General features: G+C 43.7%; 1 long non-coding RNA gene across 1 annotated transcript; it reads right to left on the bottom strand.

Moving 5' to 3' along the window:
- Nucleotides 1–19810: 19810 nt before the first annotated feature.
- On the bottom strand, nt 19811–40423 carry LOC131506072 (uncharacterized). Its single transcript, XR_009258715.1, has 3 exons — nt 38962–40423; nt 35073–35202; nt 19811–20067 (listed from the first exon to the last, which is right to left on the bottom strand). It is a non-coding gene; the product is annotated as an uncharacterized LOC131506072 (long non-coding RNA).
- Nucleotides 40424–72089: the final 31666 nt, after the last annotated feature.

The following is a 72089-nucleotide window of genomic DNA, read 5'->3' on the forward strand; positions in this document are numbered from 1 at the left end:
TCTCAAGCTTTAGCTGGTCTCAGAATCACTTGGATGACTTGAAAAACACAGATGGCTAGTCTCCATCTCTCCCACTTCTATTTCAGTGAGTCTGGGGTGGGACCTGAGAATAAGCATTCCTAGCCTATTCCCAAATGCTGCTGCTGTGCAAGTCCACAGATTATATGTGGAGAATGATGGACCTAACGGTTCATCATAGGAGAACGAATGAGTTAGAGCTATTATTTCAGGAAGAAAAGTAAAGTGCAAAATTCCGCAACGCATTATGATCTTGAAATGGGTCATTTTGACATCCTTCAAATGAAAATCAAAATTCACCTCCTATCCTCACAGGCCACATGCTTCTCACCTTCAGGAACAAGTCTGGAAGAAAAGCCACTCATATCACCCATGGATGAAAATCCTTTCGTATTCTCCATAGATGAAAAGACCTTGCATCACCTATAGATAATAAATAAATAAAGGCACCTAAATCTTCTTATCAAATCCTTCCCAGATCTTCTGGAAGAAAAGACTTCTACTTCATTGGGTAATTCCTTCTCTCCCTATTCCACATAACCAGACCCCATTTACTGAACCTGCTCCTCAAATTCGTACTAGCGTTTTTTCTAACTCACGTTGGATAGTGAACTTCCCAAGAGCAAGGATCTAATTTATTTAACTTTATATGCCCAGTACTGGGCGCAGAACCTAGCCCACTCTTTAACTGAGGAAGGAAAGAAGGACAGAAGGAGGGAAGAGAAGGAAAAAGGAGAGGAAAGTGGGAAAGAAGAAAGGAAGAGAGGGAGGAAGGAGTCTGGTTTAATCCTAGACTCTGCTCTAGTCACCACAGGCCACTGGGCAGCTGGTCCTTGGCATGATTCCCCCCGCTGACCAGCAGGACTTGTTATTGGACAGTTCTCCTCTGAACTAGTCTGTTTCTATCCTTCAACTTTTACTTGGCCCTCCCTGTCCTCCTCCCCCTTCCCCTGGTTCTATCTATGGGCTCCCGCAGAATGGTCGCTTAACGGCCTTAGCCAAAACAAGTTCCATGGCACCGGAGCCACCCAGGCCAAAACCCAGTTGTCTCCAAGCTCCCCATCTCCTTGGTGGCATGTTCCCAGGCAGTCTCCAAGGCCTCTTAACTCTCCCTGTAGGTGATTTCTCCTGGGCCCCTGCTTTCCCAGCCTCATTAGTACTGTATTTATGCCTAGACTGTTAAAGCAACCTTGTAACTGAGATCCCTATTCCACTATTTCCCTCTTCCACCTAATCCCACACACTGTGGCCACATTAATCGTCCTTAAACACCACTTTCATTATCAGAGTAGCAGTTACTCTATATTAAGCACTTAATATGTGTACAATGTAATGCTAGACATTTTACATGCGTTATATCATCCCGTTCTCACCCCATGAGATGTGTATTATTATCCCCATTTTAGGGATGAGGTAACTAAAGCTTACTCATCTGTAAAGACTTGCTCACAGCACTGTGTTTCTGGTCCTCCACAATTTAACCTACATTCCAAATGCTTGCTCTCACCTTTCTTCTCTTCAAAACCTCTGTTCCCGTCAAACTGGTTCACTACGCCTACAGATATGCCCTCACCTCCCCACGTTTATGTTGAGTGCATCTCTCAGAGCCAACACAGATGACCAACCACACAAGTACAGGGCCCATGGAAGAGCTTGCAGGCCTGACTAGCAAGGCCAATGCCACTGTGTAAAGCATATTCTGCTTCCAAGTAAGCTGTGAGCACAACCAACTCATTGAACTTGACCACTGTAGCCGTTCAAACCACTCCAGCTTAAGCTCAGAGATTCATGCTATCCTATTCCTTGATTGCTGAAGCTTCTCAGCCCCTTTGTCCTGCTTCACTCAGATCATTCCTGAGTCTGAGAATGATCTAATAATCATTCCTGAGAATGATCTAATAAACCCTAGGAATACACATGCCCCATCATATGGCTGAATGGCCATCTAGGTCACCAGAAATTCAAATACACAGCAACTTGAACAATAATCGTATAATAGTATACTTCTGATAGATTGATAAATGGTAGATAAGTAGAGAGATAAATAATAAATAGAATATAGAGACATATAGATGATAAATCCATAGATATATCTGATAGATGATAGACAGATGATAGATAGATAGATAGATAGATGGATATGTTGAGAAATAGAGAGATAGACAAACTATTAGTCAGGGTAGGGTTTTCCAGAGAAAGAGAACATTTATATATGCATTTATATATGTGCATTTAATATGTACTTATTAATACATAAGTATTAAGTGCACATAAATAAATGTATATGAGATTTATTATCCATATATCAATGTATAGGAGATTTATTAGCTCATGCAATTATGGAAACTAATAAGTCCCAGGATCTGCCTTCTGCAAGCTAGAGACCCAGGACAGCTGGAAGTATACTTCAGTCTGAGTCCAAAGGTCTGAGAACCAGGGCAGTCAATGGTGTAAACCTCAGTCCAGAGACTGGAGAAGGTAAGATATCCAAACTCAACAGAGAGGTAGGAAGTAAAGGGAGCAATTCCCCCTTCTTGTGCATTTTGTTCTATTTAGGCGCCCAGTGGATTGGATGCCGTGCACCCACTTTGGGAAGGGCCATCTAGTTTGCTGAATCCACCCATTCAAATGCTAATCTCATCTAGAAATACCCTCAGACACACCAGGAAATACTATGGAACCTGGGCACCCGCTGGCCAGTCAGGATGACGCATGCAATGAACCATCACAGATAGATACAACGTATGTTGTCTGGATATGCGCCTTCTTTGTCACTCGCACCCCCTGGGTTAGACATATGCATTCACTCACAGATCGTGGAGTTTACTTTGTGCAGTGTTCTTTCCTGACGTGACCTCTTGGTTCACTCCCTCACAACACTCAGATCTCCACTAGAAGCTTCCTCTTCGGAGAGGCCATCTTGGACTGCCCTAGCTGCGGGGCTCCCTTCACACTGCTTCCCTCTTCTTCAGAGACTTCAATCTCTACCAGGTCCCTCTACCACACACACCTTTGCCTCACACACAAGCTCGATGAATTCACGCTGTTCCCTGTGGTACTCTCAGAATCTAAAACAATACATGGCACTTAAAAGGCCCTCAGTAAATATTCGTGGAGAGATTAAACTTAGGGAAGACGACTGCGAAGTAATAAGGAATAAAAGCCCCATTTGACAATGGTCTTCTTTTAATCCAAACCTATATACAATATCGAGGTTTTAATGTTATGGAAATGAGTGATACTATCAAGGAAAATACTCCTGCCTTGTTCCATTTGCTAATCAGTGTGCATTTAACCTGGTTTCTTTTCCATTGCTCACCTGGTGGCATAGGACCAAAGTGCAGGTATAACTTCTTATAATAGTGAGACACTTCTGGAGGATTGCCTGGTCATTGGAAAACTTAGCCGATAGACTCAAACAGGCGTCCAGGCATCAAAGGATGGTGACCAGACACGTACCTGTCCTATTTTATGCCAGATGGCAGGAGGTGTTTTTATAAAGAATTTTATAATTTTTATAAAGAATTAGAAAGGGAAGCCAAAAGTTGGATGGGAAAATAGAGGTTGAAAAGTAAACAAAAATGATTCACACTTCCTCAGAAGACAAGGGAGTTTTCTTAAGGATCTGCCTGATTTCAAGAGAGAGCTGGGGTTTTCGTGTCATCCCCTCCCCAGTCCACGACCATCCGTGTGTTTCCATATTTCCTTTCTATGCCCATGTGGCAAAATTTTACCATTTCAGGACATAATGATGACAAAATAATTGGTGATGATACACCCTACCCCGAACATAAGACAGCTGTGCAAACCTTCAGACAGACCCAAGGGAGACTTGAGGCTTCAGTGCTTCCGAGAAAATCAGGACACTCTTTGATCAACCCCAGGAAGCCAACCCCCCACTCTCTTCAGCATCACCCTCCCAGGAAAGCCACAGATATATCGATTTCAGGAATGTACTAGCCAAGATATGTGCTGGATAAACGGGGAAAAGCAAGAGAAAGCCCTCATGAAAGAGCTTGGGGGCTGGCCGCCAAATGTAACCGCACCCTTTCTTAAAGGGTGTTTGTGCAGGTGCGGGGGCAGCCAATTCTGAAGGGACCTTTGGCCTTTTGGCCTGCCGTGGCCCTCTATAGTTTGGCCATGCTGCACTGTGGCTTAGCCAAAGCCAGGCATAGAGGGGAAACCTACCTCTTCCCTTAAAATTAGTCTTTCTCTACGATGTATAACATCACGCCATGTTTTGTTTTGTTTTGGTTTCTTACATGATGCTACTTGGGCAAAATATTGGAGAATTTTTGTTTTTGCTTTTTCTCTCACCTTTGTTTTTTATGGAATGAAGCCTTTGAAAATTACTAGGCACCGGAAGCACAAGCAGATAGAGAATGGCACGTAGTAACCCCAAAACAGATTCGATCAATCATGTATTTTGTACCTACTACATTCAAGACACATAGTAAATGGACACTTGGGATAATGGAAGAAAGAACTGTAGAAATCGGGACCTTTTCCCAATAATGTTTTTTGAAATGTATTCTGTTGTCTAGAAACAAACTAGTGATGATTTGGAATTTGAAAAGGACATTTCCTCTTTAAAATTAGCATTCGAATGAAAATTAGACTAACCATGCTCCAGAAAAAGATGATTCCACACACATTTCTATCTTCTATTTGCCCCCATCTAGACCCACTTTCTATCCTTCTCCACCCTGTTCTATGCCTTAGGAGACTGGTCTCTATGGCTATGATTATAACAAGGAAACTTTTGTCCTCTGGGTATTGGTTGTGTTTAGCCAATGGGAGGGTCTGGCAGGAAACTGGAGAAAGGAGAATAAGGTTGGGGTAGTTATTTCTCAGAAATCTTCCTATGGTCAATGAAAACCAACTCTGTCATTAGCCAACTCCTCTTCAAGTTGGTCTCATCCACATGACTCTTTTCCTGGGCTCCAGTAATTGTTCAATTTCTTTGCCTGTCAGCCCTGCATGTCTACTGGGCTTGTAGTTTCCCCGCAGCCTACTCATAGCTTTGCAAATACTCTCTTTATGAAACTCTCTTCAAGGGTCCTGCGGGTTAAGTATCAGACTTCGTCTCAGGTCATGATCTCACAGTTCGTGAGTTTGAGCCCCGTGTCTGGCTCTGGGCTGACAGCTCAGAGCCTAGAGCTGGCTTCGGATTCTGTGTCTCCCTCTCTCTCTCTCTCCCCGCCCCTTCCTATCCCCCACTCTCTCTCTCTCTCTCTCTCTCTCTCTCTCTCCAAAATAAATAAACATTAAAAAAACTTTTTAAAAAAGTCTTCAATGGAGGCATCATCTTCTTGGACTGCAGGAAAAGAGACTGAAGCAGTTGCATGTATAAAGACCTTGTCAGTGTGTGGGCTGGAAATAAAGGTGGTTTATACCTGGTAGTCATGATTTTCATAGTGAGGCCATTTGCTAAAAGCAGATGAGATGTGAGGAAGATAAAGGATGTGAGGATTGCGTCAAAACTTTAGAATAGCCACTGCAGGAAGGGAAAGCGTTTTCTCTGATGCAGGGAAACTGGATTCAAAGGAAGTCCAGGTGATTCTGGAAACCATGATTTGTCATGGCATCAGTCCACCTAGGGGTGGTGATTTTTTTTCCAGCAGCTCTCAGAAGTCCTGACAAAAGAATAGAAAAGCAGATAAACAAAAATGATCCAATGGGCAAATTCAAGACAAGAAAGAAGAGACTACTGAGGTACCAGTACAATGATTTAAAACTGTATGGGTTCTGGAGCTGGACAGAAACTCAGTGCAACTCTTTCCAGCCACATCGCCGGAGGCAAGGTATCTAAACTTTCTTGGTCATAGTTTCCTTCATCTGTGAATTGGAGATAATATAGTATCTAACCATAGAACTTTTTTTAGAATTAAATGTGTTATATATATGTAAAGTGGCTAATAACACACCGAATGCCTAGAACATGCCAAGTAAATGTTACCTTTTGTTATTATTAATCAAGTTTTGAGAGTGGTTGGGGAAAGTAAGAGGTAATAATGGATTGGAGGTCTCGGCTAGTATGGGGATGAAATCAAGCCCTGAAGGAGTCTTGTGGACGGAAGAAAAGGAAGGAAATGACAGAATGGAGATCATAGTGAGGTCCGAGCTGAGTACTGGGGACAAGAGGAAGGGCTAAAGGCATAGAGAGTTGTTGATTATTGAAGTTTATGCTTTCAGAGGTGATGCAGAGTGTTGGCCTAGGCTAGTATCTTCAGACCTGTGGGATACAACGGTCTCCTCCGCAGTCAGATGACACAAGACTGAGTCGGATTACAATACTCTCGAGTAACAAAGAAGAATACCCTGAAAGTCAGACAATAACAATGGTCAAATTGGCAAAGGGGAGGGGAGAAACTCTTGATGGCATAGTCATGCGCTGTGAGGCGAGAAGAGCTGCTCTCTCTAGTCAAGAGAGCTGTGAGAAGATGGCATCCTTCGGAAAAGTTCCAGGTTTCCGTTAAAACGCAAAATGAAGTAATCCCAAACAGCAAGCCATAGAGTGCTTTCTCGATGAAGTAGTGTGTGACTAAATCTCAGTTTCGTTTCTAAAATATGTGTGTTTTGACTTAGAGTAAAATAAAGGGTGTGCTTCGTTCTTTAAGTGGGAAAACCTAAAATGTACGTATGATAAAACATTTCCATACGTATATGTAATTATAAATAATTGTCATCACAGATACCAATTTTAATTTTTCCCTTGTTTGGTTTGAGAACCCAATATAAAAGTTGTTCTTCAGGGGCTCCTGGGTGGTTCAGTGAGGTAGGCATCCAACTTCAGCTCGGGTCAAGATCTCCTGGTTCATGAGTTTGAGCCCCACATCAGGCTCTCTGCTGTCAGCGTGGAGCCTGCTTCAGATCCTCTGTCTCCCTCTCTGCCCCTCCCCCACTCACGCACGTGTGCTTGCTCTCTCTCTCTCTCTCTCTCTCAAAAATAGACATTACACGTTTAAGTTATACTTCAACAAAAATTATAATATGAACTTCAATAGTGTACTGACACAAGCAAAACATTTCACTTGAAAGCCCTTCTTTATCACATACCACTCAAAAATAATGAAATAAATACTGAACCCCACAAAAGGCTCGAAAGAATTACATAATATTGCAAAGAGGGGTCATAAGTTTAAAAATGTGGTCAAGTTAAGTGAAGTTGAGAAGTGTTGGAAAGGATTCTGTGAAGAGACTAAAAATGGAGAGGAACTTGTTGCTGGTGTGGTGCTGTCTATGGCAGTGGGGAGAGTGGTGGAACAGTAAGCTTGAGGTGACAAGAGTAGGAAGCAGGTAGACGGGACTGGGGAGGCTGCACTGTAGGTGACGTGGTGACAGATTTCGAAGAGCACCGGGACTGACTGGACACAAGGTTTCATTGGTGGCAGGCAGAGTCTTCCAGGGGACCAGGGCCATGGTGAACTTGTAGAGTGTGACCTGCCCAATAGACCACAAGTGTTATTTGTTCTAGCATCTAGACAGAACCCTGGTGAGGCGCCATGTTGGTGACCCTGACGAGGAGATGGCATTATGGGGGAGGAACCACCATGTCTGAGGGCAGACTCTGCACAGAGAGTGGAGGCAGCTTCAGGGACCATTGCCTGCTGGTAGAATTCTCTGTGGCTCAAAGATACAGGGATCTGAGGTTTGCATGGCCCTGGGGAGTGCTACAGGGCCTGGGGACACTGGGCTCTGAGAAGGATGCCCCTGGCCACAGGTTAAACACAGGAGATTAAAGACAGAGATCGACATGGAATGCCTCTCACATCCCAGTGTTAAGAGAGCAAATCCCAAGAGTTCCTATCACAGTCATTGTTTCCTCTTTTCTTTTCTTCTTGTATCTAAGTCTGAATACAGATGTTTGCTGAACCTTTTTCTGGTGGTCATATCACATGATGTAAATGAAACCACCATGCTGCATGCCTTAAACGTATGTAGTGATGTGTATCAATTATTTCTCAATAAAACCGGGAAAAAAATAAACAAAGTAAGGAGAGTTTTTTAAAAGTGTAAATCTATAAGGAAAAAGCAAATAGAAATACTGGATTCTCCCCACCACCCCCCCTGCCCACCAGGAAAAGACTGGATAATTCCTAGACAGCTTAGTCAGGACGGCTGAAAGGAACGTCAGCACAGCAGAGGGTCGGAGTCCCACGTGGGAATTACAGGAGAGTTTACAAACTGAACAGTGAGAGACACAGATCTATCCTCTATTTGACTCATAGAATAGAAACAGCCACACTCATAAGCCCCCGGCAGAACATTAAAAGACCATATTCTGGATGAACCGACCAGCCCTGTTTATCCAGCCTGGCCCAGTCACCCTACGGTGAACCCTTCAGCCGGCAGGCCTTGCACAGAGGTTACCTTTTCCAAATTTCACTTTCAAATATTAAATGCTGCCATAGATCATAAGATATCTGAGGAAAGCCTGAAAATGATGGACAGAGACCAAAACAAACAAACAAAAAGGCCCTGGGGGAGACAGAATGAAAAAAATGTTTTAATTATCATTAATGTCCTCATAGAGATAAGAAAAGATATTGAATCCATGAAAAAGAACATATTGCTATTTTTAAAAAGGAACATTCCAAGAACAAGAAAATTCTTGGAAGTTAAATATATGAGAGCACAAATAAAACACTCAATACAAGGAAGCTGGGAAAGGAGATAAAATATTTTAAAGGGTAAAACAAGGTATTTAAAAAAGAAGAAACTGAAGTCGTACGAAATTTGGAGAATCAGACTAGTATTTTCAAAGTCCAAGGATTTTGATACCCAGAAAGAAGAATTAATTAATATGGTAGTAACAAAAGTCTTCACAAAACTATAGATCATGAGTTTCTATATTGAAAGGGAGGGCACCTTTTGGGATGAGCACTGGGTGTTGTATGGAAACCAATTTGACAATAAATTTCATATATTAATTTTTTTTTTTAACATTTATTTATTTTTGAGATAGAGAGAGACAGAGCATGAACGGGGGAGGGTCAGAGAGAGAGGGAGACACAGAATCTGAAACGGGCTCCAGGCTCTGAGCAGTCAGCACAGAGCCCGATGCGGGGCTCGAGCTCACATACCGCGAGATCGTGACCTGAGCCGAAGTCAGACGCTTAACCGACTGAGCCACCCAGGTGCCCCTAAATTTCATATATTAAAAAAAAAAAACAAATTCAAAACTTGGAAAAAAAAATAAAAAAATAAAAAAATAAAAAAAATAAAACTTGAAAGGGCCTACCAAGGCTCCAACACAATACCTTTAAAAAAAAAAAAAAAGAAGAAGAAGAAGAAGAAGAAGAAGAAGAACCAAAACACTTTCCAAGAGAAAATACAAATCACACGAAGGGATAGAAATTAGAATGACAATGGCTTTCCCAGTGGCAGTTCTGGAAGTTAGTGAGGCAATTAATTAATTCCTTCAACATTCTGAGAGAAAATAATTTTTACTTAGAATCCTACACCTAGCCAAAATTTCAAACTGGAAACTAAAATCAAGATATTTTTAGACACATTATGTGTCAGATAATTTACCTCCCAAGCTACGGAGCACTACTTTCTGCCAAAACAAAACAAAAATGAAAGAGATGATAACTCAGAATCCAGAAAATTTGGGAGCATCGGGAGCAAAGAGAAGATTCTAAAGCCATCTAAAGAGTTAAAACTTACATGGGGCGCCTGGGTGACTCAGTCGGTTACGCATCCGACTCTTGGTTTGGGCTCAAGTCACGATCTCACGGTTTGTGAGTTAGAGCCCCACGTTGGGCTCTGTGCTGACAGCGTGGAGCCTGCTTGGGACTCTCTCTTTTCCTCTCTCTCTGCACCTCCCCTACTCACGCTCTCTCCAAAAAAATAAGAAAATAAACTTAAAAAAAAAAAAGTTAAAACTTGCCATCTCCAAAAAATCAGGAATCGACATATATCAGCCTCTTAAGTGATGATACTGCACGTTGGAAGAACAGAGAACACAAGTCTTTAAAATTCTTAGGGAAAATAACTTTCAACCTGGAAACCTCTGTTCAACCGAGCTATCAATCAAGTGTCGGAGTAAGTAAACGTTGGTTTGTGCCCATGCTATCTAGGGTTAGTTATTAGGACTATCATCTCCTCCTATGGGGAAGCTAATGGTCTCTGTCCTAAGGCCACACTTACCTGCTAGCCATTTGCAAGCAGCTTTATTATATATGGCACTAACTGTGCAATGTACAAGCAAAGGACGTAAAAGGGGGGGATTTACATGAAGCAGATAGCAGTATTCCCTGGAGCTGTTCAGTTTTGCAACTGACACATGCCTAGCAGGCATGGAGAGATCAGCTCCTAAAGTAGGGTTAGGTCTGAAGGTTATAGACCCGTGAGATAATATTCAGTATCCTGTGTTTGGGAAAAAAGACAAACAGCAATCTGCCACTTAATAAATAAGTCCAATTATCATAAAAATAATGCTGTGGCACTGTGCCTGCTGGCTACCTCAACATACATGTGCTGATCATATTTTCCCTCCTTTACAGACTTCCAATTCTAAATAAATGTGGAAAGAGTCACAAGCACAGTTTTTAGATTCTTCAAAGAATTACTCATTCTGGATTCTGGAGCATTACCCAACCTGTTATCTATAATTCATTAGTAAAAGCATAGGCTATGATCTCTTTGGGGTGGGGTAGGGATAAAAGAATAAAGTACAATGTGAGAGCTCACTGGATTGTATTTCAGAGGAAACCTCTCTGGACTTGATGTCTGAGTTAGCCAATCTGAAATTTAAAACCGCAAAGCAAAGCACACACCAATTAAATTCAAAAGAAAAGCCAATAAAAAATATTTCATCAGAAAATTTCAGAACCTCAAAAGCTGTTATAAAGTGAATATCAGACATTTAAAGGCCTATAAACTAGATACGGATTTAGACTTTAACAATTATTTCAAACAACATTCAGGTACCACCACATTTATGCACTTTTCAGTTGTTAAAGTCTCGTAAAGGTGTCTTGTGTATATCACCCTCTCCGCTTTTTCAAAAATCCTACCCTTCACCAGAAGTATCTTCCCTCCGATCCAGACCTGACCCGACCTCCAGAACCAAGTGAAAACTTCAGTATCTTCACCTAAGCCTTTCCTGACCTCCCTATCCTATGGCTCTCATCTGCCACCCCATAGCACCATGACCTTGGTTCATGCCTAATGAAGTAGCAGGTCTTTGCTTCAGTTAGGTTTTAAGCTTCTTGAGAGCAAAAACCTTACCTTGGATTCCATGAATCCGACGGCACTTAGCTGAGTAGGGGAACATAGTAGGCCTTCAGTAGATACTCTCAAATTATGTTACGATGTGATACAACAGAAAAGGAATGTTTCTTTCCTTTCAGCAGGGCCAAGTGTTTCTTTAATTAGGAGCGTGATGTACAACCACATATTCAAAACTTGAGCTAACCCTTGCCTCAAAAGGAAGTAAAAATGCCATACCATATTTTTGCGGACATGTTCATGATGTTAAAGATAAAGATAAAGATAAAGATAAAGACTTAAAGGGTGTTTAAAACGTGGCTGTAATTCTACCCACTGCAGAAGCGGAGTTTGAAACTTTTCCTCTTGACATCCTTCTTGTCTTGCATGACATGACACTCGGCCAGGTTTCCTCCTACCGTCTGGTTATTCTTCTTCTATTTTAGCCAGGAGCTTTTTGTCCACTTGACCTTGAAACACGGGAGCTCCTCTAGGGTCAGTTCCTAAGATCACTTTCTACACTTTTTTCTAAGCTATCTTTTATCTAAGCCCATGGTCTCAAATACCACAACAGTTCTAAAGTTTACACCCAGAGCCCAAACATCTTTTCTGGGCTCTACAATTATATATTTAACGATCCCCTTTGTTTGAACATCTCGTAAGCACCTCAATTCAACTTACCCTGTTAAACTGATCTACTTACTTTCTCAAAATAGAAGAAATTCAATGAATGGCCTCACCACCTGCCCTGTCCTATGCACCAGGAACTCTGATTATACTTGACTCTCTCGATCATTAATCTCCCCCAACTAATCTGTTGTCAGATTGCCTTTCCCATGTCTGACCTACCGTCACTTAAACACATGTACCCCTCCATCTCCTCTGACATCATCCCGTCCATCCCATTGTCATCTGTTGCCTGAGTTAAGCCAGAGCCTCGTAACTAGTCTCTCTGGAGCCAATCTTGTCACCCTTCCAATCCATCCTCCCTGAAACAACCAGCATAATCTTTTCACACAAATGTGGTATTACTTCCAGACTGAAAACCTTCCACTGGTTTCTCACTAGGCTTAAAATAATATCTGTAGTAGATGCTATGATGTGTAATCAGATCTTCCCCTTCAAAACCAAGCTTTCGTTCTCCCACCTGCTGGCCAGGAAGCAGCTGATAGGTCTCAGGTGAATCTCTCTCCAGGACTTGGCCTCAGATAAGAGCCACCTCAATCTAGATCACACACTCTTCTTCAGGGAAGTCCCCATTCAACCAGTAGTCAACTGGCCCTTGGGAAAGTATCGAGACCCAGGTCTCTCTCCTAAACTTATGATAACTCTGAAGGGCCCTCCCAGTTCCCTATAGGATGAACCGACAAGTTTCTTGAGCCTGTATTACAGTCCAGCTTATGTCTCTGCCCAGTCCTACTTTCTCCACTCTCTCATAGGTACTGATCCCTAGAGTGCTCACCAATAAACTTTGTGCACGTGAATCTGTGTCTGCTCTTTGGGGATCTTGACTTGTGATAACATCCGTCACACATGATCTGACCTCTGCTGAGGTCAGAGCATATGCCATGCTTCCCCAAGCTCTCTACATTCCTGCCACTCTATCCTTTTAGTTCTTTGAATGTGGGTTTGTTTTTGGGTTTTTTTTTTTTCTTTCTGCCTCAGGACCTTCACATGCTTTTGGCTCTACCTGGAACATTTAATGCCAGCTCACCTCTGTTGCCCAACCCCTTCATCACCATCATTTCCTCGCCTTGTCTAATTAACCCTTACTCTATATTCAAATCTCTACTCCAGTTCAAAGAAGTCTTCCTTTGCCCCCCAAGATTAGCCAGTTCCCCTTTTATCAGTTCTTATACTTATTACACTTTTCTTTCAAGGTACTTTAAATGTACTATAATGAGATATTTTGTAGTTAATGGTAATATTTGTCCTCCTTGATGTAACATCAGCTACACATCTCTCTATTTTTTTTTAATGTTTATTTATTTATTTGGAGAGAGGGAGGGAGAGCACCCGTGCAAGTGGGGGAGGGGCAGAGAGCGAGGGAAAGAGAGAATCCCATGGGGCTTGATCCTAGGAACTGTGAGATCATGACCTGAGCCAAGATTAAGAGTCAACGGTTAAACCAACCGAGCCACCCAAGTGCCCCAGATCTACACCTCTCTTATTTGCTACCGTAGTTCTAGCACAGAACTTTGAACGTATTAGGCACTCAAAAAGTATTAACTCACCTTATGTAATATGTTCAATGATCAGTGATCTCACTGGAACTATACAGTCTAATCCTCTTAGGGTAACAGTAAATAAATAAAATGATACAATATACTTACCCAAGTCATATATATCTACAAAGGTCGATAGCTTATTTCGACCCCTGGTCCTCCTGATAATGAAATAAACCATCTCTCCCAGACTGCCAACAGAGAATTCCAGAAGTTACCCAAGAAACTATAACTACTCTGAAAAATTGCCAAAACCTATCCGCAAAGAAATCCAATAAGAGAAATCTTCCTAGAAATGTGTTTGGGACAACAAGAGGAGAGGGGTCAGGATTCAAAATGTGTTAGGAGGAGAACTGACTAACCCGAAAGAGAGCAAGGACTCTGAATAGTAAAGTATGTTCCAGGTTGAGAACAAGTGAGAAAACTAGGAATAGAGATGCCTACGTATGTTGGGGTAATGTGGAAGAAAGTAATATAGGCAAATATAACACACTTTCCGTTTTTATAATATAGGACATGATCAGCCTAAATGTGGCTCTTCATCTCTACCTAGAGTGTAGACACAGAAGATAATAACAAGTAGGATAATTATAGCAAGTCTGACCTTAAAATTATTGCAATCACCAAACATGCCAGTTTTCAGACTCTTCTAAAATCCAATTTTGTATGTTGGAGTTGAAGAGAGGGTTATTTACATGGGTGAGTCTTTCATCCAAGTTCTCACACGGCACAGCTTTGGCGCACTGTGTGGTTGATTAATTCCAATGGAAGTTACCATAATTCTATCTCTGGGATTCCAGGATGAGTCAGCAAATAGATGTGAGGTAGTAACGGCTTCATCACTTGCCCTGTAGTAAGTTTCAGAGTGAGTAACCTTAAGAGCTAGAGTCAGGAGTCAACTTAGAATAGAAAATTATGGGGGAATTCTGAATCTAACAAGAATACCTGTGGGACAGTATATGTAGAGTCAGTATGAAATACATCAGTATCCAGGGAGAAAAAGTTATAGGTAAGGCTTTGAATTATGAAGTCAGTGGCATGGGATGGAGGAAGAGGAATGTAGGAAACCAGAAGTTTCACATTCAAGACAGAAACTAGAAAGGAGCTGTAGATAATTTCAGAATAGACCGTAGAGTCAGAGGTCGAAGTTAGGAGTGCAAGAGGTAAGTTGCTAGTGCTGTGCTTAGAAGCCAGTGTATTTGGGGGCCATGAAGGTTCAGAGGGGTTGCTTTGGGGGCATTGCTATGGGGCGTTCCTGGAACTACCCTTCCAGCCCTTTTGTGTCTTTTCTTTGCCAGAGAACAATGTGGGCAGCTGATGAAAGGATCGATTGTACTCATTCATTGAAACCGACATCTTGGCTTATTTACAACCAAAATCACCTTCGTCTTTGAAAGGGACGTTGAGTATTCTTTTTAACGCAAAGAACCTGAATAATGGCCTCGACTATCGACTATCATCTCCCTCTGTGCCAAAGGCACACTGAATGCAAGAAAAGCATCTGTGACTAATCAAAACAGGTTCACCGTCACCCCCACTCCTCCAGGCCCAAACACTTAACTGGAAGTTTCCTTGGCTGTGATGGAGCCTAACCCTGTTACAGAGAGTTTATCCAAGGCCTCCAGCACCAGGAAAATGACCCATGGCCATTGCAAGAGAGCCTAAGTGAACAAGCAGTAGCCCCCAAAGTAGCAGCAGTCTTTCGAGACACTTCTCTGTAGTGCTGCGGACGGGTACAGCCTCGAAAAGGCAGAGAAGAAGTTGACGGCTGAGTACACATATTATGTGGCCAGCAAGTCCCCAGTGTATTTATTTTAAACTTAGTGAAACAGGAGTGAGCTGTGCAGGGATACAAGCACAAGGATGACAAAGGGAATTAAGAAACCTAGGATGTGAAAGGAAAGACTAGACAGGAAGATAAGAAGAATGACCAATGGCCTTTCTCATTCAAAGCCGAAGGCCCTAGAAGCACTATCACAGAATGTTCTCCATGCAGCTTACATTTTTAACAGAGTGCCAGGCAAAGTTTACTCTCCCAGCTGTCCAAATCCAAAGGCTGAGTCTGAGAGCCAAGCTTCCCCCTCAGTAACTATACCACAAGGATGGGAAGAATACCAGAAGCATCAAGTTCCTGGCGCCATGCCAGCTGCTTTATTGCTTATTAACTTATTTTATATAGCCTTCGGCATGGCAGGAAAAGCTTCCTTTAATTATCAACAGGAATGAAGAAGCCAAAAGGGGAAATCAGAGCCAGAGAGCTGCAGCCGCACTGATTACAGCCCGGCTCTTATCAAAGCTGACGCAGGGCCCAGGCTGTGCAGAAACGGGGCTGGAAGCCTGAGGCGTGCGTGGGAGGGAACCTGGAAGGCACCACTCCGTGCTTGGTAATTCTGTTGGCATGAGTTCTCAACGAGGAGGGGATTGTTCTTCTTCTGTCTCCTCTTCTTCCGGTTCTGGGAAGTTGAAGACCGAGGCCGCCAGAGAAAAAGCGTACAGACAAGATGCAACCTTCATATGAAGGAGGCCACTGTGACAGAGCAGGGTGGAGCTTGAAGGTTGTAGTGAGGGTAAGAGAAGAGGTCATTAAGCAGAGTCACTGGCTAACAGGCAGCCTCAAGACTGGGCGTAAGTACAAACATTACCATCGGGCCACCTTGTGACAAGTAGAGAAGGCGAGAATGTACTAGATGGGCTGGAGAGCACCTGCGAGCCCCTACCCTTGCCCAAACAAATCTCCCCTTCTGGCTTCTATAGTGTCTAAGAAATCATCATTGGAGAATCGGATACTCTACCTTCTCCCTAAGTTACTAACACCTTCTCGCGACTGCATGAGAAGGTGTTTGTCCCAGTTTTTACCAGCAAGAGCACTTTGGAGAGACGAGGGGAAGGAGACCCAACAGAATCTTGAAAAAAGACATTGGGAGAACTGAAAACAAACCACCCATTTCCCTAACTTCCAAGGCTCGTGGAATTTCCAGAATGTAGCATCTAAGGGATCTTCTGATTTTGTGCTACAGTACAATTCTGTTGTGGAGAAATGTCTTATGTCATGCCTTTGGTTAGCCTCCGAGGAGAAGACATACCAACGCAAGGCAACAGGGTAGACAAGAATGAGCAAACGCGAGGAGCCATTTTCATGGGCACCTACAGAAAGAAAGTCAGCTCTCTTATCTTCAGAAAACACTGGACCACCAGGACGTAAAAAAAGTTTAATCCTGTGCGATGACTATCACAATGAAAGGCTAGACAGGGTGGGGAAAGTCATATGTGTCAGATGGCTGATGAAAGCTTACAGTTCCCTGCAGAAGGAGGAAAAGTATACTTGCAGAAAAAGAAGGTGTACTCTAAAATTTTGACTGTGAAATCTTGGTGAAACGGGCCAACATTTTAGGACGGGACAACTTTAAGGACAGGGTCACAAACCACAAAAAAAAAGTTGAAAGAAATAAAATGACAGACAGGGTCAGGGGGATGACATTTCATGATCTCTGGCAGGAAAATGCCCAAACAAATAGGTGTGTGTGAAGCAGTGACTATAAGAGGAGAATGTATTAAGGGAAAATGAGAAAGAAGAAAGAAAGAAAGAAGAAAGAAGAAAGAAAGAAAGAAAGAAAGAAAGAAAGAAAGAAAGAAAGAAAGAAGGGAAGGAGGGAAGAAGGAAGGAAGGAAGGAAGGAAGGAAGGAAGGAAGGAAGGAAGGAAGGAAGGAAGGAAAGAAGGAATGAAGGAAGGAAAGGAGAGGGAGAGAGAGAGAGAGGAGGGAGAGGGAGGAAGGAAGGAAGTCAATTTTACTTTTTTTATTTTTATAAGAAGTTAAATGTTCTTGTAAAAATGTTGGGCTTGCTGGCCAGAGAAATATAACTGGGAATCTGTGTGGCATGTACATGTTTTCATAATACAAGAGATAAAGCACATCAAAGGACTTGAACAAAATAATGTTGTACATATTATTAATAAACTGAATTTGTCCCCCTTATCCAAGACTGACTTCTCTCCCACAATTTAAGGGCATGCATCTTGGCCAGTGTCCAGGGAAACCTTTATGTTTTCAGGTTGCTGTTGTTTCCTTTAGTTGTACTAGGATAGTTATGGTTTATGGTAACCCAGAATATATGCTGACTCCTGAGTATTCCAATCAGCCCTGATTCTCTTCTGTATCAGCTTTTGTCTCCTAAAATGGTGCGGCCTTGTAGATAGTATAGCAGATGGCTGGGAGGGAGGTTCAAGACTGGTTTTCTTTATTGCCCCCACCCCCTGTTCTCTGACTGGGAGGAAAAAACAAGCCCTGAAGTTTACTCACCACCATCAACACCAAATGCATGGCAGACCTCACACACAAGTGTACAAAACAAATCAAAACCAACAAGCAAACAAAAAAACTTGACACTAGATGCCTCTGGGGAGGAACATTGGGTAATTTGGTAAAAGGGTGGAAGACAGATTGACTTTTCGCTGGAGCCTTTGTACCTTTTCTCCTGTAGACTGTGTGCATTTATTCTCTATTCAGAAGTAATTTTTAAATAGGAAATACAGGGGTGCCTGAGTGGCTTAGTCAGTTGGTTACGCATCTGACTTCAGCTCAGTTCACACAGTTCGTGAGTTCAAGGCCCGCATCTGACTCTGTGCTGACAGTGTGGAGCCTGTTTGGGTTTCTCTCTCTCTGCCTCTCTCTCTGTCCCTCCCCCATTTGTGCTCCCTCTCTCAAAATAAATAAACTTTAAAAAAAAAAAGAAAGAGGGGCGCCTGGTGGCTCAGTCGGTTAAGCGTCCGACTTCAGCTCAGGTCACGATCTCGCGGTCTGTGAGTTCGAGCCCCGCGTCGGGCTCTGGGCTGATGGCTCAGAGCCTGGAGCCTGCTTCCGATTCTGTGTCTCCCTCTCTCTCTGCCCCCCCCCCCCGTTCATGCTCTGTCTCTCTCTGTCTCAAAAATAAATAAACGTTAAAAAAAAAATTAAAAAAAAAAAGAAAGAAATTTTAAAATAAAATAAATAAATAGGAAACACATAAAATACTTTGTGAGACACTGCTGATCAAAACCCTAGAGATTCCTGATCTCAAGGAGCTTACAGTATTGTTAGGGAGACAATATGATTTTAGAAGAAAAGAATAATAGATATTCTGTACTGGCCTTCTGCTAACTTGTTGCCTAATATTAGCTAAGTTATTTAGCTACTCTGACTTCAATTTGTCTATTTGTGGAATGAGAACACTGAATAAAATAACCACCTTGCTCATTTCATTTGTCCATCATTAATTCCGTTACTCATTTTATTTATCTATTCAAGAAATTTAAAAAAAAAATTTTTTTAACGTTTATTTATTTTTGAGACAGAGAGAGACAGAGCATGAACGGGGGAGGGTCAGAGAGAGAGGGAGACACAGAATCCAAAGCAGGCTCCAGGCTCTGAGCTGTCAGCATGGAGCCCGACGCGGGGCTCGAACTCACAGACCACGAGATCATGACCTGAGCTGAAGTCGGCCGCTTAACTGACTGAGCCACCCAGGCGCCCCCTATTCAAGAAATTTTTAGTGAGCACCGTTTTAGTTGTCTTTTCCTGTGCAGCCATCCCAAAACTTTGTACCTTAAAACACCAACACGCATGTATCTCACAGTTGAGCAGAGTGGCGATCTGGGCAGGGCTCAGCTGTGTGGTTCTTCTGCTAGTCTCACTGGGACTCATTTGTGTGCGTAGGGCCAGCTGTCACTCAGCTAAGGTGCCTCTGCTTCTGGGCTTTGTCTGGCTATCAGCTGGGACGACATGGACCCCACGTGGTCAGCCAACCTACACTTGTTCACACGATCAATAAACCGGGGCTGGACTTGATGTTGCCAACAGGGCACTAACCAATGTGACTCAAGCAGAGACTTGAAAAGTGCTTTTTCACTGGGAATTTGCCCCCTTGCTACTCCCGCGATCCCAAGAGTTTCTGCTGCCAGCAAATGATAATTATGAAAATCTGGGGTGAGATGGATCATAGGGCAAATCTCAGAAAAGAAATGATTAAGTCTCTACAATTATTAAAGTCAGGTAAACAAAACCTTCTTGAGAGAGACTCTTCCGGTCAGACCTTCCAAAACGTCTATTCAGATTTTTGTTACATTTTTGCCTTAATAAAATCTATTTGGACATCCAAATGACAGCATTAGCATGTGTGGACTCTTTAAGAGCTTAAGAGAAGCAGTGATTGTTAACTGACTTGCCTTACTGGGGCTCCTGAATTTTTTTTTTTTTTTAACTACAGCTTGCAGAGCCATAAGATATATGACCACAGGGAACGGCAGGAATCAATCAATTAATAATGGGTTCTAAACACACGCACGGTTCCTAGCACTGGCCGGCCAGACATTGCAGGGATAAAATGAGGCAAAATACCATTCCTTCCATCCAGAAGCTTGACATGAAGTTAGGGAAAACAAAAACAAAAACGAAAACGAAAACAACCTTAACACATCAGAAGAGAGATAACAAATACCAGGTAGCAAACAAAATGAAGATGTTGAATCCACAGTCTGGTGCAAGTATAGCATTTCTCCAGGTGTTCCAGCTGTTCTTACACTTTCTGCTCCCCCCATTTCCTGCTGTGTCAAGTGTCCCATAGCAAATTACCCTGCGGAGAGGAAATGTTACTCAGTCTCACATCACTGGACTCTATCACACTCTCTCACACACCTGCTCACAGCCTCACATCCCTCACACACCCGTCATCACCCACAAAACACTCCCCTCCTCTGACCTGCACATCAGTCTATAAATTCACATCCTCGTCTTTCCGTTTAGCTAAGACGTCCCCCCGCCCCAAACACGCAAACCCAGAAGGAGGAGAAGATGGCACCTTTTTTAAAATACTGGGGGGTGCGAAATGCACCAACATTTCCGGCTTTTCTTCCTTTGGAGTAACTGTGATGAGAAATCAAAGTCCACAGGGATAATGACCCAAAGAGCAGAAGAGCCTTAAGAAGGGAGGACTTCCCGCTAGAGACAGCACCCTTCTGGGGGTCAGAGGGCCTGAGTTCGAAAGATGATGTTAATACCTTCTCCCGGTATCATCTGAGGCCTGGGCACTGTGACTTTGAGTTTTCTTATGTTTCCAATGAAACTAATGAACATCACATCTCCTCTTTATACCTCATGAGGTTATTACAATTTTTCAATGTAATATGTAATATGGCAAATCATTCTATAATATTCAAATAGTCAACGGGTTAATAGCCATATAAAACCAGAGGCTAGACTCAAACTATTTACTGACTGATGTCAGTAAGCTCTTAAATCAGTCAGTAAATCAAATCCTTGGCACAGACTGATCAGAGAGGACACTTAGCCCCCAAAATAAACTCTGTCTAGTGGTACAGGGGTTTACCAGCAGAATGCCAGGCTGCCTTAGTGGCTTTCCATAGAGTGTGGGGAGTATAAAACACAGACAGAGACACAATGCCTTCTGTGGGGCCTGCCCTGTTCAAAAAGAAGATATTCATCCAGGCACACGTAGATGCCTACTGGTAAGATGATTTTTTTTTTTGCCGCAACTTAAAATCTAAAGACAGCATGATCGTAATAAAACACTACTAAACTGTGAATTACCACACGATTTTACCAGTCCCATTTGCCCTCACGCTTAAACGTTTAGAAGGCTGCGGCGCGCTTTCACCTCTAAACCGGAAAAGTAGCAAACGACTCTCTCCCTAAGTGCCCTGTCATTGTCAATGCCAACTGAAGTTTGCTTCCTTCGGGCTAACGATCAAAGAGGTTGCAGAAGAGATACTCACACACCGGAAAATACCGCTCGCTGTTACCCTAAATCGGATCTACGGCTCTCTAAGCCAGGGGACTTCAGAGTAACTAATAATGTCAGACGCGTTCTCCTCTGAAATTTAAAAAGCAACTTTCGGCCCCGTAAATGCCTAAAAGCCCCACTGCTAGGACTGATGCATATCTAGACATGTCTGGCAAACCACTGCACTGGATTTGCCAGCTGTCTGTTTGAATGAGGGATGAAGAAACCTCCCAGGGGAGAATTCATTCCAAGGGAAGAAAAGGTCAAACAGATAAGCATGGCCTCTGGGGTCAGGGAAGGGACAAGTCTAAGGTCGGCATGGTGTTTGTCACTAGAATTTGAGTCCTGTGGATGTGGTGGGGATAGGTGGCTGTAAGAGGGAGAATTTGGCGTTTTCAGCTCTTAAATTTGGGGCCATAAACTGCACGGCTCTGGTAAACCTCTAACCCCCCACATACAATACCACGGTCATTCCACCCACCTCGGACCTCAAGCTCTGTAGGACACTGGGACATCCAGAGGGTGCAGCAGTACTCAGGAGAAGCCCCATGAGTGCCCAGCAGATGGCAGTGGTGCCTGGCCAAGATAGCAGAGTCCGTGACTATCCTACACGCCACAGGAAAATCGTTCAGTGCCCAGAGGACACCACATGACCGCTCGCTGGACCCCAGAGCCCAGGCTGGAGGGGTTGTGAGGGAAGGGAAGCCCAAGATTCTGGGATACACATTGATTATTGAGAATGTTGGATTGCCTCCTTCGTCAGGACTCCGTCGCCTGGGATCTCGCCCCTTGTCGAACTCCTCCCATTTCCTAGGTGTGTTTAAAGGCCATCTCTAAGCCGATGACTTCAATCTTGTGTCACCATCCCAAACTTCTGTAGTGCACTCCAGACTCCTGTCCAGCTGGACACTAGGTTTATCGCCATGTGGATACCGAATGGAAAGTGCCGGAAACTGAACTCCTAACCTTCTGCCCTCAAAAGCTGCCCCCTTCCTTATCCCCACTGATGGGACTGTCTTTCATCCTTCCGAATGATCAGGCAAAAAATTTTGCCATCATCGTTACCTCCTTTCTTTTCCTCACCTTCACGTCTAATTCATCAGCAAATACTAACCTCCAGGAACTGCTTAACTGTCTTGGCAGCTTCTACTTTTGGTCTAAAGAACCACATCTCTTTTTGCCTGGATCACTTCAACACATCAAAGCGTGGAATTGGAACTCAAACGCTTATCTTTCTAGTGCCAGAAGACAGGAGGGAGAAAATAAGCCAGCAAGTTGGTTTCCATTAAAAGTCTGAAATGAGAAAACTCATGAAATGACCTCTATAAGGACGTGCGTGTCACACATCCCTCAAGGAGAATTCATGAGACACGGGGTCTCTCCTGTGAAAATCTTACTGTTGCTTCAGGGCTCAATACACGTCTGTCTTCACATTCCATTTTTCTTAACAACACTAGCCTGTAGGAGGCATCTTCCGGCCCTGAAACCCCACAGCATTTACAGTACATATAGTTTATCCAGCATTTGATTTCACTCTATCTTGGATTGCACAATAATCTTCTCATGTGTGTTAATTTTGTTGTTCCAGCTAGAAGATGAGGCAGAGGTCTTGGCTTGAGCCAAAAGTGGGATTTGGCTGTAACTGAGGCCTGGCCCATATGATGATTAATAGGTGTGGCCATCATAAGTTATTTGTATATTAAGTTTTTGCCTAAGAAAAATTTGAGTGGGACACCTGGGTGGCTCGGTCAGTTAAGCCTCTGACTTGATTTTGGCTCAGGTCACGATCTCACGGTTTGTGGGTTCGAGCCCCATGTCTGGCACTGGCAGTGTGGAGTTTGCTCGGGATTCTTTGTCTCCCTCTCTCCCTGTCCCTCCCCCACTCATGTTCTATCTCTCTCTATCAAAATAAATAAACAAATATTAAAAAAAAAAAAAAAAAAGAAGCAGAAGAAGATTTTGAGCACGTGGGTGTGTGCATTCCAGAGTGCGTAAGGGGAAGATTGGGAACTGGGGAACGCTTGGTGTCTGACTTCAGATATTAGTTCCCTGCTCAGCCTGTGGATTCAGGTCTGAGCCCAACAGAGAGGAAATCTGCTGAGGCATTATTTTCTTGGACAAGCCTTGAGGGAAGGGAGCTAAGCTGTTCTGCTTTGATGTCTACGTGCCCAAGAGAACCAGAGAACAGGTGAGCCAAGCACACTACCTGCTCCTTACGGTCTCAGGCCTGGCAGGGAAGCTCAGGGAGGGTCAGGGCTACCAAAAGCAAATTTGGATCCCATTAAAGAACCTTTCAGACCTCCTTCAAGGACACGTGGGTTAACGTGCTTATTAGCAGTTGACATTGGCAGATTACATAGTTGGGCTGGCTCCTTCTTAATCTCCAAGTATAGTCATTTGTACAAACTTCTCCTCCTCTCTGCCACTCTGGTACCTCCCAGGTTGGTAAATGAAGGACGGAGCAAGGGCACCCTTGTCAGATATGACACTCCAGGAGGGCACTGAGAGAAGTGGCAGTGGTCTGTGACTGCTCCCATGTGACGTCAAGCACACGGGTGGGAAAAAAATGAGAAGGTTGTTCACAGGCACTCACAAAATACATCCAGCAAGGAATATCTTGGTGGGGCATTGAGGATAGTGGGGAACTGTATGGGATTTTAGCTTCCTACCTTTTTCAGGGAGTTAACCTGATCTGGAAGAATTTAAATTATTACATTTTTGGTGGCCTTGCTGAATCCACAGACAAGGGAGGCATGAGGACCCAGAAGCCAGTGCAGATTCCACAGGTGGAAGGCCCAGGCTGTTCACTTATCTGGAGTGTCCCAGACCATCAATACAGTGGTCAGATTTTTCAAAAATAGAAATAAGTAACAGGTGCCCTTTTGAATCAGAGCTATCAGAAGACAACATGGGGGTCAGATCCAATTTCTAGTAGTGGAATTGGGAAAGCCATAAACATCATTGAATTTAATTTTCCTTAAAAAATGTATATATATATATATATATATATATATATATATACACACACACACATATATATACATATGTACATATGTATATATACATATATACATATGTATATATGTATATATGTACGTGTATATATATATATACACACATATAATTGTACTATAATGCACTGTATCAGAATACTGATGATTGGCTGAGCAGTCTAAGGCACCAGACTCAAAACTGTAATGCACTGTAAACTTAAAATATTGTTATTCACATAATAATGTATCTATACACATAACCTAAGATTGAGGATCGGGACAACAGTTGGAATAATTTAATTTTTTTTCTGAATTAACCTCTTTAGCTAAATATTTATAACAAAGCACAGTTGGTTGATTTTCCAAGCCACCTGGCCTAACTTTATTAAATTAAGTTAAATTGAAAAGAAGTCCTAAGAAATAAGCTCTTGGCCTTAGCGCATATTTAAGGCCAGTTCCTCATTGGTAAAAAATGCCTCGCCCAGCATGGGTGCCTCATCAAAAACAGACAGGAGAAAACCAGAATTTGTAGTTTACCTTACTACTTATAAAATCAAAGATATCCCAGGTAAGTGATCTTGTCTCTTATCCTGTTCAGTGTCTTAATTCCAGATGATGCTTTATATTCTTTGAACATTTTTGTGTCACTTGGCCTCTTCATCTGCTCTCATTTGTCCCTCTCCCAACTACAAAAGTTAAAGGACCCTGCTCAGTGCCCTCTTTCCCTGAGACATTGACATCTTCTGCAAGGAGAGGCAGCATTTCTTAGACTTTGGTTTCATGGGGAAGAGATCGCTTGGTGGCTTTTCCGAATATTGCTATTATCACATTTTCCAACCTAGAGAAATTAACCACAGCTCGCACTTTGGTTCGGGCAGAACATACAGAACAGTGGAATACTCTGTTCCCCTCAGGCATTTCCCTGACCAGGTCATTCAGTTTGTGCCATAATCTCAACGACATTTCAAAGTGCTGAAAAAAAAAAAAATCACATTCTACCTTACATGGATCTTTTATTTTTATTTCTTTTTTATTAATACATAATTAACATACAATAAGACATGTAGATCACATCTGTATATACCACCTAACCAGCTGAAACAAGGTATAAAAGTGTGGGTATTAGACAAATTCGTCAGCAGCACCAAGGACAAAATGGTAAATCTGGGTTTCGTACAGCTCCTCCCTGAGCTAGCTTTTATGCCACACGCAGTAGATGTCCTGAGTAAATGAGATTCAAGTACAATTTGTAAAGAAAAGAATCTCAACACAGAAACTCATCAGGCCAAGTCTGATGCTAATTTGGATGTCAAATATTTCGTAAATTTGTACACATCCTTAGATATTTTCTGATTACAAAGTAACTCGTGTTTATTGCAAAAACAAAAAATCGGAAAATACCAAAAACTCTTAAAAAGAAAATACAAAAGGCAATTTTACAAATGTAAAATATTATGTCTTTGTAATAAAAAGATCATCCACAATCCTATTATGCAGACAAAATCACTATTAACTCTGTGTCTTACAATCTTCTTTTAAATACACGTTTGATAGGTAGGTATTAGTATGTGTGTGCTTTTTTTTTAATTTTTAAAAAATGTTTTTATTTAGTTTTAAGAGAGAGAGAGAGAGAGCACAAGTAAGGGAGGGGCAGAGAGAGGTGGAGACACAGAATCCAAAGCAGGCTCCAGGCTCCGAGCTGTCAGCACAGAGCCCGAGCGGGGTTCGAACTCATCAATTGCGAGATCATGACCTGAGCCAAAGTTGGACACTTAACCGACTGAGCCACCCAGGTTCCCCTGTATTTTTTTTTTTTTAATGGGATCTTACTATGCATATTGTTTTATGTTGCTAGGTGAAATAAGGAGTTTCTGATTTGAAGTTCAGCCCCCACTGCACATGCTTCACATCTTTCATCATAGAGACTGGAGCTCACCGGAGAAGACAGGCTTAACGACAGATCTCAAGGCCACCTCGCCCAGGACCCAGCCTCGGGAGACGTCTGCCACCAAGAACCCCTCATGAGCCTGTTCAGCATTTTGTAAACCGTCTGGAAGACTGACAGGAACCTTCTGAATGTCGAATTCAAGACTTGTAAAACATTGCCGGAAATTTAGGTATCAATATGCATAAGTGTCTGTCTCCTGGCCAATTACTGAGCTCCCCATGTGAGCAAATGCTTCTCAGCAGTTCCTCGCATGAGATGTTTGCTGCTGATGCCATAATCGTCTGCCTGCGTGAAGATCAGTGTGGGGCTAAACGAACATTTCTAACGCTGTCATCGAAACTCAGTGTGATTCTGAGATTGGGCACCGAGGAATTGGATTTCCAAGACAAAATGACTGCAGTATAAACCGACAAGATAAATTTCTATGGGCAAATTTACGCAAGGTCATTATTTTACCTATTGCTGTGGTTAATATTTTCACAGGCCTTCAAGCCCCATGTTTCCAACTTACTGCACCTTCAGTATGAAATCCCTTTTTAGTTTTTGCAAAGAAACATTAGCTTTTGAATCTTCAAGTAACACTCCCCCAAACTATAGATATACTTCCCCTCTTGAATAGAGCAGAGATCCCAAGAAGAATAAAGTAACAAGAGATCCTCTCCAGGCACTGTGTGAGCCCGGGGGCTGTGTTAACAAAGGGAGGGGAGGGGAGAAAAAAAAAAAAAAGAAAGAAGAAACTGATTCCAAGGATATTCAGCAGAAGAAAGCCTGTGATTCAGCAAAAGAAAGCCATGGACGATTTTGTTCAGCTCACAGACATGCGGATCACTGCCGCTGGGAAAAGACGGCTCCCTAATCTCAGGCTTCTCAGCCTGCCAGCAGCAAGGAACATTACTCATAGCTATTCTTTCTTTTTAGGAAATCCAGCTCCAAGGGAAGATCCCATGCTGTCTAAAAGAAGCTACCTATGAAGAAAAATGAGAACAATTAAGCCCTCAATCGGTACAAGGAACTTTTAACAGCTGAGACCTGAAAACGAAAATGGAGATAATGCTAATGATTATGTTTTATAGCCTCAACTTGCCTTACATCTGGAAGGGTTCCAAAGCCCTCAGCAGGTTGTCACATTGATAGAAGGGGCCCCTGCTGAGACGCAGCTGCTTCTGGGGAAGAGTCGGCATCTGGAGAACAGCTGCATATCAATCCCTGACATACACAGAGCAGGAAGGCCAGAGAAGCCCTCTACAAGGGCGCCCCTTCTACCTGGAGCCTCCTTCCTTGGCTCCAAGGATTCAGAAAGGCTGAGGCATCACATTTGCTAACTAATGGAAGTGCAATAAAAGTTTAACTATCGGTAAGCTTTGGGGAAGGAGACGGTCTGGACAGTGAAGCTTTCTACTTAGCCGAAGGGTTCTTGACACATTTTTAAGCACCCACTTTTGTTTAACATTGCAGATGAAAGCTTATCTAACATATTTCGTTGGATTCTCTGACTTTCCCAATTCAAATTAACCAGAAAGCCCTGATGTTACACTTTGAATTCATCCACTATCCATCAACATGAAAAGATTTATGATGTCTCAGTGGGCTTTTGTCACAGGGAAGCTTCCAAAGCATTCTGTGTATACCGTTGTGCACGTGTTGACGTGCACGCGCTCACACACAGGCTTAGGGAGAGGGCGGGGAGAAGGGAGGGAGAGAGAGAAAAATGACATTGTGACAGGAATTAGCAGACTGCATTGCGAGTTCCACCCTTCCATTAACTAGCAGTGTGACCTTGAATTAGTCACCTCAACTCTGTGCTAAAATGAGGAAGGCTCATTAGATGTTCTTTAAGGTCAAATATTAATGTTGGTGATTAAGAATTATACTACCCCAAATTCTTTTCTTCTTCTCCCTCCTTTTCTTTTTTTTTTCTTTCTATTATTTTCTCTTTCTTTCTTCTTTCATTTTTCCTTCCTCCCTTCCTTCTTCCTTCCTTCTTCTTCCTTCCTTCTTCCTTCTTTCTTCCTTCTTCCTTCTTTCTTTCTTCCTTCTTCCTTCTTCCTTCCTTCTTCCTTCTTCCTTCCTTCCTTCCTTCCTTCCTTCCTTTCAAATCCTATAATAACATTATTAGAACACCTCCTAATGATCCCATTTCCTCAGTTCTCCACCCCCCTCATTTGTTAATTACATGTGTTGGGAAGATAGGAAAGAGAGAGATTGCCATGGACCGGAATAGCCTGGAAAGGCTTCTTGGAAGCAGCGTATGAGAAGCTGTAAGATTCAGATTAAAAGCAAGGGTTAAGGAAGACAAGCTAGTTGCGACTGCAGTATGTACAAAGGGAAGGGCACAGGATACATCTGGTCTGCACAGACAGGCACACGCAGACCCAGTGCAGGGGTCATGCCCTTGGATACCCCTATGGACAGCCGAAGCAGTCCAGGGCTCTACAGTAGGGAGCAGGCAGACTGTAGTGAACTAGAGAGCCTGGACCCAGCCTCAGGACTTCGATGGAAATTTTATAAAATATCGACCGAGCAAAACAAAGAGATCTCCAAGCAAGATAAGCCCATAAGACCACAGTTGGTGACCTGGCATAATTATTTAAATGGCTTGTGGCTTTATTTAAAAAAAAAAAAAAAAAAAAAAAAAAAAAGAAGGAGAAGAAGAAGTAAAAGGAATCAAAATTGCATGGCCTTCATAAAAAAAAATAAGTCGACTTAAGGTCTTGATGAATAAAACATGATGAGGTTAATTTTAAATCCCTTTTATGCTATCTGTCTCCTGGAGAATTTTCCATTGTCCTTGTACAATAATGTAAGTTATCACATTGGGGCTTTTTTGCTCATCTGTAAATAGCTCTTTCACCCATAACCCAGGGATGACAGTCTACTTTTATTATTTAAACACGTCTCCAACTATGAACAAGCTATTTCCAGGAAGTCCAAATTTCGCAGCAATATTGCTGTCAGTTAGTCTGAGATGCATATGTTGGGCAAATGTTGCAATAGAGACCGTTTCCGTGCTGAGCCTTATTGTGATTCAGCAAAAGAATGAAAAATGAGAAAGAAAACTGGCACCGTAGGGCTAGAAAGAAATCTTGGCAGCCAGTGCTAAGAGTAATTACCAAAATCAGGAGCCAGAAGCGTTCATGTTTGTTCTTCAGAGGGTCCCCAGGACTGAAGACAGGCCAAGAGAGAAACAAAGCCGTATTGTAAGGATCCAGACTGATCAACTCTGTTTACAGTTAGTTATTTGCTTCTGGAAATTCAATGATCCCTTCTGGGAGAAACCTGGTCTAGGAAAAGAGGAAGCTGCAGCCGTCAGAATATTAGAACTTCCATTCTAGAGGGAGCTATAAGCTTAAACTGGAGCTATAAGCAGAGAACCGTAGGCTGAAAGGATTGCGTATCTCCAACAGTGTTGGCAAGACTCAGCTGAGGGCACCCTCTGAGGCAGTCACCCCCCACCAAGCACCCCACTACCGGCCACATACCCGAGCCACATTTGGCTACCTACCCGAGACCCCAACAGACTACGTTCAAGGCTGGGCCCAACCCTGAGAAAGGCTTGTGGCTAATCATGGGTGTGGATTTGTGAGCAGTTCTGGATTGGATTGAGCTCTTAGGTCAGCCTTGAGAAACCCAGCACCTGACCACCGAGGTGCCGTCCCAGACTGCCAGGCCCCTGGCCGTGTCCCAGGAATCTGCTCACCAGCAGCCTCAGACAGACAGCCTCTCCCTGGAGCCTGCCCCAAAGTAAAAAAACATAAAATAAAACTAAGAATGCATGATTAATCCAGAATGAAGTTACCTCCTTCCCCAGAGACTGGTGTCCCGTCATCCACCAGAGAAGAGAAATATCTCCAGAACGCAGCTAACCCAGGCATTCGCTGCCTCATTCTGACACTTTCAAATGTCCTCTGCCCCAGTGTGGCAGTTGAGAGCTCGGGCTCTGGAGTCACATACATGCCCTGGGATAAAACCCTGCTTCTGCGGCTAATTGTAACTCAATTCCTTTCTGCCTCAGTTTCTCCCCATCTACAAAAAGACGCGATAGTATCACTACCTCCTCACAGAGCTATTGTGAGGGCGAACTGAGACAAGGCATGGAAGCCCGAGAACAGGGCCTGACATGTAAGCGCTCAGTAACAATTGGCCATTCTTACTTCCATCGTCTTTCAGGGGAACATCGAGACGTAGCTCTTTCCGAGAGACTGGCCTGCCACACTCAGCTCTGTTGGCTGTCATGCTCAATTACCGTCCCCTCCAGCATTTCAGCCTCACAGGGTTAAGTGCTTCTGCTCCTCTGACCTCTCTGCCAAGCCTCCCTCCCCTTCCAGACCTTTCCGTCCTGCCCTGTGGAACCCCTCTCCTATGGGATAATTTTTCTACCTTTCCTACAATCTGCCATCATCTTGGGTCATTTATGCATCTGTATGAATGCTGGTACCTACAAACATCAGATCTAGGATCGCAAACTTCGATGTCACCCAGAGCAAAGCAGGGAATAGGGGTGAACAAAACAAGCCAACCTAGCAGTATAATGAGATTGGCAATGGCATTAACTGAGAGGGGCAGGGAGGGAGCAGGCTAGAGACTTGAAAGCACCCCATCTCGACACAAGCAGGATATGCCCCAGGAGAACGCAAATTTCTAGAGAAAATAGAAATGCAGGATTCTTCAATGTTGGCAACTGTTTCAGCTTAAAAAAAAAAAAAAAAAAGCAGAATGCAGGCCAAATAAAATAAGTCTATGGGCCAGATTCTGCTCTTGAGCAGGCAGGTTGGAAACAATGCCTCAGCTCCCTGTTTCCTAGGCAGCATCATTTTCTCTTGAGCTCGTTATCTCTGCACCGTCCTCTAGGTCTGTCTTCCGATCCTGTTTTCATCTGGGAGGTTCTTACACGTCCCCCCTGACTCCTCACTTCATATTGCGAGGGTATTATGATTTCCTACTTGTTACATAATTCTTTTAGTGTATGTATTTATTTTGAGAGACAGAGAGAGAGAGAGAGAGAGCACAGGCAGAGGAGGGGCAGAGAGAGGGAGAGAAACGATCCCAAGCAGGCTCCGCGCCGTCAGCACAGAGCTTCATATCCCATGAACCGCGAGATGGTGACCTGAGCCAAAATCAGGAGTCAGACGCTTAACCGACTGAGCCATCCAGGTGTCCCGTATAATTTCCTGTGTTTAGCTTCCCATTTACTCCTCTGGAGTTTCCTCTAGGCTGTAAGCACGATAGAGGCAGGCACCTCGCCTGTCTTCTTCACCACCATATCCCCCTCACTCAGCAGAGTGCCTGGCACCCTGGAGAGGCTTGGAAAACACTTAAAAGAAACCAAAAATTAATCTGTCAACCCCTGCTTTGCCCTCTAACCTCAATGCCGAGATCCACACACATCCTAGATTCTGCCTTCACCCGGATAGACCCTCAGAGGCTGAAATTTGCCACATCTGTGGCGGTCTTAAAAATATATCCATAAATTCTCCCTTCGAAAGAGGTGGAGCTCACTTTCCCTTCCATTGAGTAGAGGCAGGATTTAATGGCTGCTTCTAACAACAGAATGCAGCAGGAGTGTGATATGCCCCTGCCAAGATTAGATTATAGAAAGACCGTGTCAGTCCATTCGGGAAGCGACAACTTCCCACAGACCGGGTGATTTACAAACAACGGAAAGTGATCGCTCACGGTGTCGGAGGCTGGAAATCTAAGACCAAGGTGCCAGCCTGGTCTGGTGAGGGCCAGACTTGTCGCATCGTCACGGAGTAGGGGTTAGGAAGCTCTTTGGAGCCTCTTTTATAAAGGCATTCACCCCATTCACGAGGGCTTCACCTCATGACCCAATCCTACTCCTAATCTCTTGGAGGTTAGGTTTCAGTGTGTGAATTTTGAGAGGACACATTCAGGCCCTAACAAAGACCATGGCTTCGTCTTGGGCTCAGGCTCTGCCTTCCTCCGTCTTTCTCTCTCCCTCTCCTTCCTCCTCTTGCCCCACCCACCCTCTGCTTCTCTCTGGCCTCACTTGCTTTGGAGGAAGCCATGTTGTGGCAGTTCTGTGGAGAAGTCCACGTGACAAGCAACTTCAGCACCTGCCAACAGCCCTGCGAGGGAGGGGAAGAGGATCCTCCAGACCCAGTCAGACCTCTAGGTAGCAGCATCCTGCACTTGCAGCTGGACCGAAACCATGAGACACCTGCGCCAGAACCTTCCAGTTAAGCCACTCCCTGATTCCTGACCCTGAGAAGCTGTGTGATGCGTTGTTTGTTTTAAGACTACGTTTTGGGATACTTTATTACACAGCAAGAGATAACTGATAAAACACCTCAAAACGGAAATAATCATTATCCTTCCTCCTCCCCTTCTCCCTCACTTTCCAAACTTAATCCTCCTCTGATGTCTCCTGGTTCTATTAACGGCTCAATCCTTTCAAGTTACAAAGGCTACAAAGTCAGGGTCCTTTTTGGATCTCCTCCATGCTTCCCTGCACTCCCTATCTAGTTGACAGTCCAGACTCCAGACTAATACGGCAATATACACTACTCAGTTCCCACTCTCTTTTCCTTTTGCCACCTTCCCCCTCCACGCCCTCCTTACTCTTTTCCTGGGCGTCCTAACTCATTCTTTTAGCGTTGATTTTTCCATAACACATCAGCCAGACTTCTAAGGAAATTTTTATTAAAATAGGTCATTTTCATGATCAAAAACTTTAATAGTTTTCCATTATGAATGGAAAAAAGCCAACTGTCTTAGAACAATACAACCTGACCTGAATTCTCTTTCCAATCTTACTCTCCACTGCCATTTTTCATATATTCCAAGCTCATGCAACAAACACTTCTGGAATAGTGTTATGGTTTGTTGATACTTGTTCCAGTTATCCATTGCAGCTTAAATACTACCTCTTAGTAGTATTTAGTGACTTAAACAACCACTTTGGTTTGATCGTGATTCTAGGGGTCGGAAATTTCCACAAAATTTGATCGGTTTGTCTCTGATCCACTCAGCATCGGCTAGGCTGGAGGAATCTTACTTCCGAGGTGGCTTCTTCACCTACACATCTGCCACCTTGGTGCCCCTTGGCCCTTCTTTCCACAAGGCGTCTCTCATCTCAGAGTTCCTCCCCATGACTTGGGCATTTTCCTGGCGGTCTCAAGATAACCTGGTGGTTATCCTTTTTTTATGGTGACTAGTTTCCAAAAGGGAGTTTTCTAAGACTAAACATTCCAAGTGACTCAAACTTCTTATGACTTCTTCTTGGGAGTCCTGTAGCATCACTTGCTTATGGAATGAGTTTCAGGGATAGTCCAGATTCCAGAAGAGAAGGCTTTACAAGAGTGTGATTAAGTTTAGGTGTTATTCTTTGAGCGGGGTGGGGTTATCTTTGAAGCTAAGTACCACTGTACTCTTTATGCCTGGGGGAACCCTTAGGATAATTTGGAGATATTGGGAGGAAAGTTCCAAAAAGCAAGACAATGGACAGCTATTAATACCTACACAAGCTTTTATTTTCCTTAGAACTCAGGAGGAAGAAGTAGTGAAACACATTTTAAAAATGTGCTGCCGCTCCTTTTTTAGAGAAGAGGGCAGGAAAGAAGCCCAAGAAATGGAGTTGGATTTTAGGAAAACAAACTGGGGACAGAAATACAGCAGGTTCATCCAAAGCGCATACCTGATCGACCTACCCGCATACTATCTCTACTAACTAAAATTTCACTTTAGATAGTAACTTTTCAGTCCATTTATAGCCTGGGTAGAAATGGACCAAAGTCTTCCTGTCCATTGCTAATCTAAATCAAATCACTCTTAATACCAGATGAGCCCCCTCTCATCCGTCCAGCTGGGACACACCCGGCTCACTATGATTCTTTCTTTCTTGCAACATATACAGTTCATGTCTTAATCACACAGTGTGTCACAAATCTTTGAGTATTGTCATCGTATGTTTTAATGGCATCAGAAAAAAAAGTCGAGCAGGAATGGCAACGAGATATCATCTAAGCTGATTTTTTTGTTTTGAGGTGGGGACAGAAAGGCTCAACATGAGATTGAGTCGCTTGAGCAAGGTCACACCAGAGTCAAAGAGCTAAGCTGATCTCCAAGTTCCATCTTTAATGCTCTGTCCCCGTCAGAGTACGTATGTTCATCAGTCTGGTTTCTCCAGGGTTGGGGTGGGGGTGGTAAAAATCTCTTTGAAAGTTAAAAATTCCTTCTTTTTTTTGTCTCTGGCATGTCACTTAGCAGGGTAAATGGTAAGAGCTCAATATGTACTATGATTTGGGGACTGGAAGATAAAGATACATCCCCCTTTAGTCCAACTATAAAATCGGTCAATGAGGACGGTGCTGGAGTTAAGCCATGTTTCTGGCATCCTCCCAAAGAGTAAAGAGAGGATAAAGCTCCCTGAAAATCGAATACAACAGACTCTAAACATCCAAATGATTTGTGATAAGATCTACACCTAAGATCGGGGGTATCTATTGAAGGTGAGGAGAGAGCAGCAGCCCCATATCTATGGAGCCCATGGTGGGAGAAAATGGGGCAGTCACCAAAACACGGCTGTGCCCAGCAGACGAGGAGTCCAGAGGTGAAGACTCCCACGAGTTCTCAGAAGTATCTGGGGGACACTAGCGGCAGATTGGGCGGCTAATTTCCCACACCAGTGCAATAGATGTCTGTCGAATTGTGACTGGAGTTACACAGGATCTAACTTACATTGTAGATGCGGCCTCATAACCATGATTCCCCTTATCACTCTTTGGCCGTTGGTAGTGAATATGGCCTTCAAACCATTTATTCCATAATGCGAGAACCACTTATCAGCTCTCATGACTGTTTCATGTCAGAACCTGCTGTGATTTGTCAGTCACCTTTATTACAATCCGGGGAATGTGACCCACCCTTCAGATACCCACCACGTTAGTCTCTCGTTATGGCTCTTTTATCCTGCGTGATGTTACGGCTACTGTGTTCTTTGCTTATCCCACGGGATGAAAAATCCGTGGGAGGCAGGGAGTAAGACAGCACAGCATCTTCAACAGTGCCCTGCAAATCGAGGAATTGTCAATAAATCTTTGTTTACTTGAGACAGTGCTATCCACGTACACAGATGTGGGTTCCAATCCTGGTTCTGACATCTAGTACTGTGTGACTTTGGGCTAATTATGTAACCTCTGTCAGCACTAGTTTTCTCCTCCGAAAGATGGGGTAATAATATCTCCCTCATCCATTTCTTGTGATGATTCATCGAGAAAAGAAATACACGCAGGGGCGCCTGGGTGGTTCGGTCGGTTGAGTGTCCAACTCTTGATTTCAGCTCGGGTCACGATCTCACAGTTCGTGGGATAGAGCCCTGTGTGGGGCTCTGCACTGACAGCACGGAGCCTGCTTGGGATTCTCTCTCTTCTCTCTCTGCCCCTCCCCCCTCCACATGCAAAGCATAGTGAATAAAGCATAGAATCTAATGAATAAACGAGGTGAATAAATCAAGCTATCATTATTTTAGGCGTGTGGGGCATGTTGTCTGTTCACCACCAGCCGGTCATCTCCCTCCCCCATCCCAAGAAGCAGGCCTAATCCTTAAGAACTTGGAGGACTGAGAACATTCCTGGCTCGCCAACACCAAAGCGCAGGCATGGGAACCATTATGAGCTTAAAAACTCATGTTAGCATTCATCCTTCAACTGGGCACACTAAGAAAGACATACCTCCGTGTTCTAACATAAACCCACCGCCATCATGTAATGAAGGAAAACCACCCAAAATGTGTTTCCTACACGAGCCCACGTGTTGGCTGCAACCTTTCCAGAGCTCTATTAGCAACACAAATTCTACATATCCTGCCAGGAAGGAGATCAAGGAACAGAGTCAGGGGAGGGACACATTTGATTTTCCATGTCTCCTGCTGGATCTTTCTTGTTCCTGCAGTTCAAGCAGAGTCTCGAAAATTCTGACTTTCCAACTCCTCCTATTCATGAAGGATTTTTTTTTTCCTTTTCCCCACTGCACCAGAAAGGTCCTGAGCAAGCTTGAGCAAACTGACTTCCTCCTCAGGTTTTTTGGTGCTGAACACAGAAAATCTCTTCCAGTTCATTTTCTCTCTCGCTCTCTCTCTCTCTCTGATCCTGTCTCTTTCTCTCCCTCCCTCCCTCCCTCCCTCCCTCTCTCTCTCCCTGCTTCTCCTTCTCTCTCTCTCCCCTTTTCCCTCTCTCTCTCTTTCATTCTGTTTACCTGTCTGTCTGTCTGTCTCTCCCTCTCTTTCTCTTTCCTTCCCCCTCTCTCTCTCTCCCTGTCTCCCTCTCCCTCTTTCCTTCAGCCTCTTTCCCTGTCTGTCTCTCTCTCTCACTGTCTCTTTCTCTCTCCATCGCTCTCTCTCTCTCCCTGCCTCTCTCTCTCTCACTGAAAACAGCTGACTTCTCCATGGTACACACAGCAGAACTCGAGGGCACCAGGCCACTGAGCCCTTCCACAAACGTCCTCTTCGGTGGCTTCACGTTCTCAGCCACTGCAACCCTGTAATTTTCCAGATGACTTGAGGTTTTGAAAGCAAATGAAGCAGCGAAACTGCTTCGGCTGCTAAATTCTTCCTGGATCCATTGGGAAAGGACAAAAACCTGCCATACATGGCAATCTGAGTTTTGCAGACACTTTCCTTTCCTTTTCCATATGAAGTCACTTGCTGATCCCAATTTCCTTGGGGATCAAGATCAGCTATGCGCTGAGTATATATAAACAGGTGCAAAGCCCGCCCTTATTGAGCCATAACCAGATAGCGATACGTCTGTGGCCTTTTTCACTTACGGGCCATCTTCACGGACATTCAACTCACTTGATTATCACACCATGTCAGGGAGAGCACGTGTTATCATCCCCATTTGGGGCGAGGACCTGAGGCTCAGGTTTTGCCCCATGTCAACACACTGTCCAGTAGAATACACTTGCCCAGAGACTGACATGGACCCTCATGTGCCCGCAGAAGACATGACCGTTTCACTCGCAGTTCTTCGTGCGTTTATCTATAACCCGCCATCGTCTGCACTGCTCCCAACTTCTGATCGTCAGATGCCTTGTGTTTTGTCCAAACTGGTGTCTTAAGGAAGATACTAAAATAGGTGCTCCTTTAATCCTCGAGATGTTCAGATCCAGCGAGCCTAATAGTCCGCCAGCCATATCCCTTCCTGTAAGTCACAGAGAGCCACACTTTGTAATCTCTCTTAGACGAGAAAGGAAATACTGCCTTGTCTCGTCAGAAATATGCAAAAATGAAGGGAAGGAGACAACCACATCCAAAATGGCTACAGAAGAAAAGTCGACGTGATCGCCGCAGGGCAGAGAATCTGTCTCTCCCAGAGGGGTCACACTGCACAATCAGATGCCCCCATTATTTTCTTTTTTTTTTTTTTAATTTTCCTTCATGTTTATTTATTTTTGAGAGAGAGAGAGAGACAGAGCACGAGTAAGGGAGGGGCAGAGAGAGAGGGAGACACAGAACCTGAAGCAGGCTGCAGGCTCTGAGCCATCAGCACAGAGCCCGACGCGGGGCTCGAACTCACGAACCACAAGATCACGAACCACAAGATCACGACCCGAGCCGAAGTGGGAGGCTTAACCGAATGGGCCACTCAGGCGCCCCAGATGGTCCTGTTATTTTAATATGAACTCCTCTTCTCAGTCATCTCTGAGATGTCCCCTCTGAGACATGGGCCCTTTGGGGATGGAGCCGTTCAACCAGGTGTGCAACAAGCCTTTCAGAGGACATCCCTCGCTGTCTCTTGCTGCCTCCGCTCTGCCGTCCTTGCACTGGGACACTGGAGGCTGGCCAGTTTCTAAAAGCCTCGAGAAAGCCCAGATACTTTAATAAGCAAATGAACCACAGCCAAAATGTGGCCGAAGGTGATTCAAAGGTGCGTTATTGGGGCGCCTGGGTGGCTCCGTCAGTGAAGCGTTCGACTTCGGCTCAGGTCATGATCTCCCGGTTTGCGAGTTCGAGCCCCAAGTCGGTCGGGCTCTGTGCCGACAGCTCAGCTCAGAACCCGGAGCCTGCTTCGAGTTCTGTCTCCCTCTCTCCCTGCTCCTCTCCTGCTCACACTCTCTCTCTCTCCCTCTCTCAAAAATAAACATTAAAAAAGTTTTTAGAAAGCAAAGGTGTTTTATCTGTTAAATAAATTGATAAGCCTAAGGTAAGTTTCTTCCATATAACATTTTGTGGTGATCCAGGCTGTGCACAAAGGTACACAAATTTAACACAGTACACAGTACACAGTAATTTAAAACATAATAAAGATAACTCCCAGTCATGAAGCACTTATTCTCTGCCAAGCACTGCTTTACGTATCTTATCTCCGGTCCTCATAATAATCCTGAGAAGTGGATGGCGTGAGCACCATTTTTCAAACAAGGAAACTGAGGCCAGAGAGGTATCCCGAAGTGACACCTGCAACATGAAGTCGTGCCGCTCAGAAGCCTGTGCTCTCACTCGGGCATGTGGTGGGAGTGGGTGCTTCCGGATGCTGTGTTGATGTTAGGCCTGGTTGGCCGATATTCAGCTGGCAGAATGATATGGATGCTGGGGTTGTAAAACATAAGTATGATAGGTGTCTGGCTTGTGAACAATCCTGAGTTCTCTTTCTAGAACAAAGTTCATAATCAGTCATGTTTAGGAGAGATTAGGGATCATTCAGGCCTTTCTTTTCTTTCTTCTTTTTTTTTTTTTTTAACTAAATTAACCTACTTTTTCTTTCCAAATGTTCTATCCAGTAGTTCCCATAGATGAGAAAAATGAATACATTAAAAAGATATGTTTACCTCTAGATGTATCCCAGGGGGCTACTGGAGGGACATTCAATCCCTTCAATGATTTTCAAGCTTCTTTGGAAACATTTTTCCCTGTGGATGTGAAACCAAGGTCATAAAATTTCAGAGCGAGTGGACAAATTGAAATACAATCTGCAATTCACCATCTGGCATCTACTTAATAACGAGGCTGGGGAAAGGAAAGAAAAGCAGAATTTTTAAAATTTTCCCAGATAAACCAACCTGATAGACAAATCCTTATTGTTGGCATCTATGCCACAGGAATCTGTGGAATAACGGCCAGTCCATCCCTGCCTGACACAGCAGGGAAGCGAATGGAAGGATGGTCTGGTTTCATCTCCACCCTGGCACTGACCAGTTACGAGATATTGGACAAACCACCAACACACCTCGACGTCTGTACCAGTACAATAAAAAATGTGATGACATTTACTTCTCCCAACAAGAACATTCTTACACTTATAAGTACCCCCGGCAGCCTATTTGGCTACAATTCTCATTTATTCACACAGCCATTACCTTCTTACGAATTTCTGTTAATGGGCTAAGGCCGAGGAGTCACAACTGGACCATGTGGTTATGTACAAGGTAGCGTTATAAAGAACAAAGACTTTTGTAGAAAAGATGTTGGAGCTAGCTCACATGGAGGAGGACAGCAGGTGAGAATGGAGAGGAAGACACCCACAGTCAAGGGAATTACCAGTGTTGAGGTAGTAAGAACCAGCCAGAATAAGCTGACTAGAAAATACCAAAGTGTAAGAGGCAGAGAAGAAGGAACCACGGGAGCTTTGGCATTGCTGACGTCTCTCATGTCCGTTTCTCCCTCTTATCAGTAGCCATCCGTTTTCAAACACCAAGAGGAACACTCCATGTGATTTTGAGTAGATTCCAGGACAAAACGAGGGAATGAACCAAAGCATACAGTTTCTAGAAAGCAATTGTATTGCTTTCCTATGGCTGCCATGAGAATCCCCCACAAACTGGGTGCCTTGAAAGAACAGGGATTTATCGTTTCATAGTTCTGGAGTCCAGAAATCTGAAATCAGGGTTGATTCCTTCTGGCGGCTCAGGGGGAGAATTTGTTCCATGCTTTTATCGTAGCTTCTGATAGCTCCCGGAAATCTGTGATGTCCCTTGGCTTGTGGACACATCATTCCAATCTCTGCTTCCACCTTCATATGGCTTTCTTCCCTGTGTGCCTCTGTCTACCCTTTCTTCTTCTCATGAGGACGCCAGTCATTGGACTTCAGATCTACCCTAATCTGGTGTGACCTCACCTTACTATAATTATATCTGCAAAGACCCTACTTCCAAATAATGGCACATTCTAAGATTCTGGGTGAACAGGGATTTGGGGAGGACACTAGACAATCCACCACAGCAAATAAACCATGAAGTTCTTCTTCTTGTTAAATTCCACCGGGCGGCAGCCACAGAGCAAATCAGAGCAGTCCTTTGGCGTTATAGTTCCTTCTTTTTTAATGTTTATTTTTGAGAGAGAGAGAGAGAGAGAGAGAGAGACAGTGTGTGTGTGTAAGCAGGAGAGGGGCAGGGAGAGAGGGGGCAGAGGATCCAAAGCGGGCTCCGTGCTGACACCAGAGAGCCCGCTGCAGGGCTCAAACTCATGAACTGCAAGATCATGACCTGAGCCGAAGTCAGACACTTAACTGACTGAGCCCCCCAGGGGCCCCTGGTGTATATTTCATAGCAATTCCTTATTTACTTTGTGTCTTCTGCCATAGACACAGAGCTCCTCAACAGGTAGGCCAATTTCTTATTAGCTTCTGTATCCCAGGGTTTAACACGGTGCCTGGCATATTGGAAGGCACTCGATGAACATTTGCTGACTGAATGAATGTTCACGGGAACAGAATCTCTAAGCCCTGCATCCTTTCACTGAAACTTCTGTGTGAACCCAAGATCCCCGGGTTCTTACTACTTTAATGGCTGGAATTGTTCAGACCATCGGCATGCCTTTCTTTTCTTTTCTTCAGGAAGGAAACAAGGAACATGAGTCAATTCGTGGGAACACCCCTCTTGATGGCAGAGACCAAAAATTCACGTGACTCAATTGTGGCAATCAAAGGTCCTGCAGGGTCCTGCAATTTTAAAGTAAGTTCTTTGTTGCCATATCCTCTTTTCTTCCCGGATATCTATTTTGGGTCTTCCACTCCATTCCAGGAACCCCAGCACAGCCTGCTAAATTGTCTGAAACCTCGCTGTGCTTGGTACGAAAGCTCTCTTCCTTTTCTTGAAGGATGTTTGGGTGGGAGGTAGAAGGAGAAGCCGCAGACGTGTCACTGGGAGGGAAGCATATCCCTTATTCATGTGGGCTGAGTGTTACAAAGGCAGAGTTAAATTCAGGAAATACAATAACTTGATTCATGCCTGTTTCTTACGCTGCCAACGAACATGAGATTTAGATTCAAAAAGGTTACCAGAGAGGGGGAAAAAAAGTTCCCACCAGCACGGTCCATGATGGGAGTGCGTTCCCTACCCCCCCTATCATAGGTCCATAAGTGCAACCCTGACCCTGTCAGAGCCGTGGGCAAATCCAAAAATTCGAGGCAAACAAATGTGAGTTAATTTACTGATTCACTCCAGGTTCGAGTTCTTGGGAATCAGCCCTGCTCTCACCCCCCAGAAGGTGATCTTGCCTAGGGAGGCAAGGAACTAGCCTCAAGTCAACCAAGTCAGCAAAACTGGCCTTCGGCGCCTTTCCACCTCTCACCCCTACCCTGGGCCAATTCTCCTTCTCAGACTTTCTTCCACACCAGTCAAATCCGTGCTCAGATTCCACGGTCAGTGACCATTAAAAAGCATAGTCCCTTTAAAGCAGTGGCTCTCCGTCTCGATGTGCACAAGACTCCTCAAAGTTACTTGACTTTAATGCAGAGTGCCAGGTGCCACACCCCATTATGTGGCAGGTCTGTGGTGGGACTGAGCGCGTGCACCTTCCCTAGGTAATCCTATGCACCCCCACTAGAGCTCCCGGCTGGGGGAAATAAAGCCTCCCATCATTCCTAATCGCAGGACACTCCCCCAGCTTAGCAAACCCCACCTGTTGCACAAAACGGCGAGTGAGGGAACCTACCCAACACAACCACGATAAAACATGACAACGTTGCCACTTTGACAGAGCCCTGACCCAGAAGTCTCCACACCAGTTTCACTTTGAGACGGGTGAGGGACATCCTAAAGGATTTCGGAGGCACAGAAGCCCCCAAGGAGGCAGCCCTTCCGCGGGAAAGGCACTCTGTTAGCTTCAAAACTCCTGCAAGTTCAAAAACGCCCGACTGGAATTTCCTCAGACATTATTATTCCATTTGATCCTCACAAAACACTGAAATGCCAAGCCCTTGATGTTGCGGTTCCCATGTTAGTAGCTGGAGAAACTGAGGCTCAGAGGGGCTCGCTGACTCGCCCATGGCTACAGCACTGGGAAACAGCAGCATCCCGTGTCTCCCAGGCCTCCTGACTTGAAGTCTCCGATGTGTTGTTGTGTATGTACCCCAGAGCTGCCTCTAATCTCTGGCCCAAGCATAGCTTGAAGGCAGTGACCTAGGGACCAAATCACTGAAGTGAATTACAGTTGAAATGAGACGGCTAGATGACTGATAGGCTAATCCCCAGAGATGGTGGTTTATTTTCCAGAGTTGGGCCCCCGGAACTGCTGCCTTTCACGTCCCTCCCCAGGACATGTGTATGACATCCTCCTCCCCCGCCCATACATCCCACCATCCCCGCCCCCCCCGACATATACTCCAAGTTGCTACGCAAAAGTTGCAGGGTTCTAAAAGAAATGGCTGAACCGTGCATATGCAACAAGCCGATAAACTCCTTTATCCAGCACTCAGGGAACATTCCAGCAAAATCCTTCAAGGATAGACTTTGGATAGTCTCTCAACCTACAGCAGCTGCCCTTGAACTCATGTCAGCTTCCACCTGTAGGGAGAAAAAGAACCAGGGGAGAGAAGAGCACAAAATGTGATTTTTCCCTGAACCCCACACCTTCCAGAAATAGCCCTGATCTCAAGCAATAAAAGTAAAGATAACATTTCCAAGGTCTGGGATGGGGAAATAAGCAAAAAATAGAATGTTTAATCAATGCAAACATTCTTGGAATCTGAAACATCTGGGAGAGCTGGGGTGGTGTGGGGGGAGCCCGGAAAGGGGGGGAGGGCTGGGTAGGGACTTGACATTCTTATCCCATGTTTATCTAAAGCAGGAGCTGAATAACCTGCTCTTAACTGCCCCCCAGCAAGGCCACGTGGTGGCTGCTAACTTTTGTTACTAAATACAAGGATATCTCTCACTTTGAGAACCATCAAGACTCAATCATCTAACTTTACCAGATTAATAGAAGTTCAGGACTGATTACCTACATACATTTGGAACTGCCTAAACATATAGAACCCACAACTCGTCCTAGTGGGTTTGATGAGGTTCTTTTTTTTTTTTTTTTCTCAATTTACATGTTACTTTTTAGGAAACCAGGTGCTGTGCAAAATGAGGCCTCTCTGCACACTGGACATTTAATTCAGAGAGAGAAACCTCCCTGAAAGCTAATGGCATCTTGTAAGAATATCATGGCTAACTAGACAGATATCTACAAGCTGACACATTAGTTACTCCCTTCCTCCCTGTTTGATACCACTCATCCCAAGAGCGTTCTTGATGGTGAAGAAAGATGTCTGATGGCATACATAAGCCAATTTACGTGAACCGAATGAAGATCATTCTTGTTAAGGCCCATAGTTTTTAATCCAACACGGATCTGACCGCAGGGCAAGGTGGTAAGTGGCTAGAACCAAGCCCCAGGAGAGCCCCATGTGTGCAAATGCAGACTCGACCTTCTCCAAGCTGCGGAGGACTGCCTCACGCTCTGCTAAATCATGGGCCCTGGAACCCAGTAAGTGACAAAAAGGGAATCAGTGAAAGAGTGGGTGCTTGATAAATGGATGGAGAATTATTATTATCGCTTTCCTTCCTCCCCTTCACCTTGCCTTATATATTACCTCATTAATCTGCACCTCCGTCCAAGAAGTAGGTATTATCGTCTCCATTCTCCCAAGGAAGCTCCACAAGTACAAGTAACTTGTCCAAAGTCTCACACCAGCAAGGTGTCGAAGCGAGATTTAAGCCCTGATTTACCAATCACACTTCTGGAGTTACACCATTCTGTGTTTTTTCCATCACACATTCTTTCTCCTTTACCTTTGCCTGCAAAGCCATGACCCAAAGCTCTCCTGTTTGCTTCTTCCATCTCCACACCCACAACTGGTCTCGCGAAATAGGTCACCTTCGTCGTAAAGAAGGAGCCGCAATAACGTGGCAGTGGCCATGTTTTTCTCGTGTCTGTGTTGCTCTGGTCCAAGCACTGTCTCCCCTACAGACTAAGTATGATAACCACCGAGTGAATGAACGATGAATGAATACAGCTAGTGACATAGATACCGCTTAGATCATCAACTTGGAGATGAGAACATAGGTACAGAGAGGGTAGGGGGCAATTGCTTACCCCACATTTGGCCATTGCCTTGCTGAGAGGTAGTTCTGCCTCTTTGTCCTGAGGGTCCTCACAGCGTCTGCTCAGAAGCTCTGCCTCCCCTGATTGTGGCTCCAGACTCAGCCAGTCTGAGGCTGCCCCAAATTCTCAGCAGCCAGCAGGGGCACTTGGCCACCTGAAGGCTCTCCGTTTTCATCACGGTGTCACTCCGGTGTTCTCTTTAACATAAAAAGAAGAGCCTGAGAAATAAAGCCCTTTGGGGAAAACAAGATCAGTTGCTTTCCTTTCACTGTAGGCAAATTTTATATTAGACTCACCTTGTGACCAGAGTGGGCTGGGAAGCATATCTGGGTAAAGTAAATCTGTAAATCTTACTTCTCTATTCTCTCCATTTTTAAAATGTGCTGTGACCACAAAAGTTGCCTATAGGCAAACTTGGCAATTTGGTGTGGACAGTTCGGTGTGGAAGGGGTTCAAATTTTGCCAGTTATATGGTTTGGCAAGTGTGTATTACAGCAGGTAGAGCCACAATGACTAAAAGTACCGCATCACAGAATTGTGGAAATGGGATTCCTGCTCAGCTGTTAACCTTCTTTTGTGCAATTCCTAGCAACTCCCAACTCTTTCCTGACTCCGGACATCAGCCGTTCATCCGCTTTCCCAGATCCTCAAATTTGTTCCCAGGGTGGGAGACTCCCTGACTCTCCAACTCCAAATTCCCAGAATTTCGTTTCCTTCTTTCCTTTGTCTAGATATTTATAATTTTTGATAGAACTTCACTGACTACCATAGATTCACATTATGTTTAAAGCTTAAGGTTATGCAAAATGAATAATTTACTACTCCAGCAATATAGTAGGTCCGACATTTACTTGGGATGAAGCCTGGCTGTGATAAGGGTGTTATTATGTTATTGATATTGTTCTTGGTATTAAGAGTCTCTCTGTGATTAAAAGCATCACTCTAGGATTAAAGGTGACAAAACATCTAGATTGCTTTTCTCACACTGGAGTGTCAATTAAGTCACTTCCAAAGCCTGATAGGTAGTTCCTAACAAATGAACTCACATTCAAAAGAACAAATAAGTAGACCTCAACGTATTGCTAAATCCCCAGAGCAAAAAATCATTTTAGACGGTCCTATTAGAGACTAAAATTTTATTTAAGACAATATGACCTCCGGATGGCTCAGGGCCTCCCTCCCACAAAGAGCAAGCAGGTAAAATTAAAGTAGACCAATAAGGATGTCAGGCCTCTCCCAATTCTAAATAACCTTTTTGACTTTAACTACTTGAGAACTACACTACATGGTCTCTATACATTATCTCATTGAAATTTCCCAGCAATTCTATAAGGTCAGTATTTACTCTTCTGATGATCAGGTGACCCTCAATCATATTTTAAAAAACAGAAACAATGGGTTTAGTTGTGGATGCATGCCATTAGATTTCCCAGCAGAGGGGCGCCTGGGTGGCTCGGTCGGTTAAGCGTCCGACTTCAGCTCAGGTCATGATCTCACAGTCCGTGAGTTCGAGCCCCGCATCGGGCTCTGTGCTGACAGCTCAGAGTCTGGAGCCTGCTTCTGATTCTGTGTCTCCCTCTCTCTCTGACCCTCCCCTGCTCATGCTCTGTCTCTCTCTGTCTCAAAAATAAATAAACGTTAAAAAAAAAAAAAAAAAAAAAAAAAAAAGATTTCCCAGCAGGATATACAGGTAAGAATATCCTGCTAGAAACTGGGCCTGAACGTTGATTAGGCAGGAGCAAGAATAAATCGCTCAGATATTGTGTTGAATGAAAGAGCCAGACCAAAACAAGGGTACAAACTCTATGTTTTATACACACACACACATATATATATATATATATATATATATATATACACATGGTTTATATATATATATATATATATACACACACACACATATGGTTTATATATACCACATATATATGGTTTATATATATGATGTATATGTATAAATATATATGCATATATATACACATCATATATACATCATATATACATATATATATATATGTATATATATGGTTCAAGGACAAGTAAAATTGATCTATGGTCAAAAAGCTTAAAAAATATTTCCCTTTAAAGAATGGTAGTGACTGGGACATCTGGGTGGTTCACTCAGCTGAGCACCCAACTTCAGGTCATGATCTTGCAGTTGATGAGTTCAAGCCCCTCATGGGGCTTGCTGCTGTCTATTAGCATGGAGCCTGCTTCAGATCCTCTGTCCCCCCTCTCTCTGCCCTCCCCCGCTCGTGTTTTCTCTCTCTCTCTCTCTCTCTCTCTCTCTCTCAAAAATAAATAAAACATTAAAAAAAAAAAAAGAATGGTAGTGACTAAGGAGGAACATGATGGGATCTTCTAGGGTTCTGGACATGTTCTGTGTCTTGAACTGGATAGAGATCATATATGTATGGAAATCCATTAACTATACACTTAAGATTAGTGCCTGCTATAGACTGAATGTGTGTGTCCCTTGAAATTTTTTTTCTTTGATATATAAAATGAATTTCATTTTTTTAATTTATATTAAATATAATTTTTTGTCAAATTGGTTTCCATACAACACCCAGTGCTCATCCCAACACGTGCCCTCCTCAATGCCCCTCACCCACTTTCCCCTTGTCCCTCGAAATTCATATGCTGAAATTCAATCCTCAATGTGATTATATTTGCAAGTGGGGTTTGGGGAGGTGATTGGGTCATGAGGGGAGAGCCCTCATGATAGGATTAGTCGCCTTGTAAAAAGAGACATGTACGATCTCTCTCCCTCTCTCTCGCTCTCACCCTCTCCCTCTCCTTTTCCCTCTTCCTTGCAAGGATAGAGGGTAGCACACCAAGTGCATACTAGGAAAAGGGTTCTTACCACCAACCAAATTGGCCAGCACTTTGATCTCGGGCTTCCAAGCTTCCAGAACCATGAGAAGTAAATTTCTGTTGTTGAAGCTACCCAGTCAATGATATTTTTGTTACAGCAGCCCAAACTAAGACAGCACCCTTGGCACACTTTACTATAGGTATATGTTAACTCAGTGAAAAGAAGAGAAAGAGAAGAAAAATAAATCTAGGCCTGGAGTTCAAGAGAGGAGAGGGGCCTGGACACACAGATTCTGGGGTCACTGGCCTAGAATTAGATGAGCCTTCGCAGCGAAAGCAGAACCGGCTGCTGTGGAACTCGGCCCCATGCTGGAGTTGTCCAGTTCAAACGTTCACAGCCAAGTGCAGCAGCCTTCAGAAAAGCATGAGGAATGCGGAGAACATTCTGTGAGAAAATGAGGAGGAAGGATACCAGGGGATCATCAGCATGTAAAGGACAGGCAAGAGAGAAAGACTCCTCAAAAGAGGCACATCTTAGCTAAGAACCTGGTCCATTGCCTACCAAGCACACTGACAGATATATAGGAGATGCTGAGCTAATGAACAGACAGATACAGGCCAAATGAGGCAAACCACTATGACTTTCACATCTGAGAGAAGAATATGGTAAATTTTTTTCAAGACACCAACTTTGAGAAACCAGTTTTAAAGATGAAAGGGGGTAGGGGCGCCTGGGTGGCTCAGTCGGTTAAGCGTCCAACTTCGGCTCAGGTTGTGATCTCATGGTTTGTGAGTTCAGGCTCCATGTCGGGCTCTGTGCTGACAGCTCAGAGCCTGGAGCCTGCTCCAGAATCTGTGTCTCCCTCTCTCTCTGTCCCTCCCTACTCAGACTTTGTCTCTCTGTCACTCTCTCAAAAATAAATAAAACATTAAAAAAATATTTTTTTAAGAGGAAAGGGGGTAAAAATGAGTCCAGGGCCTGGTTTGGTAATGGAAGGGCAGTGAAAGAGCAGACCTAGGCCGGCCGACTCCATCTTGTTCTGTATCCTCCATCTTGAGTGACTATGTCCCCGACATGGCCGCAGAAAGAAGTTCCCGCTCAAACCTCAGACCACGCCTCCTCCCCTTGAGTAACTTCCCGCTCACCCTTTCAACATGAGTTGAGGCATAGATCTGTGGTCAGGGAGCCATCCTGAGGATGCAGAACAGGTGGAGGAAAGCCTTGAGTTTCCTTGTTTCACCTGGGGGTGGGCTGGGATGAGTCACTGGGGAAAGGAGAGCTCAGACGAAGGTGGAAAGATGGCAAGAGAACCCTACATCCCAGCACTTACTCTCTCTGCACCCCTGAGAAAGAGGCTGGGTGACCTGAGGGCCAGACTTTTCTGATTTGGGGGAGCAGGCCCAAGACCACTGACACTCTGAGAGCAGGAGCTCAAGGACAGGAGGGGGATGGGCTTTCCTCTTTGTAATCACTCTACTTTAAACCTTTCAAACCACGCCTGGGCAACCTGTGTGAAGGGACTCTGACCCTTCCCCAGCCAATTGGCTAGCAAGCCAATTGGCTGAGGCCACGACCCTTCCCCAGCCAATTGGCTAAGGCCATGATCCCTATAAAACCTTTGTGTTCTTGAAACCTGCTCTCTCTCTCTCTCTCTCTGGCATCTCACCGCCGCGTGGGTGCAGGTAGGGGATTGAGCTCGAGCTAGCTCGAATAAAGCCTCTTTGCTTTTGCATCGGACTCGACTCCCTGGTGGTCTTTGGGGATCACGAATTCTGGGCATAACAGGCAGGAGAGAAGGAGGGTCAGAAAAAAGGGTTTGGGGATCCAGCTCGATGGCCAGGAGCTTAGGAAGAGCATCAGGCCTTAGAAAGAGAAATCAGGCGTGGGCTAAAGATGAATTCTGGTGTGCTCACATTCGTCCTGAAGACCAACTCTACTTGACAAAAAACAAAAACAAAGAAACAACCAAAAAACCCTGCAAAGTGAGGTAGGTCGAGTAGGAAAATGTTGGGTGACTGTACGAGGAAACAGGACAGGAAACAGGGTGAACCTGACACCTGACAGGGTGTTTGTGATAAGTGAGGGAAACCCGTGACAGCTCTGTGGTTTCTCATGGCCATAAGCATCCCGTTGTTGCTCAAACCCATGGCGCGCATGTGCACAAAGACGGGGTTAGCCTGCAAATGACCAAGAATGGTCCCTCCACCCCTCCATTCAGGGAGCTGGAGGACCTATTGTGCATTTAGAGTACATTTAGAGTATGTGCAAAAAAAAGACAGATGGCACTTGACATAGCAACCAGCGTAGAGCTTGCGTAATGACATTCATAATTCTTGGAAGTCACGGCCCGCTCCCAGAACCCTGCAAAAATATACCATTTCTTTGTTATAACTGCCCCACATCTACCCAGTGCAACTAAGATCCTCTATCTGAGTGTGTCTGGATTCCCTTCTCTCAAGTGTGCACTTTTGCTTTGCAGTGAAGTCTCTTCTGCTAGACGGTACTCAGGTTCACCATTGAATTCTTTCTCATGGGCAAGTCAAGAACCGGGCACCAGCTGGTGGTTAAGGTCTCAGGGTCTGAGAGCTCCCCCAGTCTCTGGTATCATATTTTTGGCAAGCCAGCAAGGAGATAGTTGACTGCTTGCACTCCCACAACTCTGATACTCACTGATCTCCCTTCTTTTTCTGCTCTTTCAAGAGACTCCAGAAATAGTAAGTGCCTCCAAATTCCACCTGGCCTCCACAGACAGGTAAGTCTACTCAACAAATTGTCCTTATGGGAGTCATTGGACCTATTCTAGTGATGGCCCTCCTAATTGCTCTTCTAGAAGTCCTGCCTTTTATTTCCATCCTCTCTGTAGGCCTGGACATTTCCTCTGCCCCTTTTAGAAATGCTTTGGACTTCTCTTCCAAGGTCTTGTCATCCCCAAACCTTAAAACTTACACCCCTTATTTATCTGGACTTTGATTCCTCTAACCTTGAAAGTGTTCAGGAATTCCTACACCAAACGGTAGGCACAATCAAGCAGTTAAAAGCCATTAGGGTGGATCACCACCCTCTAGAAGTCTCCCGTGTGAGGACAAGTTTGTCATGGAATGGGCTACATGGCCTTTAGGTCACCCACCAACCTCAAGCAAATGTCCATGCATCAATGCACACTATGAAATCACACATATCCAATGCACAGCAACCCTGAAGAAGCACTTTTATTTTTATTTCAAGGACTGCCATTTCACTCTGACTTGAACATATCTTCTGGAAAAATCTCCCTATTGCCATTGCAGTTAAGGGGACTATTGATTGTCTTAGCAGTTTCAAGTTTCATCAGACTTTTGAACAATCAATTGAGTCCTTGGCCCCAGCCACACAAGATTTGGGGGGAACCACCATTTCACTCTGCCTTTAATGCTGTCTCTGGAGAATCTGTCTCTTAATAACCTCTACCCCTCTGTATGTGGTCTATGGAAGTCAGTTCCACTGGCTGCTGGACAAAAGTTCTCTCATCTATCTTGGGACCAAACACTCCAAAACTACTCCTCTATTCACTGGCCTTCACTACCCAGCCACACCTGAACTCCCTGCCTCTGTGTTGCTTCCTCCGTTAGTCACAGTCTATGAATTGACCACCTCATGGACCCATGGGACCCACACTGCCTTTCTTTTTGCTTCCTAAAACACGCCCTTACTTGTAATCCCTCTTTTGTCCCTAATCTGGATCACTTTGCAAACCTGAGCCTCTCCTGGCATTTGTCCTGGTGACAGGCTCACTCCTCCTTCAGGGAAGAGCTTCTCTGTAGGTTTTTTAAGGGTTCTGTAAGGAAGTCTCTCTTTACCAATTTCCTTCAAGGCCAAACTCTAGAGACCATACTGTGTGGTGCTTCGTCTAATATCCAACTGAACCAGACCAATACGAGAGTCAACATTTTGCCTGCTCTCATAGAATTCAACCTACAATGTAGACTCCTCAGTTCTGGAAGCCTCGTCCTTCTTTCCAAAGTCCCAAGGGCTGCAGACACTTGCGCACATGGGGAGCTGAAGATCCACTCCCTGGAGTGGACAGGGTGGATGCCTGGGCATGGGCTATGAGTCCTTTCACTAGAACGGACACCATGGGAGCCCAGAGGATCCCAGGGATGCCTGGATGCCAGGAATTAGCTGGAAGCCAGGGATGCCTGTCTGTGTCAACAGGCTAGACAGGTCCTCTCCGTGTAGAACGAACACCAAGATACTTGGTCTTGTTTCCTTCTCCTTTCTCTTCCAGGCCCTCTTTAGTGCCCTGTAACTCTCCCCTGGGCTGCATTTCTAGAAATTGGGAAGCCTTCAAACTAGACAGCTGAAAGAAAAGGAAACTGATCTTTTTCGGCAATACTGCCTGGCCTCGATATAAATTGGAGGGAAGATAATTTTGGCTTAGAATAGGACCCTAAATTACAATACTCTACTACAATTAGACCTACATTACAAATAGCAAGAAAAATGGACAGAAATCCCTTATGCACAAGCATTTATGGCATTACACCAAAACCCTGACCTTTGGAAGACATGCCATCTGTATTATGCACACACCCCTTCTGGTCCTCCTAGCCAAGAACCTGACATTGTAGACAGTCCTCTACTGGGAAGTCCCCATCCCACTAGGGCACCCACACCTCCACCACCTGCACCTCCTTTTCCGGAGATAATACCTTCTCCTGAAAGGTAGTATCCCTTCAGCTCCTCTGACACCAGCTGCTTCGCCTCCTTGTCAACCCCTGTATCCACTCCTCCCCAGGAAGGGCAGTCCTGCTGGGCTAACACATAAGGGAACTTCTTACCACGCAGACTCTTCTAAACTGTGCCCATCAGGGGAAGCAGCCAATGGCAAGGCAGGCACTATTCAGGTCCACATTCCCTTCTCCATGACATATCTGGCCCAAGAAAAACAGCAAGTGGGCAGATTTTCTAAAAATCCAGACAAGTTTACAGAAGATTTCCAGGCTTCTGATCTCTCCTTTGTTTCAATCTGGGGAGATCTACATATTATTTTCTCTACCGATGGCACCCTAGATTTAAAACAATGTACCTGGATAGAGGCTCAAGCCTCTGTTGACACTCAGGTTGCCAGGGATCTTGAACAACACCCTACAGGAACAAATGCTGTGCCAGTTTAGGATCCCAGTTAAAAACTATCAGAGGGGAAGGGAAGAAATGCACAGTAAAAAAACCATATGGCGACCTGACTAATTGAAGGAATTAAAAAAGTGCATTATCAAGTCCATGAATTATGACAAAATCTGGAAAATTACACAAGGAAAGAAAGAAGATCCCACCCTACTTCAGGGGTGCCTAGTAGAGACCCTTAAATGATATACTAATATAGACCCTGGGACCCCTGAAGAACAAGTTATCCTGGGAACTCATTTTATCAGTCACATCTGTACCTGCCATCAGGTGCAACCTGCAAGAGTTAGCTATGGGGTCTCAAACCCCACGACCCAACTACTGACTGGCATTTGGGGTTCATAATAATCAGGACCAAGCTGAAGAGGAGACAAGGACTCAATGAGGCAGATAAAAGAGTAAGAAACAGGTATCGCTAATAGCTGTGGCAATTAGCAAGGCCCTGTAACCTCAGGGTTACCCTTTGAGGTGTTCTGGACCTACACCAAATGCTAGGGCTTGTTATAACTGTAGTGAGCAAAGACACTAGAAATCAGAATGTCCCCACCAGGTGAAGGCTCGTGGGGTCATACCTAAAGGACACTGCCACCAAGATGGACAAAAAGGCCACTAAAAAAAAGATTGCCCTCAGATTCTTAAGGGAAGAGAGGGTTCCCAAATCCATCATGGCTGTCTCCATTGACAACTTATGGGACTCAAAGACCCTGGTAGCTCCCTTGACCTTGACCATCACAGGTAATGGTCCATGGACCACAGGAGCCTGTGGACCAATCCTAGATGTGGCAGGTAGAAATGTTAATTGCTTAATTGACACAAAAAGCCACTTACTCTGTCTTGACTGACATTTGGACCCTCATCCTCCAAAAGCTGTAAGATTACCCGAGTTGACAGTAACTCAAAGTTAAAATTTTCACCCCACCACTCAATTGTAGGATTGGTGACCAAATGATTTCACATCAATTTTGGTCATGCATGAATGCCCCACCCCTTTGTTAGACCATGACTTTTTGAGCTCCCTGGAACTATTTTATGTCTCAGAAGTCAGGGACACAAATATTTCTGGCCCTGGTCATGAGCGAACATCAAAACCCACCAACAAAAGTCCCTGCTGAAATTTGGACTCAAGTCAATCCGTGCGTGATCAGGGACTTTCTGGAAAGGCCAATGATGTTAAGCCAATAACAGTCTTTCTTAAAGGCAAAAACAAATTTTTCCTCCTAAGAAACAATGTCCACTTAAGCTACAGGCCAAGCAAGGACTCTAATCCCTCATATTTAAGTTTCTCAAACATAGACTCCGAGTGCCTTGCCAATCACCATGCAACAACCCCATTCTCCCACTTTAAAAACCCAGCGGGGAATACCACATGGTACGGCGTCTCTCAGCCATAAACGAGGCAGTTGTTCCTGTCTACCTTACAGTGGCAAATCTTGACACCGTCCGCACCCAGATCCTTAGTGATACTTGCTGGTTTTCTGTTCTGGACCTGAAGATGATTTCTTCTGCATACCCCTGCATCTGGACTCACAGTTTCTGTATGCCTCTGAAGAGACAGATCCTCTCTCCACTGTTGACCAAAAATACACCTGGACTGTATTACCTTATGGTCTCAGAAACAGTCCTCATCTGTTTTATGACAACCGGCAAAGAAACTCAGAGAACTGAAACTAGAGACCGGGGTATTCTTCCAGTGTGTGTTTGGCCTGATCTTATGAAGTCCCACCAAGGAAGGCTCCAATAAAAACACCACCCTAACCTTAAAGTTCCTCAGGGATAAAGGGTATTGGATTTCCCCATCAAAGGTCTAAATCTCTCTACAAGCAGTGAAATATGTACGATATTTTAATCCCTGGGAGGAGGACCTTGTCTGCAAAAAGAAAAGAGGCCATACTCATGACAGGTCCTCCTTAGGCAAAAAAATAAAAAAATAAATTAAAAAAAAAAAAAAACTCAGGACTTTCTTTGGGGTGGCAGAATTTCGCCATATCTGAATCCCATGCTTTGGGTTCATTGCAAAGCCCGTTTATGGGCTGCTCAAGTGGACAGGGGAACAAAAAAAGGCTTTTCAAGTCATCAAAGGCCACTTAACCACCATCCCTACCCTTGGGATTCCCAACCTGGAAAAGCCCTTCTCTCTATATGTAGATGAAAACTGGAGTAGCCCTGGGAATCTTCACCCCAAAACTAGGAGAAATCCCCAGACCTATGGCCTACTTCTCTAAACAACTAGACTCTATAGCCAGGGGGTAGTCAGGCTGCCTACAGGTGGTAGTAGCCATGGCCTTCCTAGTTGAGGAAGCTACTAAACTAACTCTGGAACAACCTCTGGAAGTCCTTATACCCCATCATGTACAAGGAGTTCTGGAAATAAGGGGACAGAGTGGTTGACAGGAGGATGCTTAACTAAATACTGAGTCTTCCTGTTGGACTTCCCAGATATAACCCTTAAAGCCCACCAAACCCTAAACCCAGCAACCCTGTTACTTGTTGGGGTACTCTTGCCCAAGAACTATTGAACAAACCTATTCTAATAGTCCGGATCTAAAGGACAAGCCTCTAGAAATTCCACATGAGGGTTGGTTTACAGATGGGAGCAGCTTTGTAGACAATGGAATTAAGGAGAGCTGGATAGGCCATTGTTAACCTCCATCAACTTATAGAGGCCAAACCCCTATCACCTAACACCTCCACAGAGAAGCTTAACTTGCAGCTCTCACTCAAGCTCTTCAACTGGGAAAAGACAAAAGGATTAACATTTATACTGACTCTAAATATGTCATTCTGGTTCTACATGCTCATGAAGCCATCTGGAGAGAAAGAGGTCTTTTACATGAAAAAAAAAAAAGTCTCCTACAAAATTTGGCCCTAAGATAGGACAGATCCTGCAGGCAATTTAAAAACCTCTAGAAGTGGCTGTAACACACTCCAGAGACCACCAAAAAGGTGACTCAGAAACAAATACAGGAAACATGTTAGCAGACAAAACAGCAAAAAGGACAGCTGCTACAGAGACCATTAAAACCACTACTTTGGCCTTGAGACCCCCAGGCCTCTCTGCCTCTAACTAACCTAAAATATACTCCAATAGAGCCAGAGTGGGCTAAACAAGGAGGGTTTAATAGAGACCCTAGTGGATGGTGAATAAGAGAAGACAGATGGCACCTATGGAAAGTCATTAAACAAATACTCAACTCCACCCAAATGGGGAGAGATGTTCTAAGGTCATTGGTTACCCATCTCTTCCTTGAAAGGGGGATCTAACAAACAGTTAAAGATATTATTAAGGTTATCCTCAGTGCCTCTGTAATAAACCAGGAAGCAGAATGAAACCATCTCCCCTTCTAAAACCAATGTTGAGGTACGTACCCAAGTGAAAATTGGCAAATAGACTTTACCCGGATGCCACAGGCACAGACTTGTAACTGTCTCCTAGTACTAACTGATACCTTCATGGGATGGACAGAGGCATTCCCTTGTAGGACAGAAAGAGCTTGAAAGGGTTTCCAGCGTAATACTTAAAAGAAATTATCCCATGATTTGGTCATCCCCAATCCCTACAGAGTGACAATGGGCCTTCTGTCACAGCCAAAATCACCCAACAATTAGCTCAAGTTCTTGGAATAAGTTATCATTTCCATGCTTCCTGGAGGCCACAATTCTCTGGAAAAGTGAAAAAGACCAACCATTACTTCAAAAAGAATATAGCCAAACCATGCCAAGAAGCTTCTGAATCATGAATAAGAGTGCTGCCCATTGCTCTCCTTCAGGTCAAAACTGCCCCCAAATCCAACCTTCAACTTAGCCCCTATCAGATGTTGTATGAAAGACCTTTTTCTTACCTCCAACTTTCTAGCTGATACTGAGGTTCAAGAAATAACCAGATACATCATAAACTGGGTCAAGTAAAAAAACAAACAAACAAACACACAACCTTACAGAATATGGAAATAAACTCCTCCCAGGTCCCAACCCCCAAAATTTAACCTCCTTATTTCTCCCAGGAGACATGGCCCTTCTCAAGACCTGGAAAGAGGGCTCCCCATAGACCAACTACAACACAAACAGATGGGCCTATACCAGGACTTCCTAAGCACCCTAACCACAGTCAAACTCCAGGGAATAGCCAGCCAGGTTCGCCTAGGTAGGATTAAATCCATTCTATAACAGTCAACACAGGACATGAATCAGGAGAACACCTGTGAGACCCTGGAAGCTCTCAAGCTACCATTCCGCAGACAAAGCTAAAAGATAAGTAACATGAATATTTCCACTGGGAATCCTAGTCTTCTTATTATTTCTTTCCATGCTACTGTGCCCTTACAGATTTAGTGTGTGTTGGGGAAAAAAACTCTTCTGTCTTTGCTGGGTATAGCCATGCCCAAATGCTTCTACTCCTTGTCATGTTTTCAGGGTGTCAGCTTCTTTGGGGCTCCAAATGGGAAAACAATACTTGGGCCCAGATTACTCCAGACCTTGTTTAGAACACGGGCCTAAACAATTGTTGAGTATGTCACCATCAACCTTCCAGTGAAGTGGGACAAAACTCACTCATGGACAACCAGCCCCATGGGAAGCAATCTGAAATCACCCAATTTACAGAAGACCTAAATGGGGTCCAAATCCTCTCTTAAAAACATTGGCCTGCCCCGTTAATGCATCCATCCACAAATGTCTTCCTGTACAGAATGACAAGGGGCCTTTTGTCACAGCCAAAATTCACTTGTCTGGTATACGAATTTAGACCCTCAAATGAATGTGCCACAAAATACTTCTTGTCCTCCCTGTGGTCTGCCTAGATGCAACTTTACTGCTAGAGGAGACTGTACCCCAGGCCTTGTCCCAGTCAAATGTAGTTCCCTTGATTTCTGTCTACCAGGATGTGATCCCAGAAAACTAAGACAGGCCTATGTAGATACTCAGATACAGACAGAAGGAAAATTCTAGAGTTAAATACCAAATTATGGCTGGAACATGACCACCCAGGATGTCATCCAGATGACTGAGATGACGAGGAGAATAATGACTATTGGGATTATAAGGATGGAGGTAAAGTCATATAAGAGAATCCCTTGATCCTCTATAAAAAGTGGATTCTTTAGGCTCATCCAAGCTTGAGCCCCCTAAATCACCAACACCAGGGCTCATATGCCTTGAAAAAGAGCTCATGTTCCTGGGTATGTGCAATAATTAGGGATATGCAGCTCAATGTTAGGATATAAATGACACATCATGAAACTACTGGACAGTTCGATATGTCTTTCCCCCACATGAACACACTCAAATATTTACCAATAGCCCATAGGTCATTAAATCCTCAGAAACATCTAAAGCAAGAAAAAGAGAGGGATACCACTAACAGTTCTGGGAGTAGTGGCACCCATAGGAAGCCTCATTGTTTTGACAGGAGAAATAGTCTACAATAGTGTGACAGCCCAAAACATCCCAAGATCTTTGTCCGTTACTACCCAACAGTCAGGACAAGATTTCAAACTGTTAAGGCAATCGATAGATTCATTGGCAGCAATGATGATGCACCACAGAATTGCCTCAGATTATTTGATGGCTGGACAAGGAAGAGTACGCAGTTTGTCTCATACTTCTTGCTGTTTTTACATTAATGTCTCTGGACAGGTAGAAATGGGAGCAACCCAGATCTTGGAACAAGCTACCTGGCTTCACAACTTCAGCAAAGGCCCCATGATTTCTCAGGAAATCCTAGACCCAGCCCAATCTGCTATACATATCATCGAGGGTTCCTACCCAGCATCTTTGCTTACATCCTCCCTCTTCTAGGACCTTTGATTCTCACACTCCTCCTACCGATGTTTTGCCCACACATGTTCCATCTACTGTCAAAGTTTGTCCCTTCCAGGTTACAACAGTTCCACGTTCAGATGATGGCCATGCAAGGGTTTCAAGCCATCTCCACCACGGACCCGCCTGCAGACATACCCATGAAACCTTGAGGTCAGATGGCCAGAGAATTCTACTCCCATACCAGGCAGGGCCAATGCCCCTAAGTCAGCAGGAAGAAGCTACAGAAGACAGATCTTCTATAGCCCTTCTATAGCCCTTCAAGAATTAAGGGCTGGAATTCTCAGAAGGGGGAAGATGAGGCAGGTAAATAAGGAAATGTTGGGTGACTGTAAGAGGCAAAAGACAGGGAAGAGAGTGAACCAGATACCTGAGTAAGCCCTGTGATAACAGCTCTGTGGTTTCTCACGGACACAAGCATCGTGTTGTTCAAACCCATGGTATGCTTGTGCACAGAGACCCAGTTAGCCTGCAAATGGCCAAGAATGATCCCTCCACCCCACCTTTCAGGGGCCAATTGTGTATTTCAAGTATATGGAGAGTATTTGCAAAAAAAAAAAAGTCACATTGTGCTTGGCATAGTGACTAGATAGAGCATGCATCATGACGCACATCGTTGTTGGAAGTCCCCGCCCATTCTCACAACCCTGAAAAAATATTCCACCCCTTTATTATAACTGCCCATAAAGATCAGAGCCCTACATCTACCTGGGGCGACTAAGATCCTCTATCTGAGTGTGCCTGGACTCCCCTCCTCTCAAGTATGTATTTCTGCTTTGTAAGAAAGCCTCTTCTGCTGTACTGTACTCTGACTCGCCCTTGAATTCTTTCTCACGGGGAAGTCAAGAACCTGGCACCGGCTGGTGGTTGAGATCTCAGGGCCTGAGAACTCTCCCAGCCTCCAGTATCAAATGCAAATGAAATCGTATAGCTATTTCTGACTCATCTACTACCTGAAGTGACTTCAGCTTGAGGAGGGGCAAGCTCAATTAGGCACTTTCAGGGAAGTGGGGTCTGCTTCTTGGAATCCACGACAAGGCAAGGCCTCTTGGGCAAAAGCCTGAGGGTGTTTCTTTTTTTTAATGGATCACCTAGTGGGGCAGCAACACCCCCTTTACATCTTTCCCCAGGTGTCTAAGAGCTGCTAACTGCAGAAATGACGTCAGTCTGGGCTTGTAATGGTGCTGACTGGGGATGGGCACGATCAAATGTTGCTCAGGGTGATGTTTGGCTCTCGCTGGCCACCTTTCATCTGGAGCATCTCGTAGCACTTTACAGGAGAGAGTTAATTACACTTCCTGCAGCTTCGGGCAGGAACGTGCATCACAGACTGCGCTGACGTCTGTGACTATGTCAGAAGAAATGCTCAAGGACTAATTACTTTACATTTGTATGTATCATCTCCTTTCACACGGGATCTCAATGCAATTTCCCAAGGTAAGTAGAAGAGTTAATTGCTTTGTTCCTGGGAGGTCTATGGCATATCTGGGGCAGGAGGGTCTAGTCACAAATGAGTTCTTCCTGTGTTCCGGTTGACACTGGAATCTTCCAGAGATGAGAACCCAAAGAAGGATGACTAAGAAAAAGATAAAGCAGTCCAAGGAGGCGTGTCATGGAACCAAAGAGTCTTATTGCCGGATGGGCATCCAGACATCATCTGCTTTCATCCCGTCCAATATGGCAGCCCCTGACCATGTGGGACCACTGAGCACTTGAACGATGCCAGCCCAATTGAGACGTGCCATAAGTATAAACTACACGCCAGACTTTGAAGAGTTAACACAAAATTAGATGTAAAATGTCTCATTAATAATGTTTACATTGCTTACCTGTTGAAACAGTAATAATTTGGATACGTGGGGTTAAAAAGAATATAAATTTACTTGTTTCTTTTGATTTTTAAAATGTGGCTATAGAAAATTTTTAATTTCATGTTTCTCATATTGTATTTCTATATGATAATGCTGATCTAGATTACTTCACTCATTTTAAACATAACTAAATTGACACCTAAACAGAGAAGGGTCTGATTTGTCTACGACGGGACTGTTCACAGAGCTAGGACTGAAACCCAAGTTTCCTAACTTCCTTGCTCAATGTATTATCCATTATACTTCAACAAGCAACTGCCTTGGCTTGTCCAATCCATCTCCTTGTAAGAGTTGACACCATGAAGGTGCTGACAGGTCTTATGTGCCCTCTCCCATAGTCAGAAACAATACGATTCCCAAGCCACAAAAGTGAAATATACTCTCTAAAAGCAGTGTATCTACTAATCCTAACTCACCTACTATCTCGTCCCACAGGCTCTGCTTTCCAACACGTCCCAACACGTGCTTCTAAGCAGGTTGCTACCCATGGCCTCTCAAATGTAGAAATTCTAGAGTCAATATGATCTCCTCTGATGCCCTCTTGCTTGGCCAAACTTACAGTCCAAGAGCTCGCCAGCAGTGGTAAAACGAATCACTACCTCAAAAGTCCATTGTGCATTGTCTCAGCCACCTACACTTTCCAGAGTAATGTTATAGGAGACAAAGAAAAGAAAGGATTTTCTTCTCTAAAACTCAGTCCACCAGCCTGATACCAAGGGAATTAGCACTTGGGCAATTCTTCTTCGCTACTACTGGATTCTCTTCCTCTGGATGGTCCAAAAGCAAGGAAAGTAACAACTGAGCCAGAGACAGCTATTGACCTGATATTCCTAGATGTCCAAAATTCTTGCCACCTTAGCAACCTCAAGGGTGACCGTATTTACCCAAGTGTGCGGTTGTGACAGTCAGGCTAGTGCGCTCTGCGATCTTCCAGAGGCCTCGGGGGAAATCCTACGCTGCCTGAAAGGAAACAGCATCATCCTCCTGTCATCATCAAGTGGACTTTGGCAAGGAGTCAGTCTTTACCCTATGTTTCACTGGGAAAAATTGGAGCACTGGTGTCATTGGAACAACCAACGTCATCCGTGGCCATCAAGCCCACTCAACCGACAAAAGGAAAGCAGGAAGGAAACGAGTCCACAGGCTGAACCCTCCACCTCTCTGAGCCCCTAGCGTTTACCTTAGAAAAAGCCACCGAGTAGGTGAGTGGGTCTTCCACCGTGTGGCTTCCCCTTCGTCCAGTTCCTCTCTTTCTGCCACTTCCAACCCACCCTCGTTTCATCAGTGTCTCCAGGATTTTATGCCTGGCACCACACCTAATGCTTTCACACATTTATCCTCGCTGTCCTCTCATTAAATACTATCAGATGGATTTGCTTTATAGAAACCTCTCACTCAAATCACCCATTGATCCTGAATGCCAGACCTGACATCTGGATCCCCTGACTCCTCGGCCATAGAGTCCTCTCACGCTAAACCACGCCATGATCCTTCCTTGACTCTGTCCAAACCCGCCCTCCAGGAGAGCTTGTGCATCCATTATTTTCACTCTAATCTGAGCTATCATGGGATATTTTGAAGCAGTTTCCCTTAACTTTGAAATAAAGAGATTCATCCCCACAGACAGGCGAGGGGCACGAGCAGAGGGTAAATAAAAGGTTGGGCTCAGGGTGGGGTTGCACTCAGGGTAGTTTCATGCGGTCAGGGGTGGGGTACGGTGGGGAGGCGGGTCCCTCCCTGAGATGACGGGGAAGGCCACCGAAGGGGAGGAAGGCCCCTGCATGTCAGCCACGGCAGGCTCTGCAGTGCTGGCCGGAGCACATCATCTCAGGCCACAGGGTGGGCAGACACTTGTAGCACACGACAATTTATGAGTTGAGTTCATGTGTTTTTCCTGCTTCTGCCACATTTCCAATGGTTACTGTTCTCGGTGAGGTGCTGGGCGTGCACCCTTCTCCCAGCGCCCTTGCTGCTGCCTGATGGATCTTGATGAGCACGATCCTGGATCTGGCGCCCCCCTGACATCCCACAGCCTTGGCAAATGAGTGCTCCGCACCATCCTTGGAGAGAGTTTCTGTTTTCCCCTAGGCGACGGTATAATTGCTGCCAGCAAGTACTCCTCCTTGCCGGAGAAGGGGTTTTGCTCATTTTTTGCTGTCAGTGACCTCCTTTGGCTTCTGTTGGATCTTAGTCATTGTACTGGTTTTGCAACAGTCCCCGAACGTTAAGATGGTATCACTACCGTGTGGAATCTTCCAGAAAGAAAGAAAGAAAGAAGAAGAAGAAGAAGAAAGAAAGAAAGAAAGAAAGAAAGAAAGAAAGAAAGAAAGAAAAAGTCCCACTCAGAAACGGAAAGTAGAACGGTGGTTGCCAGGTCCTGGGGTGGGGGAAACAGGGAAAGATTGGGAAAAGGATACAGATTTCAGTAATAAGACGCATCAGGTCTGAGGATCTCATGTGTAACATGGTGACTATAACCAAGAACACCGTATTGTATTTTGTATTTGTAATTGAAACACTATTTGTCATTGAAATTTACTCAGAGAGTAGAACCTAATGTTCTCACCAAAATAATAATAATAATAATACGTGGGGTGATGGATGTGTTAAATAACTTGAGGGAATTCTGTCACAATGTACATGTACATCAAACCATCATGTTGTAAACTTTAAATACCTTCCAATTTCTTTATTTGTCAGTTTTGCCTAAATAAAGCTGGTGGGGTGGGGAGGAGTGGGGAGAGACAGAGGACATTAGGAAGGGTCTCATCTGACTCCAGTTTGACTTTGGAGAAAGAACTTAATTGGCCCAGGTTTCAAATTGCTCATTGGTCAAATGGGAATAATAACGATAATGACAATTAGAAGATGACTTTGGGTGTTCAGGGAGATTATATATGTGAAATCCTCACACATAAACTTTTTTGTATAATAAGAGTCTTTAGTAAATACCAAGTGAACCTCAATCTGAAGTATTCTGAACCTTTCCAACACTGAATTGGTTTGTCTTATGTGAGATACAGGTGTCAATCACTCTGATTTGTTTTTAAAGATGCTGCTTTTTCACAAAACACACACACACACACACACACAATGTTCCCTCATTATCAAACAGTGGTATGTTTCATTAGGACTTTTATACAGCCTTATAATATTCAAAATGCTTCCTTAAAATTGGTCATATTATGTCCATCTCCTTCCATCATCACCTCGCCCCCATTTTCTTGAATTTGTTGTATTTGTTGTGTTTGTTGTATTTCTTGAATTTCTTGTATTTGTTTAAAAGTAACGAAATGAAGTACTAGGGCTCATTTTCCAAGCTCTGGAATGCCTCTCTAAATTCTCTCAGACTCGTGTGCTCTTTCTCTCCCTCCCTTTTTCTCGAAGGAATGTGTGAAGCGTGCAGACTGTCATGTGCAAGTCAACAAATGTCTCTGAAAACCAGAAGGGAAGGTGAAGGTTACAGTCTCTCAACGTTCACTAGATGTTCAGAGGAGGGGTGAGGGGAATCCTTCCTGCGTTGCGATGCGCGCTTACCTTTGGAGCTGGAGGCATCTGCTGAGGTGAATAGATATGCTTGTTGCAGATGTGTCAAACTTGCTCTGCACGAAAGGGTCGACAGGTCTTCTCAGTTGTGTGAAATCCCAACACATATACTGTCACATGGAAGCCTGAGGGTCTAGAATTGCTCAGGAGAAAGACCATCGCACAATGTAGCTTCAAGTTACTGCACGTGTCTGGGGGCGGTGAGAGAGGAGACATAGGGCTCACTGAAGGAGTAAGGAGGGTGTTTCTCCTAAAGACATTCCTCTCTCCCCAGTGGGGGGAGAGGGTGCAAGGGCACATCCTCTCTCTGGTGGTGGTAGCACATTATGGAACTATACTGTACGAGCATGAAGTCAACTGGAGTCACCCATTGAGAAATCCGGGAATCAGAATGTGTATGGGACTTCATTCAGTGCTTTGCATGGAGGGTCAGACTACTCAGTATGTCCCTTCTCATCCTGACATTATAAAATTAGACCCTGTTTCCATAATTTGGCTCCTGTTGATACCATTACTATAAGCACAGGGGTGCATGTGCCCCTCTGAATCAGTGTTTTTGTATCCTGTGGATAAATTCCAAATGGTTAAAGAAGTTGTGGTGTATACATATACAATGGAATATTACTCAGTGTTGAAAAAGAACGAAATCTTACCGTTTGCAACAACATGGATGGAAGTGAAGGTTACTATGCTAAGCGAAGAAAGTCAGTCAGAGAAAGACAGATATCATATGATTTCACTTATATGTGGAATTTGAGAAACTCAATGGCTGAGCATAGTGGAAGGGAAGGAAAAGTAAGATAAAAGCAGAGGGGGAGGCTCTTAAATATAGAGAACAAACTGAGGGTTGCTGGAGGGGGGGTAGGGGGATGGGTTAAATGGATGATGGGCATTAAGGAGGGTGCCATATGTAAGAGATGAATCACTGGGTTCTACTCCTGAAGCCAAGAATGCATCGTATGTTAACTAACTTGGACACAGATTAAAAAGAAAATAAATAAATAAATAAATAAATAAATAATAAAATTAGACCCTGTTTTGATCCGGAGATCCTCTGCTTTCTGAGCCCTGAGAAGCAATGAATGAAAAAGCTAGCCAACAGAAATCATGTTTGTAAACAGAGGTCAAATTGGTTTTGCTTGGAGGGAGGGTTGTGGAGTGAGGTACTGAAAGACTTACCTTTTCTGCCAGAGGAGAATACAGAGTCCTGCCATCTCTGGGAGACTAGAGTAGGGGCAGAACAGAAAGGGGAGAGTAACGTAAGAGCCCTCAACATACCAGCAGAGGGCCCAAAACAGAGCACAGAGGACAGACAATGGCTGAGAGAGAGGCTGGGCAGCCATGACGGGTCAGGAGAAAAGTCAGAGGAGGAGAAGCGCTAGGGGGAAGGGTGGTGCACAGGGAGACCTGCCACCAGGGGGCGCTCCGACTCTCAGACATCCCCCCCACTTCACCCCACGCTGCCCTGATGTAAACAAATACAGCGGAGATTGGGAGGGTGGCAGGGAGGGGGAAATCCCTGCAGGGTAGGACTTAAGGAGGAAACGATGAGGCACAGAACTTGCTTTGATGGTGTGTGCAGGATTTTCTTATACTGCTTTCTGCATTGCAGTTAGCATTCTGTCTTCCTATTTAGGATGATTTAAAAAAATAGCTTAGCCTCTTTCCATTCTGCTTCCAGTCCCCTATTCAAATTATAAATTTAGCCATTGGAGCATCCAGGTAGCCTTTTAATATTTCCTCTATGCTAGCATTGAAAGGATCGGTAGTATCAAGCTCTCTTAAGCAAATTCAACTTAAAATCTTTCTCTTTTTTACGATCTTTGAATACAAAATAGAGTTGGCTTTATTATCAATGTTGTTTGGCCAGTTATGCTATCACATGTTGGGGGGGGTGGGCCACCACCTATGATAATGTTTTCAAGTAAAGAGACATCTATCTACTACGTGTCCACATATCTACATATTTTTTTTATTGCAGTCAACAGGAACAAACTTTGACCTAATGAAGGAAAAAAGATGTTTATCATAAAAACACAGTAAAATTCACAGCATATGAAGGAAGAGCTGAACAGGCCCACATCTAGGAAGATGGGTGGGTAAGTACTATAATTATCTGCTACTCTTGAACATGAGAAATGAAGGAGGAGATATTCCCCCAAATGAAAGCGGTACTTACATTAGAAAATAAAAGCAGTTGGTAGACTAGCACAGAGACACAATCTAGTCAAATTCAAAATTTTGCTAATGAGTAGGGATTTTACTCTTTAAAAAGTGCCTTCCTAGGTGATTTAGAAGGAAAACTCAAAGGCCTCATCTCTTATAGGCCATTTTCCAAGACAATTTTAAATAGCTACCTCTCCTTTTCCTTTGGGCTTTATCTTACCCATATTCATTTTTCCAGAGGCCCAGAAGTCTAGACAGGGCATTTAGAGAAATAAAGGAAAGAAAAGAAGGAAGAAGGAAAGAATACAAAGTATCCCAATGAGAAAAGAAGTAAAACTATTTCTATTCACAGATAGCATGATCTTGTACACTAAGGAATCCACTAGAAACATTATATGAATAAAGAAGTGCAGCAAAACTGTAGGATACAAAATTAATATACAAAAAATCAATTGTATCTCTGAGCTAACAATAAACAATCCAAAAATAATTTTTTTTAAAAATCCCCTATACAATAGAATAAAAAGTAAAACATTTAGGGAAAAAAATAACAAAAGAAATGGAAGTCCTGTACACTAAAAACTGTAGATTATTGCTGGGAAAAAAACCTAAAGATCTAAATAAGTGCAAAGGTATCCCATGTTCATGGATCAGAAGATTTAATATTGTTAGGATGGCAATACTGTCCAGACTGATACACAGATTCAATATAAATCTATTAAAATTCCAGCTGCTCCATTGTAGAAAGTGACAAGCGGATCCTAAAATTTATGTGGAAATGCAAGAACCTAGAATAGCCAAAACTGTATTTAAAGATAAGAATAAAGTTGGAAGACTTATGCTTCCTTATTTCAAAAGTTCAAAAGACTTATGTTTCCTGATTTCTAAAGTAACACTAATCAAGACAGTGTGGTACTGACATAAAGAAAAACATATAGATCAACAGAATAGAATTGAGAATCCAAAAATAAATATTTACATTAATGGTCAATTTATTTTCACTAAGTATGCCAAAATAATTCAATAGAGAAAGAAAAGTCTTCAACAAATGATTCTGGAATAACTAGATATATAAAAGCAACAAAATGAAGTAGAATGCTTTACCTAAAACCATACAGAAAAATTAACTCAAAATAAGTCATAAACCTGAATGTAGGAACTAAAACTATAAAACTTTTAGAAGAAAGCTTGGGAGTAAATCTTCATGACCTTGAACCAGGCAATGGTTTCTCAGAAGACAGAACACCAAAAACACAAGAAATAAAAAGAAAATAAATTAGCAAATTTAACCTAATCAAAATTAAAAACCTTTGTGCCGCAAATGATACCACCAAGAAAGTGAAAAGACAATCCACTCAGGATTGGAAATGGGAAAAAAACATTTGTAAATCAATATATCTGGTAAGGGACTTATTTCCAGAATATATAACAAACCTTTACTACTCATTAATAAAATGACAAACCAATTAAAAGAGGCATATAAGATCTGAATAGACTCCAAAGAAGATACAAGAATGGCCAATGAACATATGAAAAGATGTTCAAAACAAAACAAAAGAAAAGTTAGCCATTAGCAAATGTAAAACAAAATCCCAAGAGAGAGCACTTCATACTCACTGGGATAACTGTTATCAAAAAGACAAGGGCGCCTGGGTGGCTCAGTAAAGTCCAACTCAATTTCAGCTCAGGTATTGATCTCACAGTTCCTGGGATCGAGCCCCATGTCAGGCTCCATATGGAGCCTGCTTAAGATTCTCTCTCTCTCTCTCTCTCTCTCTCAAAAAAAAAAAAAAAAAAAAAGACAAATCATAACAAGTATTGTCAGGGACATGGAGAAATTAGAAACCTCATCTGTGGCTGATAAGAATGCAAAATAGTACAGCCACTTCAAGAAACAGCTTGGTGGTTTCTTAAAATGTTAACACAAAGTTACCATATGACTCAACATTTCCACTCCAAGATATATTCACAAGAAAACTAAAAACATATGTCCACAACAAAAAAAATTTGTACATGAATGTTCGTAACAGATTTGTTCATAGCCAAAAAGTAGAAGCAATCCAAATGCCTATCAATTGATGAGTGGAATAGATAAGACGTGGTATGTCCACATAATGAAATGTCATTCAGGAACAAATATCAAGTGAAGATATACGCTACAGCATGGTTGAACCATGAAAACACGGTAAGTGAAAGAAACCAGTTTTTTTTAAAAAACCACATATTGTATGGTTTTCTTTCTATGAAACGTCCAGAATAGACATAGAACACAGAGTAGATTTGGGGTTACCTAGGCCTAATAGAGATAGAGAAAAGCAAGAAATGACTACAATGGATAGATGTTTCCTTTTGGGGGTGATGAAAATGTTCTAAGTTTAAATGTGGATGTATTAGTCTGCTGGGGCTGCTGTAACAAAATACACAGCCGGGGGGGGGCAACAGATATTCATTTTCTTGCAGTTTTGAAGGCTGGAAGTCCAAATTCAAGGTGTCGGCAGGTTTGATTTATTCTGAGGACTTTCTTTTGCCTCTGTGTCTTCCTTCATTTCCCCCTCAGTCTGTAGGTTGTCTGTGTTCTAATTTCCTCTTTCTATAAGGACACCAGTTATATTGCATTAGGGCTCATCCATATGAACTCATTTTATCTTAATTAGCTATCTAAAGCCACGGTCACTGAGGTTGAGACTTCAACATATGAGTTTTAGGGGTACACAATTCAGTCCCTAATGGCAATGATGGTTGCATGACTTTTTTAAAAAAATTTTTTTTAATTTTTATTTATTTTTGAGAGAGAGAGACAGAGTGTGAGTGGGCAAGGGGCAGAGAGAGAGGGAGACACAGAATCTGAAGCAGGCTCCTGGCTCTGAGCTGTCAGCACAGAGCCTGACACAGGGCTTGAACCCACAAACTGTGGGATCGTGACCTGAGCCAAAGTCAAATGCTTCACCGACTGAACCACCCAGGTGCCTCAATGACTTTTTGAATATACTAAAACCCACTGAGTTGTCTAATTCAAATTGGGTGGATTTTAATGGCTTTGTGAATTATATCTCAATAAGTCTTTTGTTTAAAAAGGAAAATGAGGAGGCATTTAAAATTTTCAGGAAGGAAAGTAAAATGATCCTATCTGTTTTATGCTACATTTTCTGGAAGCCACCCCTCCGATAAAAGTACAAGGAAACAAAATGGGAAATACAGAGATGATTGCAAAAATCCAGGTTGAATGTCCTGGGAGGCTTAACCAAAGTCTTAACTTTAGTTTTCACTAAAATGAGAAAGAAGGAAGAACACAAGGGTGAATCTGCCTGGTTAAATACAAGCCCCTACCAGAAAACATCTCTACAGGCAGGCCACAGGCTGACTCCATGGACAGGCTGCACATACAACCGGGGTGGTGTGAACGATTCTGAGAAGTCTCCAGGAGCCCTAAAGACCTGTTCAATACCAGTGCCTGAAACCTCCATAGTGCTTTGTTTTAAATTGTGCATGAAGCTTTGAATGAAATAAACTCTTCACTTCTGTGTTACTCAAAAGGAGCGGTGCATTAAACCATTACCATTCACTAATGTACTTAGCACAGATGATTCTGAAGAATCTGTTGGTCCCTTGACTAGCTCTGAGGCAGGACAGTCTTGCAGGTACTGTTGAGGGGAGGGCAAGAGTGACTAGTGCAGAGCATATATGATGAATGGCTTACAACAGACTCCCTATGTGGACACTGGAAGGGGAAAGGAACAGACAACTCAGGGAGAACAGGAAAGGGCAAAGGGCACAAGGAATCATGTTTCCTGTACTGTGCTGGGAAATTGATGCAACTTTGATTTAACAAGGAAGGGGTTTTTATTTGTTTATTTTCCATTGTTTTTTGTTTGGAACTTGGTTTTCTAATATATTTCAATATAGCACACACATGCACACACACAATCACTCACATACACATGCACACACACAATCACTCCAAGAAAACCTGAAGAAGCACATTTGTCTTCTGGGCCCCTAGCGTTCCCTTACCACTGCCCTTTCTCTCCTCTAGCAAGAGCTTGGTCCCTCCGATCTTCTCTTCCTTCTCCCTCTCACCATCTACTTTTTAAGAAAATTGGATTCCAATCACTTAAAGAGAGAATTCAGTCCAGGGAAGCAGAGATTCAACACCTGAAGATCTCAATATTGGCCAGCAGCTCCATCACTAACCAAGTATATAACCTTGGGACTCTCTTCTAGCTGTGACCCTCAGTTTTCTCATCCATAAAATGACTGTAACAACATCACTTGCTTCAAGGGGTTGTTATGAAGTTCTAATGAAATCAGAGGTAAGTTGGGACTACATCAAAATAAAAGCTTCTGCACAGCAAAGGAAACTATCAACAAAACCAAAAGGCAACCTACGGAATGGGAGAAGATATACGCAAATGACATACCTGATAAAGGGTTAGTGTCCAAAATACATACAGATGGCCCCAGACACATGAAAAGATGCTCAATGTCACTGATCATCAGGGAAAATGCAAATCAAAACCACAACGAGATATCACCTCACACCTGGCAGAATGGCTAAAATCAAAAACCCAAGAAAACACAACCATTGGCGAGGATGTGGAGAAAAAGGAACGCTATGCACTCTTGGTAGGAATACAAACTGGTGCAGCCCACTATGGAAAATAGAATGGAAGTTGCTCAAAAAATTAAAAAAAGAATCACCACGTGATCCAGTTATTCCACTACTGGGTCTTTACCCAAAGAATATGAAAACACTAATTTGAAAGATATATGCACCCCTGAGTTTATTGCAGCATTATTTACAATAGCCAAACTATGAGGGCAACCCAGTATCCATCGATAGATGAATGGATAAAGATGTGATATTACTCAGCCATAAAAATGAATGAAATCTGGCCATTTGCAGCAACATGGATGGCTAGAAAATATAATGCTAAGTGAAATAAGTCAGTCAGAGAAAGACAAATACCATACGATTTCACTCATACGTGGGATTTAAGAAACAAAACAAATGAACAAAGGAAAGGAATATAAAGAGAGAAAAACAAAAAAAAAAAAAAAAAAAAAAAAAAAAAAAAACCAGACTCTTAACTATAGAGAAGAAACAGAGGCTTACCAGAGGGGAGGTGGGTGGGGGATGGGTGAAATAGATGAAGGGGATTAAAAAATACACTTCTCATGATGAGCACTGAATAACATATAGAATTACTGAATCATTACATTGTACACCTGAAATTAATATAATGCTGTATGTTAACCACACTGGAATTAAAATTAAAAATGAAGAAGAAAAGAAGGAAAGAAGAAAGAAAGAAAGAAAGAAAGAAAGAAAGAAAGAAAGAAAGAAAAAGAAAGAAAGGAGGGAGGGAAAGAAATCAGAAATATGACAGTACATGCAAGGCTCTAAACAAATAGGAGTCAGTATTATTTGTCCCTAGGACATTACCGCCTGAACACCTTAACGATTTTGTGGCCTGGCAGTTTAGCCTGAAACAGGAGGTACAAGACTATTTGGGATGAGAGCAGGAAGTTTCCTAGACTCCACGTGTAGTCAAGTGCCTCCGTTTTGCCTATATAAGACACACACACACACACACACACACACACACACACACGAGTGTTGAATCCCTGAAACTACTCCAAACTTTCTATTTGGGCCTCAAGGGTGCATTTTCATACCATTCTGGCTGTACTCAGAAGTGGAAAATTCCCAGAAAGTCCTCCCCACAGCTGTCCAATTTCGGGTTCGATAAGCTGAAGAGACCACAAGGACCGGTGTTTCATTTGTTTTGCACCATCTGGTGGACTGCGCCTGGAGGTACAGCGTCTGCTCTGGAATTGCCACACAGCTGCAGAACGTGTCTGTCACTGCCCCAGGGTCAGAGGGAAAGGAAGGATGAGGCCCCCGGTGGCTGCAGTCTAGTCGGCATCAATGAGAAAAGAGGTTCTACAGAAGGCAACAGAACAGACTCCCCGCTCATCTTTCTTGAACAATATGTAACGGCCTACAAGTAGCTGAAGCGGCCCCTCCTACCCTCACACCCCTAAAAGGCTGGCTGGCGTCTCCTTCATAGATGACGGTGCTTACCCTGGTTCTTCTTACCGGAGTGTAAGCCTCCTGAGGGGAGCACTACGTCTTAATTCCCCTTCCCCTTCCATTCCTGCCTCTACACACACGCACAAACAGACACACCCAAACTAGACTGAGGACAGGACT

This window comes from Neofelis nebulosa, chromosome 3 (genome assembly GCF_028018385.1).
Source record: "Neofelis nebulosa isolate mNeoNeb1 chromosome 3, mNeoNeb1.pri, whole genome shotgun sequence".
Classification (NCBI taxonomy): Eukaryota; Metazoa; Chordata; class Mammalia; order Carnivora; family Felidae; genus Neofelis; species Neofelis nebulosa.